Source organism: Coffea eugenioides, chromosome 2, assembly GCF_003713205.1.
Source record: "Coffea eugenioides isolate CCC68of chromosome 2, Ceug_1.0, whole genome shotgun sequence".
Taxonomy (NCBI): Eukaryota; Viridiplantae; Streptophyta; class Magnoliopsida; order Gentianales; family Rubiaceae; genus Coffea; species Coffea eugenioides.
The window spans coordinates 33,740,088-33,812,176 of record NC_040036.1 but is presented as its reverse complement, the minus strand read 5'-3'; the positions used below and the strand labels follow the sequence as shown (position 1 = coordinate 33,812,176).

The 72,089-nt window shown below is 36.1% G+C and overlaps 1 protein-coding gene across 1 annotated transcript; it reads left to right on the top strand.

The window, feature by feature from the left end:
• Positions 1-55,586: 55,586 nt before the first annotated feature.
• On the top strand, positions 55,587-57,331 carry LOC113759556. The gene is made up of 3 exons (XM_027302129.1): positions 55,587-55,705; positions 55,898-56,054; positions 56,219-57,331. The coding sequence occupies exons 1-3, from the start codon at positions 55,587-55,589 to the stop codon at positions 57,329-57,331; spliced, it is 1,389 nt and encodes a 462-aa protein (XP_027157930.1).
• Positions 57,332-72,089: the final 14,758 nt, after the last annotated feature.

Below are 72,089 nucleotides of genomic sequence, written 5' to 3'. Positions count from 1 at the left end.
TTTTTGGAAAGAACTTATAAATGAGGAGATGAAATCTTTATTGTCAAGTAAAACTTGGAGGTTAGTTGATTTACCTGCTGGTTGTAAAACTATTGGGTGTAAATAGGTACTTAGAAGAAAATTAAAACCAAATGGTATAATAGATAAATATAAAGCAAGACTTGTAACTAAAGAATTTAAACAAAAAAATGTAGACTTTTTTATACTTATTCACCTGTAACAAGAGTTACATCAATAAGATTGCTTATAGCTATTGTTGTCATTCATAATCTTAAATTTCGTCAAATGGATGTAAAAACAGCTTTTTGAATGGAGATTTAGAAGAAGAAATATATATGGATCAACCACAAGATTTTATACAACCTAGTCATGAAAATAAAGTTTGTAAGTTAACAAAATCTTTATAGAGTTTGAAACAAGTTCCTAAGCAGTGGCATGAAAAATTTGACGGGAGCATGATATCAAATAGTAATTTAAAAATAAATGAAAGTGGTAAACGTATTTACTATAAATCTATTGTAGATGCTCATGTTATTATATGCTTGTATGTTCATGATCTTTTAATTTTTGGAACTAATTTGAATATTATTGAAAATACCAAGGGGTTACTAAAAAGTAATTTTGATATGAAAGATCTAGGTGAATCTAATGTAATACTTGGTATGAAAATTACTAGACCCCTAGTAGAATTAAGTTAGATCAACCACATTATATTGAAAAAATACTTAAAAAACATAAGTATTATGACTATAAACCAGTTTCTTCTCCTTTTGATTCTAGTGTGCATTTACATCCAACTGAGAATGATGCATTTGTGTTAAATCAGCATGAATATGCAAGCATAATTGGCAGTTTGAGATATGCCATTGATTGTACTCGACCAGATATTGCTTATGCTGTAAATATTTTTAGTAGATTTACAAGTAAACCTAATTATGATCATTGGAATGCTTTTACTCGTATTATAAAATACTTTAAAGGTACTATAAATTAGGGAAAAGAGTCCCAATGGCCCTCCAACTCTTTCCCAGATAAAGTTTTGGCCCTCGATCTAACAAAGTAGCATATTAGTGGCCCTTCTGTCAAATCCACCAGTTAACTATGACGGGAAGCTTCATCTCGTGAGACGTGCCACCAAATATGAAGGGTACTATAGTCTCTTTGTCAAGACAGAGTAAAAATAGTTTCACCAACAATTTTCCCTCTAACAATTTCCACCCTCTTTGTTGTAAAACCCTAGTGTGACTTAAATCAGAGTACTCAATCCGGACACTGTAGCGAAAGTGGTAATTGCCGGCGTGGAAGGGGTTGCATAGGCAGAAATGGAGTGGCAAATACGGAGGAAAGATGACTACTTTGATCCGTACCTTGTTTACAGTAATTGAAATTGTTATTTACTAACCCATTGGGTTTAAGATTTGTTTATATGTTTGGGTAATGTGTACTGTAACTTATTTTTTTACTATATGCATGTGTAATGAGACTTATTTGTTTATATGTTGGGGTAATGGTGATGTTGGGAGGCTAAGTGATCCAATTTGTGGTCCTATTTTGTTTGTTGTAAATTGACAATGTCGGACAAAGGAGGTTATTTTGAAAGTGATGTATTTTAATGGCTGAAAAGGGACACTTTATTTGTTTAGGGTAATTTTTTTTTTGGTTGAATACTGACCAATTCAGTATTTCATTTGTTAGCCTCTGTGTGTTTTTTGTTGACTGTTTTATCCCAATTGCCATTGTAGAGACTGATTCTGAATGGTTTACTATTCGGATGCTTCATGGGGGTAGAATTATATGGGAGCAGAATGTATGGTATGCTAATGGAGAGGTGGACTATGTAGATGTTTGTAATGCCGAAAGAATGTCAACCATTGAACTAAATAAAATGGTGGAGAAAATGAGACATCGTAGTGCCACCATAATGTATTACTACCTTGAACCAAATAAGGATCTAACAAATGGTTTAAGAGAGTTGTGCACCGATGATGACGTTAACAAATTTTGTGCTTGGACTTATATGTACAAGGTAATGGAAGTCTATTGTAACCATCTAACAGCTGAAGAAATTAATAGTTGCAAGTCTCCCATAGTGATCCAACTAGCAGAGAAGAAGAAGACTGGTGTTTTGATAGAAGAGTTGGATGAGGAGGGTAGTGTAGTAGAGAAATCTTTTTCTCACCTAGTTCCTAGGAGGAGGCTGTTAATTAGAGATTCAACTGGAGGACAGAGTCGAAATAGAAGAACAGCCAAGAACCAGCACATTGGTGAACAAAGTGGAGATGCACAAGCATCTATTCATGAGGAGCATCATGTAGAGTCCTTAAGTGAGCAGCAACATGTGCAGCAGCCTGAGCAACATGTAGGGTCCTTAAGTGAGCAGCAACAGGAACAGCAACCTGAGCAGCAGCATGTAGGTTCTTCAACTGGAGGACAAAGTAGGGATGCACAAGCATCTATTCATGAGGAGCAACATGTAGGGTCCTTAAGTAAGCAGCAACAGGAGCAGCAACCTGAGCAGCAGCATGTAGGTTCTTCAACTGGAGGACAAAGTGGTGATGCACAAGCATGTCATAGCCAGCAGCATGTTGGAGAAACTGATACAGCACAAGAAGGATTGAGTGTCAACAACCTAATGAAGATGAAGGAAATGAAGGAGATGATGAAGATTCTGGATCAGAAAATGAATGTGACAAATTCAGTGGTGATGTAGAATATTGTAGAGATGAGGATCTTCTTGATGATTTGACATTGGAGCCAACTCAATGTAGAAGCACATTAGAAGAGGTGCAAACTGGAGGACCTTCACAGCAGGGAGGAGAAGCAACTGAACAGGCTACTACTGAACATTGTACTACTGAACAGGCTACTGCCCAACAAGCTGAAACACAAAAGTCCCAGAACAACAGTAAACACAGTAGAAAAAAAAACAAGGCGAAGAAGAAAAACACAACAGCAGCAGCAGACCCAAGATTCTGCACCAGAAGTAGATGTGTTGGCAGAAGATACAATCCCAGATCATCTAAGTAGTGATGCTGATTCATCATAGGAAGATCAAAAGCTGATCAGTATACTGGTAGGTATAAAGATTTTTCCTGGAAAAAATTTAGGATTGATACAAGGTTCGAATTGGGTTTGAAATTTCAGTCGGGTTTGAAATTTGAGTCAAGAGCCCAATTCAAAGCTGCTATCCAAGAATATGGAATTAAGATGGGAAATCCAGTGTACACAAAGAAGAATGAACCAAAGAGAGTGAGAACCAGGTATAAAGATCCATGTCCATGGTATGTGTTTGCCTCAGTTGAAAAGGCACTTGGCACAGCAGATTTGGTGGTGAAAACAATGTATGACAAGCATGAAAATTGTAATCATGCCTGGAAAAATAAAAATTTGAAGGCCAATTGGTTGTCAAATAGATATATGGAGAGAATTAGATCAAACACTCACATGCCAACTAGGGAGATTAGGCAAATAGTGCATGAAGAGTATCAAACCCAAATTTCTAAATGGGTGGCTTCTAATGCGAGGAAATTGGTTGTCAAAATGATACAGGGGTCAGCTGAAACCCAATACAAGAAAATTTGGGAGTATTGTGCTGAGATAAAGAAGACACATGAAGGGAGTACAATGGAGATAATGTTTACTCCATTTAGAGGACCAGGGGATAATCCTAAATTCATGAGGTTATACTGCTATTTAGGACCATTGAAGAAGGGATTCAAGGATGGCTATAGGCCAATAGTAGGCCTAGATGGTTGCCATCTAAAGGGGATTTATAGAGGACAGTTACTAACTCCCATTGCTGCAGACCTGAATAATGGATGGTGGCCTATTGCCTGGGCAGTTGTGGAGAAAGAAGCAACTTAGCAGTGGACTTGGTTTCTCAAATATCTAAGTGAGGACTTGGAAATCGAAAATCAGTGCCACTATACCTTTATATCAGAACAGCAAAAGGTATGATATGAAACTTTGAAATTCAAAATTTGATTCAAATATGGTTGAAGCTAACAGTGTATCATGATTTCATTTTAGGGGCTAGACAGGGCACTTAGTGAAGTTCTACCTGGATGTGAGCACAGGTATTTTTATCAAGTTTTTTTTTGCATTATAATTTTTCAATTGTTTAATAACGACTTAAATGACTTTGTAAAAATAGGTACTATGTGCAACATATGTACCGTAATTTCAAGAAAAAACAACCTGATTTGGCTTTTAAAGATAGGATATGGAATATATCATGTTGCACAACAGTGGAAATGTACGACAAAACTATGGAAGAACTTCAAACTTTTGATAAGGATGCATATGAATGGGTCAAGAAAGCTCCTCATCCTCGACATTGGTGCAAAGCATACTTTCCAACTCACGTGAAGAGTGATATGATAGTGAATAACCTATGCGAGTCATTCAATGCCCATATTAAAGATGCAAGGGACCAACCTATCATCACAATGTTGGAATTGATAAGGGAATATCTTATGGACAGGATCCAAAGAAGACGAGTTGCAATGGAGAAATACAAGGGCTCCACTGGACCTTTAATTAATGAGATTGTTCAGACAAGGGTCAAGCATTCAAGTTAGTGGATGCCCATTTGGAATGCATTGCATGGCTATCAAGTCAAGGGTCCAAGAAGGGCCCAATTTGCAGTAGATATGCAAAAAAAATATTGTACTTGCAAATTATGAGAGGTTAGTGGAATTTCCTGCTGTTATGCAATTGCTGCTATCTTCATGTGAGAAGAGAATCCTTACAATTATCTGCATCGTTCTTATAGCAGAGGCCTCTTCTTCAAGATTTATGAGAATGTTTTGCGGCCAATTAGTGGTGAGGATCATTGGCCCTTATCCACCATGCCTGTGTTGGATCCACCAATACCAGTTACTCAACCTGGTAGGCCTAAAAAGGCCAGGAGAAGGGATGTGTCTGAGGGGAGGGATCATGGTAGAAGGTTGAGGAGGAGGATTGTCATTCATTGTAGAAAATACGGTGAGGCTAGTCATAACGCAGCTACGTGCAAGAAACCTCCCAATGAAGAAGCACAACAAGGTTCTAACAAGTCATCCGAGGCTCAACCGAGTAATCAGCAGAGGCAGCAATCAGTAGAAAAAGAGAGGACAGTAAGTGCATGCAATTGCTATTAATTTTTCACTATTCTGCATCCACCATGTACTTACACGTGTCATTTACAACTTTGATAAGAATAAGGAACCAGGCCAGTCTTCTCAAAATTTGCAACAACAAACGCAACAGGCTAGCGATGAAACTGGACAGCAACATCCACAACAGAGCCAACAACATCATCATGCACAGCGAAGAAAAAACTCAGCTACAAAGCCGCTTACTGATGCAAAAAAAGGAGCCATCAATGCAAACTATGCTTATTTGGGTAAGGAACCCCCATTCACAGTTGGCAACTGGAGGGGGAGATGGAGTGGAAGAGGTAGAGGCAGAGGAAGAGAAAGAGAAAGACAAGGTGAAAGAGGAATGGGAGAAGGAACAGCCACTAGAAGAGGAACTCGGCCATGATAGACCCATTTTTTTTTATAAACTCTTTTTGTCTTATGCTGTGTAAACTGATGATGACAATTCATTACCATATTAAAACATGTTTTTGTGTCTAGCAGTTCTTCTCTATTTTTTTTTGTCTAGCAGTTGCTTGTTGGTAACATGCTGATTCTACTTTGTATTATATCAGTTCCTTTTGATGCTCATTGTCAAGTGATTATTATGATGTATACAACATGGCTTTATCTGCTTCTTCTTCTTACACCATTATTATGCCTTCTTTCTAAGCACAATACCAAACCAATTCATTGAGTCGAACAAATGAACTACAACACTTTTATTTAATAAAAAGAGATAAGCAGATATTTCATTGGAACCAGCACAAACACAGATTTGATTACAAGCTTTGCGGATACATCATACAACTATAAATAAAAAATTTACATTAAAATGAACAATTTGGATCATCGTCTTCCTCTACAAACTTCAACTTGGAAAAGGCCAGGTTTTTGCAAGCACCTTGTATTTGCCGAAACCTGACAAGGTTTCCATTTTTTTGGCCCCAACTCACCAAAATTAAACAAATCAATATCCATGTTAAAAAAAGCAATTTGACCAGCAACTTATTAACCCATTTCTTGCTGCGAATGTCTTTCTCCAATTCTTTAACTTTTTCGTTCAATTTTGTTACCTTTCTTTCATTTCTTCTTGCTATTTCTTCGTATTCATCTCTGTCCTTTTCAGTTGCATTAATCTTTCGAAGAAGGCCAGGTATAATTTCTGTAGCCCGTCGGCACATCTCCTCATCGATCCATGCCCAATATCCGTAGCAACCTTCTGCACACACAACAAACCTTCGCCCAGGATTTTTTGAAGTCCACAAAGTAATCACCCTAGTCTCTTTCTCACATCTGCACACCGGTAGAGGGGAACTGTTCATTCTTCGCATTTTCAGCTCCAACTTTGACTGGATGGAGATATTTGTTGCTCTAACTTAAGGTAAGAGAAGAAGCAACCTTTTTTACTCTCTCTTTGCTTGGTCAACCATCCTTTAGAGATTATAGTGCCCTTCATATTTGGTGGCGCGTCTCACGAGATGAAGCTTCCCGTCATAATTAACTGCTAGATTTGACAGAAGGGCCACTAATATGCTACTTTGTTAGATCGAGGGCCAAAAATTTATCTTTAATTGTTGGAGGGCCAAAACTTTACTTGGGTAAGAGTTGGAGGGCCATTGGGACTCTTTTTCCTATAAATTATGGTTTACTTTATAAAAATTACCTTGCTGTTCTAGAAGGATTTAGTGTTGCATACTGGAATTCTCAATCTGGTGACTCATTATTTACCTCTAGTTATATTTTATTTTGGGTGGTGCAGCTGCATGTTGGAGATTTAAAAAATAACACATTATTGCTAAATCTACTATGGAAGCAAAGCTCATAACTTTAGCTTCTGCAAGTGAAGAGGCCAATTGGTTAAGAGATTTAATACCTGAAATTCTCATTTGGGATAAACCAGTACCACCTATACTTTTACATTGTGATAGTACTGCTGCAATTGGTAGAGTACATTACAAATATTATAATGGAAAGTCCAGAGCTATTAGAAGAAAACACAGTATTGTGATATCATATTTATGTTATAGTGCTATAAATATAGACCATGTGAGGTCAAAAGAAAATCTCGTTGATCCATTAATGAAAGCTCAAGTTAGAGAACAAGTTTTTCAAACATCAAGGGGAATGGGACTTGAGCCTAAAAATTTTTAAATTGAAACCATTTATGAAGATACAACTACCTAGGGACTGGAGCTCCCAAGAGCTAGGTCAGGGACAAACGTATCATAGAATGGTTTGGGTGAAAGTATTCTTATATTATAAAATCCCTCCCTATGGTATAAAGTATGCTCATGATTCTATGAAGAAGAGAAGGTTAAGATTTGATATAAATCTTTTAATGAGTTCTATAGCGCTTTATGAGTGGGATGCCTTAGTCATAGAGGTATTCTTGATAGACTCACCTATACGAGTGTGGAAGTAAAGGCCGCTCCCTATGAGAATTTGGCTAATTCTTTAAAGCACTCATGAATTTGGGATAAAGTGCAAGGGCGTAATGTGCTGGTTTAAGAAGTTTGTTAATTAATATCTTGAATATCATGTGTGTGACATAATCTTACATATCTTAAAGTAGTCTTACTTTCAAGGTTTTAGTCCACTTTGACTCTAATATGAGGTTTATGGAAATACTAAATGAAGGTTTCAAGGCAATGCTACTTTCATTATGCATGATGTTCTCACTTTGTCCGAAATTTTATCTTTTTCAAATTTTATTAAAATAAGTGGGGGAATGTTAGTATATTTTAATAAAATCTTAAATTACCCTTGACCAAATCTTTACAAGGAGTTATAATATAATTTATTTAGGAGTTATCGAAATTATAATGTTGGGAGTTTCAATACATTTTTGAATGGAGTTATTATACAATTATTTGAATAGGAGTCACAAATGATTATTTGGTCAAATGAAGAATTATTGAGTCATTATAAGCCATTCAAGTATGAATCAATTTTTAAGTTACAAATTCTACAAATTAATTACAATATAATATGAAAAAAACCATTGTACATTGAACTTGGACATTCAATCTATTTTCTAAAGGTTTTTGGAGCCTATAAATAGTAAAGTTCTTTGAAAACTTTCTTACACACTTCTCTCAACAAAAGATTATTCTACATACTACTTTTCCCTAGACTCATTTCTTTCTCCCTCATTCTAATTTTCTTTGGACAAAGTAAGATATTGGGGAGTTTCTACTTCTCTTGGTTGTGCAAATCAAAGGGAAGCAACAACCATAGAGTTGGGTTGTGGTATCTTGGAGGTAGCGTGCTAAATCTTCTGCATCGGTTAAAAAAAATACCATAGCGGATTGTATCACCTTACAAAGAGCATTCTACACGCCTCAGCCCTACCGGACTTCTTAGTAGCTATCAAATTCAAGGTGGTTAGCTTGAAGATAAGAAATTGTTCATGTACTCTCCTCCAACATAAATTGTAGTGGGATCTTCTACTTTCTGCAACAGTGGTATCAACACCTTGTTTCTTTACAAGAATCAATGGCGGAAGATACTAGATCTCAGGACTCCAAGAAATTGGAGGAGAACATTCTAGCTTTGTTGAGAGAGCAGAAAGAACAGTTTGAAAGGGAAATGGCAGCCCTAAAATCACTAGTTCTGGAGCTTCACTCTCAGAGAAGTCCATCTAAAACCAATTCGTAGGAACTGATTGGCAAACCAACTAGAATGGGGGCTTTCAAGCTCTAACAAAGTTATCTAGGGTGGATTTTTCAAAGTTCTTTGGTGAAGATTTTAGTGGGTTATACAAAGCAGAGTAGTTCTTTGATATGGATGAAACACCAACCATTGCAAAAGTTAAGATGGTGGCAATGCATGTGCAGGGCAAGGCTCCTCAATGGCATTAGGTGTTTATGAGATCAAGAATCACTAGAGAGCTACCCAACTGGGAGGAGCACGCCCAAGAAATGTCATCCAGATTTGGTGACTATTTGTATGATGATCCCATGAGTGAGTTGATGAGTCTAAGACAGAGAAGCACGGTGAGGGAGTATCAAGAGGTGTTTGAGGAATTGTTGAATAGACTTGAACTTCCAGAGGATTATGCTGTTTAGGGGTGCAAACGAGCCGAGTCAAGTCGAGTTTTGAACTTATCAAGTCGAGTCGGGCTTGTTTATATGCGAGCTCGAGTTTGAGCTCAAGCTCAAAAAATGAAGCTTGAGCTCGACTCAACGTAGAAAAAGAAATACTCGAGATCGACTCGATTGTAGCTTGCGAGCTTAGCTCGATTTTGGCTCGCGAGCAGCTCGCCACATTAGCTCGAATTTCGCTTGATTTTTTGACTCGCAATGAGCTCAAATTGAGCTCAAATTTCAAGCTCGTTTGGAGCTCAAGCTCGAGCTCGAAATCAACTGGACTTTCTGGAAATTTAGGCAAGAAAATAGCATTTTTGTCTGTATATTTTTGGTAAAATTTGAGCATAATAACAACAATTTTCACATATTCTTGATCCTGAGACCTACAAATTATCTACTAATACAATCATAAACATATAATACATAAAAATCTAAATGTCCAACACTTGAAATGTTCAGTCCCTAACAAGTTTCAAATATAAATTGTGAAGACCCGAAATTTTCTTTATTTTATTTTATTTTACTGGCTTAATTAATTATTTAATTCGACTATTTAAAATTCATTTATATGGAAAAACGCCTCTCTTATGTTTTTAAAACGTTTTGTTAGAAAAGTTACTTTTCGAAAACTCGTTTAGTTCAGAACAATGAGTACACATTTTTCAAAACTATATTTGAATTGAGAGTGTATTAATTTTGAAAAAAAAATAAGAATGATCAATAGTAGATTAAGAAAAATCGTGAGGACTTGAAAAGAATTTATTTATTTTAAACTCCTATTATAAGCTTATTTAAATATTTAATTACCTGTTTGCCCCGAATATTATTTTCTAATATTTTTAGATCCAATTACATGGAACTATGACTTTCATGTATTTTTAAAATGACTTGTTATGGAAATTAATTTTTGGAAGCTCGTTTAGTGAGAATAGTGAATACGCGTTTTCGAAACAGTGATCGATTTGGGGATACAGTGAGTTTGGAAAATTGGAGACTTATACATCAGTTTTAAAAATAGGTATTTTTATATTTAAGTACTCAAGTATTAGTAGTAGTACTATCGTAATAAGAATTTCTTAGAGGTTTCGCCGTAGCGTATAAATCGAAAATTCACGTATATCGAGTCGGAGCGGTTAATTGGAGAATTAAGGAATTTATTCTAGACTATTAAGAATGAATAATAATAGTATGAATACAAGTGCATTGGAGGTTTAGTGCACAAGTGAAACAAACTCAAGAGAAATCGAGCACGAAACGTGGGAAAAAGAGTTGACCTTTGAATCAATGAGAGCCACACATTTTAGTTTCACATGGGAGGATCACACTAGATTAAAACCCTCCATATACTTACCTCAATTGCTGCCTCTTTTGCTTCCATTCCAGCCGTGCAACACCAAGAGAAAGAGACCAAAGTTCCTTCTTCATTTCACCTCTCAAATTTGCACCAAATCATTTGAAATTTCTACCACAAGCTCAAAACTACTTGGAGATTCACTTAGGCAAGGAGAAGAGCTACATTTCCATGGTTTCTTGGAGCTTTCTTGTGGCAAAAAAATCTGACCTTTATCATCTAAGAAGGTATATGACGATCAAGCTCTCAAATCTTAGTTCATGGAAGTTATATTGCACTTATAAGTTCATATATTCATGTGGGTAGCGTTATTTATGTTGGATTTTGGTGTGTGGGCTCTATGAACTCCCACAATGACTTGAGGACTGATTTCATGAGTTTTGATGTTATTAATGTTGGTTTAGTACTTAAATTAGTGGAAATAAGTTGTATTGATGAAAGGAAACTCAAAGGAGGTGAAGAGCAAAAATATTCCTATTCTGCCCTTATGAATTTCGTGCACTTTAGTGCAAGTTTTTGAAGTTCTAATGACTTGTTTATGATGTATACATGTTACATGAGTTGTGTAGAAAGTTTCATTGAAAAATAACATGATTTGGTTGGTCAAATGTGTTGAATTCCAAAGTTCACCAAATCTGGAAAATTTTCCCCGATTGCCCAGGCAGTCATTTTGTTTCGGCTATATCTTTTTACTCCGATGTCGGAATCAAGTGCCGTTTGTGGCACTGGAAACTAGACATCCCGAGTTTTCCAAAAATATGAAATAAGCATCCTGATTCCACCTGAGCAAACTGTACCACTCATTTGAACTTGACTGTTCTGTTTCTCGGGTTCACTGGAAGGCAGAACAGGAACTGCAACTTGATGCTCAAATTGGGGCTAGTTGTGGACAGATTTAGAAAATGGTTTCTTCTGAGAAATTGTAGCTTTATGAATGTGTTTTCTAACGCCACTAACCACGCTCAATTATGAGTTGAATTGAGTGAGTTGTGGCCAAAGTTTGAAACTGACTCAGTTATGAAATTCTTCATTTTGGACTGATCCTTAACTAATCTTAGTTTGGGGTTTGTTATCCGAAGTTTTTGGTGTTAATCACCTATCAAATGTACCTTGGACATATCTTAGATATTATGTACTGAATTGAACCATGTTTGAGGTGTTTTATTGGCCAAACATTTTGAAAACGGAGAAACGGAAGTCCAAGGCAGATTTGCCGAGGAACTTCTTGGGAATTTAGTGATTTCGTTAACCAACTTTCCGAATGAATTTTCAGACGAAATTTGGTAGAGGAATAGCTCTTATATGGTAGGATAATACTTCCAAATTTGGTGCCATTCCGAGTCCATTTCGATGTTCAATCAAAGTCCCAAAGTTGTGAATTAAACCTGGAATTTACTTAACAGTTTCACATTTTCACTAACTTTGAGCTACCATATCTTGGTGCTCAAAACTCCGATTCTTGCTCCGCTTGTTTGTTTTAAACTTTGATTGTAACTCTAATTGAGTTACAAATTTCGGAGGCTGGTTTTCAACGTGTGAATTTTACCGAATTTCTAAAGTTACCCAAAAACCAACCTTAAAACTGTCTTAGTATTCTAAAGCAGTAACTTTGAGCCAACTTTTGAATGTCATCCATTTGGAATCATGGAAAAGTGTCTTCTAGAAATTTTTAGTACTTTAGATGTAGTTTCCAACGGTACCAGGGTTTCAAATTTTGGACTCGTAGAGAGTGAGATCTGATTTTTCAAAGTTTGCTTATCGAATCTGAAATTTCCGAACTTAAAGGAAATTGAGGGTTTCAAACTCTCCATTTTCCTCCGATATTGCTAGACCGTTTTACACTTGATTTCAAAGGCGAAAATCAGATTTCTCTTGTGTTTTTGAACGCCACTTCCGAGTCTCGATTATGAATGACTAAGGCTCAATTTATGAATTCTCCTTAGAGTGAACACTAGTACAATCTTCTCGATAAGTAGGAAATTCTAAGTGATAGTGTATAATAGTTAATGGTTATTTGCTCAGGCGCTCAAGGGGACCTTCAAGAGGAACTCGAAGCAGACGCCTAAACACTTGTTCGAGCACGTACTCACTTGTTTGGAATAGGTGGGTGTTCCATATAGGAGTACGTAATTTGAAAAGTCCATGACGTGCTTATTCCATGATCATTAAGTGTTAAGTGCTACATGTTAAGTATTTACCACACTCATGCATATTTAAATAAGGTATACTTGAATTACTCAACATGAAATACTTGAAGTGCATATATTTCAATTACTCGACATGAAATACTTGAAGAGCATATTTACATGACTACTTGAATTACTCGATAAAAAAAATGTTTAAAGAGCATATTTACGTGATGTGTTTAAATGATTAATTATGCTATGGCAGCATAAGTCGATTGGAGTGAATCTCCTCGACTCTTACATGGTAATGGTGGGACATGGCCAAAGGCGGCCTATTAAAATGACAGATATCTACCAATTAACCGTAATTATTTAACCGATAACCGTTAACCGTAAATCATTACCGTTTACCAACTTACTTAATTACCTGCTTATTTGACTACTTGACTACTTGAATTACTTGATTACCGTAAATTACATGTTCTTATGAAATTGTCCACCATTTTAAGGCGAGTGTGTACTTTATCTCACTCTACCTATTCAAATAATAAAATTTTACCATTCGTTGATTTACTTGATTACTTGTGCATGTTGTAAGCTCTAAACTGAACTTGGGCCCTGTCCTTGGTTACTGACCTACTTGAGCCAGGACTGGGCTCGGTCGGGTAGGTTGGAACCCTGGGCCACCGTTTCGGTATACTCGAGTACTACCACTGGAGGGATAAGGTGATGGCCAGACAAACCGAGGGGATCCGGAAGTTATAAGGTGCAGATGACCGACATGGTTCCAATGGAACACCGTATCCTTCAATGTGTGTTTATTTTACATAATGATAACCGTTTCATGCAAATGTGCTATATCTGTGATGTGCTCAAATTACTCGTAGAATGATAATTGTCTCATGTTCTTATATCAACGTGTAACCCTGAACCATACATGTGGTATGCTCCCTTTACTTGATTTAATAGAACTGCTAGAGTGTCTTGGAAGCTCACTGGGCTGTGTAGCTCATTCCACGTTGTGGATTTCTTTTACAGGATTCGAGACCAAGAGTGCCCGAGAATAGTACTAGATTGCTTTCTTTTGAAGATCTTAAGTTGTACTATAGCGAATGGCTTAGTACATATTCCGTTGAGTTGTATTTAAGATTGAAAGTTAACTTAATGTAAGTGTGAGATATTTTGGAGTACGTTAATTATGTATTGAAGTTATTTAAAGTATTTCGAGTTTTTGAATTATGGATTGTACCGAATCCTGGCGAGAGTTGGGCAGGCGTCCCACCGATACCTTTGGGTTCGCCCTTAGGAGAAGTGGGGCGTTACATAAATATTGTCTTCAACACTTCATCAACAAGTCGGGATGTAATTATGCTCTTCAACCCTAACTACATTAAGAAACAAAAGAAACCAGCAAGTGAGCTGCCCAAAAAGAAAAAAAAAAAAGAAAAATAGCAGCCAAAAAAATGTCAAAAAATCAGCCCATTGATTGAGAAATTGAACACAAAAAATCAGCAAAAATATAGCTTTAAACACAGATAAAAATTAGCTATAAAAAGGGACCAAACAACAACAAAAAATTGTCCATATCAACCATAATGAAACAACAACAAAGACAAACAAGGCCTGTTCAACATTGCCGGTCTATGAAGCAACAAAAAAATCAACAACTTAGCTGTCAAAACAAGCCAAACAACAGGAAAAAAAAGGAATAAAAAAAACTTCTAAAATGTGCATAACTTCAATAGATGATATAGAACCACAGATGCAGGGCACTAGGTGAGAAGAAGACAGCAAAAACATTTACAAGTTCTAATTGCAATATAGAACTTACAAACTTTTTGCTTCAGATAATAGATTTTTTAGCTCTCAAGGACAAAAAATTGTTGAATCAATAAGCCACATGAATCAATAACCAAATACTGAACTATTAATTTCATACTAGTCCATGCTTTTGAAAACGCAATACTCACCACAACTATAAAGAATGAAAAGAACAAAGAATACTTGGAAAAGCTTGTACCAACATCATAATTGGTGGAGAAATGATAGTAAAAGTGTCCATCAAATTATGCTCAAATCCATGTGCTAAGTATTGCACAATAGCTTGTTGCCCTTGTTGAATGCCTCAATTTTAACCAATAATACTCCAGGAAAGACACCTATTGGGCTGGCCAATCCAAGTCTATCATTTTCTTTCCCACTTTACAAGAGTGATATTCACATGAAAGTGTGGCACGTGAATTAGGACAACTTGATTATATACAATAAACACCTGTTCTAATCTTAATAATTTAGTATTAAGTGCTTGAAGAAACTTAGCTACTACTAGTAACAGATAAACTAATGATAAAAAATACTACCTACCTCTAGTTAAAATTAATATTCAGTTATAACACTTAGCTTCTAAAGCCAAGGTCCCTAGCAGCCGTTTGTCTGAGACGTTTCAGACAAGTCAGAATGCAAATGCATCTGCACGGAGCTCATCAATCATCATAGTAAAGCAAAACTGCACGAGTTAAAAGCCTCTCTGACTACCAATTGCATGAGAGTTTCTTATTATGTTCATATGCAAGATGATGTTAAATGCCACAATTATTTTTGCAGATGCTTATTCAGTGACCTAGACATTATCAATTGCTTCATAAATCATCAATTACATCAGATGCTTAAGCAGATAAAGTACTTGTATTAGATGCATCTGCGTTGTACGCTATGGAAGATAACAAACAAAAATTCATCTAATATGTACTTTGATAGTGGAGTCGGTCCAGTTTGAGTAATCAGAGCTCTTGGGAGAGATCGAGAGAGGTAGAGGTAGAGGTGGTCTTCAGTCGCTCAAAGGTCCAGTGACTCCAGTCAAGGTCTCGGTCAACTCGTCAACTCGCTCAAAAGTTTAGTCAACTCATAGTTGGAGGTAGAGCTCTCGAGCCAGTGACTCAGGCTTCTCAAGCTCTGTCAACTCAGGCTCAGTAGCAGTCAAGCACTGGTAGTGGGCTGATTTCAGGATGTTGGACACGGTGGGGAGTGGTGGAGATGGGCTCAGTGGATTGCGCCAAAAGAAAAGCTTGGAGGTTGTGGAAGTGGAGTTGGCGGCAGTGGTGGAGGTGGAGCTAGCAGAGATGGCGGTAGCTGAAGTGGGAATTGGGAGTTGGGACAGTCGACAGAAGAAGAAATTCAAAACTTCAATTGGATGGAGGAAGTGAGGAATTGGGAATTAGGTAACCTAATAGAAAAAGTAAGAAACAGAAGAAGCTGTAAATTTTAATTGATGTAGGGGTATTTTTATAATTTTGCATTTACTTTAGCCTATCGAACGGCTCGTTGAGCTATCAAACTGCTCGTTGAGCTATCGAACCTAAGAAATGAAGATTCGAACTCAGCTCGTTTGTATTAACGAACGGCTCGAACTCGGCTCGTTTATATTAACGAACGGCTCGACGGCTCGTTTGTATTAACGAACAGCCCGAGCTCGTGCTAAGCTTTGACCCGAGCTGCTCGCAGCAGCCTTAATGTTGATAGTTGCTTCTTGAGTGGTTTGAAGGAGGAGATTCAACTTGCTATGAGGATCTTCATGCCTAAGCCATTGCATCATGCTCGAAGTCTAGCAAGAATGGAAGAAGCTAAACTCTTGTATCATCAAAAAGGTAAATAGATTCCTAAGTCTTCTCTGCTTGTCCAGACTTACTCTAGTAACATTGCATCAACTAGCCATACTTATAAAACTACTAAACCTTTATTGCCTTCTAGTATATTGTCATTACACTCAATCTCTCAAGAATCATCTAGCAAGAAACCTTTTAAGAGATCGAGTAGTATGGAAATGAATGAGAAGAGAGCTAAAGGATGATGTTTCTAGTGTGATGAGAAATATGAACAGGGTCATAAATGTATGAAATAGCAGTTCTACAGGCTAGAAGTCTGTGATGAAATTGAAGGGAATGAGTTCTAGTGTGAAGAAGTGGAGTGTGATGAGGATGTAAGCAGTTGTGATAGAGGAAATTTAGCACAGATCTTAGTCAATGCCATGTCTTTCATGGCAGTTCCCAAGTATAACAATATGAGGGTCACAGGACATGCAGGGAAGAAAGCTATTCACATTTTTATTGACTGTAATAGCTCATATAATTTTGTTCATCTCGGTATAATGTGTTAAAGATTGTACAAGTTAAACGTCTAATAGTAGAAATAGCCAATTGTAACAGATTTTCTACCTCAGAGATGTGTCCTAAGTTTTCTTGGAAAATTCATGGGCAGAAATTTGAAGCTGATATAATGTTATTACCTGTTGTAGGGTGTGAGTTGGCATTAGGCATACAATGGCTTTGTACTTTGGGAAAGGTCCATTGGGATTTTAATCAGTTGAGAATGGAGTTCATCCATCAAGGAAAGAGATTGGTATTAAAGGGAATAAAGCAACAATCTATTCAATTAGTCAAGAAAGGGAAAATGTAGAAAATCTTGGCTAAACCTAAGCAGATAGCTTTTGCACAACTTTGCTTGATTTCTAAAGTAGATGTACATGGTCTTGATTCTTTATGTAGTGTGAATGTTGAGAAACAGGAAGCCAATTCCTCTAACAGCATTGCATTGGAAGAGTTGTTGAGCAAATATGAGGAGCTATTTGAGGATCCTACTAATTTGCCTCCTAGTAGGGCACATAATCATAGAATAATCTTGAAAAAGGACACTTCACCTATCAATGTAAGGCCATATAGATATCCTACATTCCAGAAAGGAGAAATTGAGAGACTATACCTGAAATGCTCCAAGGAGGAATTATTAGGCCTAACAATAGTCCATTTTCTTCCCCAGTAGTGTTGCCAAAGAAGAAGGATGGGTCTTGGAAACTATGTATCGACTACAGAGAGCTTCATAAAGCTACTAAAAAGGATAAGTTCCAAATACCAGTAATTGAAGATCTGCTGGATGAATTGTTTGGAACCAAGATATTCAACAAACTGGATCTAAGGTCTGGATACCACCAGAATAGGATGCATCCTAAAGATGTTCACAAACTTACTCTCAGAACACATGATGGCCATTATGAGTTCTTGGTAATGCTATTTGGCCTTACCAATGACCTTTCAATATTTCAAAACTTGATGAATGATGTTTTCAAATCTTTTTAAGGAAATTCTTGTTGATATTCTAGTATATAGTCCAGATTGGTAGAAGCATTTGGAACATTTACAATTGGTATGTAATGAAGTAGCATCAATCAAAAATCAAGAAAAGCAAATGTATCTTTGAGGTACAGCAAATTGGCTATCTTAGCATGTCATAACTTCTAAAGAAGGTAAGGTTGATACTCAGAAAATCATAGCAGTACAGAATTGGCCAATCCCTTCTACAATGAAAAAACTGGGGGGTTTCTTGGGCCCCACTGGCTACTACCAAAGGTTTATCAGAGATCATGGGAAGATTGTCAAACCTCTTATAGACTTGTTCAGGGAAAATTGGTTTGAGAGGACTCCTGAAGCTACTCAAATCTTTCAGTATCTTAAGTTTGTTATGGCAGCAACTCCAATCCTTACACTTCCTGATTTTTCTCTGAAATTTTTAGTGGAAACAAATGCCTCAAGAGGAGGTATTGGTGCTGTTCTTTCTCAGAAAGGAAGACCTATAGCCTTTTTCAGTAAGGCTCTAGTAATATCACATCAAGCACAATCAGTATATGAACATGTGATGGCCATAGTTGCTGCTGTATAGAAGTGGAGACCTTGTCTACTTGGAAGGTATGTTATCATTAAAACTGACTATTAGAGTATTGAATATATGATGGAACAAAGATTGAACACTCTTATGCAGCATAAATGGATGGCTAAGCTGGTAAGATTTGATTATGAGCTTCAATACAGGAAAGAAGCAGATAATATGGTGGGAGATGCTCTCTCTAGAAGACATCATTGTTAACAGTGATCTTTGACAGTGATTAAAAAGGGATGGCAAATAGATATAAGGCTACCAGCCTTGATCACTCAATTACAATTTGATCTTTCTAAGGTCTCACCATATCACACATGGAGCAACTAGCAGTTAAGGAGGAAGGGGAGACTAGTGATAGAAAATGATAGCCAATTCAAGAATAATATAATTCACTTGTGGCATTCTAGTGCTATTGGAGGCATTCAGGAGTTTATGCTACCTATAAGAAGTTGAAGTCAGTGGTTTATTAGAGAAGAATGTATCCAGACATAGTCAACTATGTGGCTGCATGTGATGTCTGTCAGTGCAACAAATCTGATAATACTGCTTATCTGGGTTTATTACAACTTTTACATGTGCCTCAAACAGTTTGGAGTGAATTTCCATGGACTTTATGGAAGGTTTACCTAATGCACATGGTAAACAAGCCATCTTGCTGGTGGTTGACAGGTTAGGTAAGTATGCACACTTCTTGGCATAGTCACACCCTTATTCATCATTTATAGTTGCACGTATTCATAGATAAGATCTATAGACATCAGGGGTTGTCTTAGAGCATTGTTAGTGATAAGGATGTGGTCTTCATTAGCATTTCTTGGCAAGAACTTTTTAAGTTACTGAAAGTGCAGATTAAGACCTTTTCTACCTACCACCATCAATTAGATGGTCAAATTGAGGTGGTAAACAGGTGTTTGGAGTAAAATTTGAGGTGCATGTGTGGAGATTTTCCAAAGCAGTGGTCTATCTAGTTACCTTTGGCTAAATATTGGTACAATACCAACTTTCATACTGCCACTAAGGTTATCCAATTTGAGGTGGTGCATGGTCATGCACTATCTCTACATGCGCCTTATCTACTTAGGCATTTAGTAGTGGAAGTGGTGGATAGAATCTTGGCAGCAAGGGAGATAGTTTTGCATCACTTAGAGCACAACCTTCATAAGGCACAAAATAGGATGAAACAACAAGCTGACCAACACAGGTCTGACAGACAGTACTAGGCAGGAGTTTGGGTATATGTGAAGCTTCAACTGTAGAGGCAACACTCTTTGAAGGCACACTCTTGTCAGAAGTTAGCTTCTATGTTTTTGGACCTTTCCAAGTGATTAAAAGAGTACGCCCTATTGCATATCAGCTTCAGCTTCCTAATATGGCAAAAATACACTCTATTTTTTATGCATCTCTTCTGAAGAAGAAAGTGGGCACTCATCTAGTTTCCTCACATATTCCTTTTGCAATCAATACACAGGGATAATTATTAATGGAGCCTATAGCCACACTTGATCAGAAATTGGTGAAATGTGGTAACTCTCTGCTACAAAAGTTTTGGTGTAGTGAAGCAATTCTTTTCTTGAAGGTGCTATCTGGGAGTTCTGGTTTGACCTTAAACAGCAGTTTCTTGAATTTAATCCTTGAGGACAAGGATTCTCTGAGGGGGAAGTATTTGTTAGGTTAGTTTTATTGACAGGGTTTTTTTTGTAATAATGCAAGTACAATAGGGATTTAATGAATAAATTCTTATAATTTTTGTACGTTAGTTAGTTGGTTGTAATGAATTAGCTGACTTGGACAAGTGTAGTAGCAGAATAAAAGAGAGGAGAGTGGTTAGTTGAAGGTAGTTCTTGGATTTTCGGTTTCTCTTATTGTAATTGATTATCATCTTCATCTATATTCTTCCTACTCATTTATCAATCAATAATAGTCCCTAATTCTGTGAGTTGTCTTCTTCGTTTCTTAATTACAGCTCCTTGAATTAGTAAATTGTAGTGGGATCTTCTTTTTTCTGCAACATTCACTTTCAAGTGCTTCTTGTTTTCTGAATAATGATATAGTCTTTGATACTATTTTCTTTGTTTTCTGTCTTTGACAGAATCAATCTTGGAAACTAGTTTTAGGGTTTCCTTTGTTTTCTTTAATTCCCATTTTCAGGGATTTTCTTTGTTCTTCCCTTAATCAATTGAATTGCAAACTCTCTTGTTTTTATTATTTCTATTATCTTAGGTATAGCACGCAATTACGTCAATCTTGGTTTAGTAGCCAACTCATGAATTGAACTTTAACAATAATGACATCGGAGAAGAATGAAAATAGATTAAGTAAATCCAGCAATATAAGCCTAACACCTTGAGAAATCTTAGGCAAGCCTTTCGTTATCTTCTGAACCTCCTGCAATTGCGACATCAACATATCAATAAGTCTAAATTATTTTTGAAGGGGTTTTAGTAGCTAAAGAGCTCATTTGAAGAAGTTTGATGATATTGGATTAATGCAAATCCAAAAATAAGAGGGCTAGTGATCTCTTAGTTCTAGTCAAAACCAATGTGGTTAACCTTTAATTAGATCACTATAAGTTAGATGCCAATTTCAGTGAAAATAGTAATGGCATGCATATTTTCTGTTTAATAATTGCCAATGATGATGCATTTGCTTCCAGTAGCCAGTGCCCATTCTATACTGAGTAATTCAAGAATAATGTCAAAAGTAGACAGCCTAATGATGTATGGTGTGCAAATACATATGTGCAAAAAGGTAGATTTCTTCACTATAGCCAGAATATAGGAATCCAGAATTATGATTAAAAATCACTAATCTTTTCTCATGCAAAAGCAAATACAAGGGTAAATTCCAAGTTCCTATATGGATGGACCATTGAAGCCTATTAAATTGTAAACAAAGCACCAAAATAGATGAACTGCTAAGATACCAAATCACTTGCCAGTCATAAAATAGAAAATTCTTCTAATGACAAATGTAAATTTCTTTGGCAGCAACATCCACATACTGGTGAAGTAGCAAAAACCGAGATAAGATCTTGAACAATTGTTTAACCAACATGCAAAACCAAAAAAAAAAATCAAATCTCATTAGAATCACATGATTATTTTGCATAAATTCATTCTTCGCTTGTGCTAAAGAAGTAAAAAGAAGATATGGGCTCTCAGTTAGCCAAAATTCACCAATTAAGTTAGTTTGCTTTTGCAAGAGATTTGGCAAGTGCATCAAAGAAAGAACAATTGGTAAATTTCAAGTTAGTGCAAAGAACTAGGTCAAAAGTATCCTCAATCTTTTTTTGGCATATAATAACATTGATCATGTATTCAAACTAAATTGAATAGCAAATTAATATATGATGAACTATGAGTTATTTCCACTAATATGATTAAACCTATCTTTTGAACATGTAGACATAATCAAACATCGACAATTGACCTATTTGATGTGTATTTTGCCTCAAGACCCTATTTTAATGGAGAACCTACTTGGGGTGACTACATCAGACCATGAAATTGCTGGATTCAAATTCTCAGACTGTAATGTGATTAAATTTTTTCCCTCAACGCTGGATATAAGGCATTAAGATGCTAGGAAAGAAATTTTCTTCATCTTATCAGGCTTTGATGAGGTGTAGGATAGTTATTATACAATAGGATGCTTATTGAGTACTCGAATGATTATAAGAAAATCCTAATGGTTATAGCGTAAGTTAAGTTCTAATACAACTGTAAGTTATAAAATAGGTTAATAACACTTTGCGTCCCCTAAACATAGTGGATAGTCACACTCTACTCCCATTAACCTTAAATATATATACTTTTTCCCTCATAAAAACCAGCCTAAGTTAAAAAAAAAAGTGAGTACAATGATGTTATTGCCCTTTTATTCAAGAAATTATCTATAACTTAATATTGTTTATACTTTACCCCTCATAAAAACTAGTCTAAGTTAAAAATAAAAAAAACGATTACAAAGATATTATTGCCCTTTTATTCAAGAAATTATCTATAACTTAATATTATTTCCTTTCAAAAAAGATACATCTTCTCTATCATATCTAACTATACAATGAAACTGATTCATGAACTACTTAGGAAATGTTGTTGCTTTGGTCATATATCTTTGAAGTCTTAGCCAATATGGTCAGTCATGTCAACAAGTTTACGCTTATCTCCATCAAAAGAGACTAATGTAGAAAATTGTGGGAAGCTAATAGAGAAATCACTTGAGTCACACAAACAATAAAAATTAATTAATTTCGTATCTTATCTCCAATGTATTAACAATATAGTCCTTTTGTATTATGGCGAACCAATTATCTTAAATTTTAAGAATTTGGTCAAGGCCAATTGATAAGTGTATATTTTACGTATTTTAAGTGTGTTTTATTAGTTAGTTTTGATGTGTTTTATTTAGTTTCATAACTAATGAACTAGGTTTATAGTGAAAATATGCATTTTACGTTTTAAAGTATAAAAATTGCATTTATATGGATTTTTATGGTGAAAACTTCATGCTTTTGTAGGTTTAATGATTCAATAATCAATCGGAGTGAATTGAGAAGATAATTAGATGATTATTGATGATTTGAAGTAGTTTAAAGAAGACATGAAGTGCAAAGATGAAATGCAAGTAAGAATAAAAGAAAGCAAGTTTTCACAGCTTTGACACATCATGGTATTTTGGCTATATCTTGAGTTACATGCATCGGATTGAGGTGATTCTTATCCATTTTGAAACTAAGAGATAGATTCACATTTGGTATGAAGACATCAAAGTCTAATTCAGTCATTTTCATAGTCAAAAGTCGAAATACAGAAGTGCAACTCTGTTGCCGAAAGCTGAAATAGAGTTCTGACCAGTCGAGGGTATTTTGATCATTTCTCAGTCTACAGAGGTCCAAATTGGATTATTCTTATGCATTGGAAAGCTAACTCAAAGGGCAACAACTTTTATGTTTTACACAGAGCTAGTTCAGCCTCTAACATCAAGAAAATATCAGTTGAAATTGGACAAAAAATGGAGCAAGGATGAATTCGGCCCAGAAAGTGCAAACCTGCAAAAGCAATACGTGGGTAGGCAATACGTGACCTAAGGTCGCGTTTTCAAGTCGCGTTTTCTTCATTTTCTATTGCAACTTGCTCTGCAACTTAGTCTTTGTTCACACAACCTTTCCAACTCATCTACAACTTAGAATTTCGGCTGTATCTGACCAAGAAAAGTGTGGAAAGTTGGAGAAACAACTCATGGGAGTTTCAAGAGTCAAAAATGCCAACTAGAAACAACTCATTTGGCTCTTGAAACCTCTATAAATAGCAACCTTTGGAGAACATTTGAAAAACTTTGGAAGGCTAGAGAAACTCATCAAAAATATAGTCTTCACTAGAATTTTCTTAGTTCATTAGTTAGGGTAGTATAGAGTAGTTAGTGTAGTTTTTCCTTGTATTTGTAGTTAGATTTAGATGAAGATTTGAAGAGCAAAGATGGAGAGTTTGAAACTCATGTGACAAGGGTGACTTTTCTCCTATCACTTTCTCTTTTGTATTTAAGTTCATGTTTAACTATAATACAAGTTTGGATCTTGCTTTTCATGTTTAGTTAAAAATTATGCTTAGAGTTATGGATAAACTTTCTATATCTTGTTAGTGGTGTTTATTTGGTTATTTGATGATATTATTTTGAGCAAGTTATTTATCACCTTTGCTTTTTCAATCATGATTAATGGGCCATTAGTTGTGATTATCTAAAAGTGTTAGGTTTGCAATGAGAATTTGAGTTTAACACTAGTTTAATGAAGTGATAAACCTAGGAAGTTCACTCACGAGAATAGAGGTGCACCTTTGTGGCTTTAATGACTTGTTTCATGTGATTTCATAGAAGAAATGAACTTATAGTTAATTTCATAATCACGAGAGTAGGTATGGCTTAATTACAAGTATAATTGATTCACTACGAGAGTAGATTTCATATACATGAGGAAATTATGCCATAACTAGCCAAGATAATAGCATTCACTTAACTAGTAACTTCACTTGCAAGAGCAGTAAGGAATTCCATACATCTAGGAGCTTTCTAGTATTATTTTTATTACTTTTACTTCATGTTTATAGTGTAGAGTTAATTTCTTGTACTTGTCATAGTCTAAATAATAAAGGAATTCGAAAATCACCAGTAATTAAAAATCTTCCGTGTAGGTTCGACCCTTAATATCTTATACTCGCTCTCTAATTGTATACTTATGAAAAATTGCGCGTGGGGTATTTAAGATGTTATAAATGTAAAATTTGATTGTGAATGAGCTAATTGATATATGTATACCTCGCGCTCGTCAAGTTTTTGACGCCGTTGTCGGGGAAGGTTTGCTCAATATCGGTGTTAAGAACAACTTTATTAGTTTAGACATTTTTACTTGTTTTTCTTGTTTTTGTTATGTCTAGTATCTTGTTAGTTGTATTTAGTGTCTTGTTGAGTCTTTAATTGTATGTTTTCATGTGTGTCGAGTCATCTATTCTTCTTGACTAAACTTGTTTTTAAATTACTTTGAAGACATGTTTAAGGATTTAAAGAGAGTAGAAAACATGAGGAGACAATGCATGAGAAGTGGAAGATCGGCAACGGATGGTTACTACGTGCAAAGCTCCTTGAATAGAGATAACCAAGAAATTACTGAAGGTATGTCTTTTGAAAATGGTTTAAGGTGTTTAAATGTTAAATTTGATATTATAATATTAAAAATTCAAATGGACACCATTATAAATATGCTTGAGCAAAAGAGTAATGTTAATGCTTTTGATTCTAATCATATGATTTGTGACTTGTGTGGAGGTTATCATACTACTAATACATGTAGGCAAGTACAAAATGTGGATAATTATGATTAATTAGGGCATTGTTTTGATCAATATGGTCCTAATTGGGGTAATTCTTCTGCTTATGGTTGGGATAATCAATGTACTTATAATGCTTCTCCATATTTTTATGATTAGCAACCCGAATGTGCCCAATTTGAATCTAAACCATCTTGGAAATTGGCAAAAGAAAGGTTAGTTAATACACCTTCACTTTCGAAATTAGAAAGTGAACCATTAGCTAACAATTCTAAACCATCTTGGAAATTAGCTATAGAAAAAATAGCAAATGCAACCTTCGACCTTTTTGATAGGGTTGAGAAAAGATTAGATGAATTAACTTCTCACTTTGGTAGAATACAAGACCAATTACATGCATTGTGTGAAGTTATTTCTTCTAATCATATACAAAATGATCCTAGCATGAATGGTGAGCATATTGCAAGTGAAAATAGATTACATTTTGATGAAAATGATGAACCTCAATTGTATTTTAATGAGAAAATATCCATTTTACATAATAGTACCTTTGGAACTAACCTTAAACCTCAAGAGGTGAGACTTAACGACTCATTTTTCACCCCTCTTGAGGAATGTGTTGAGAGTATAGGTTTTAAAGGTATTATTCCCTAAAAAAACCATGCGAACGTTCCTTTAGTGAATTCTCAAGTGGTGCATATTCAAGATAATATCTCTGGAATGCTTGAGATAGATAAGTCACTTCCACATCTCATATCATTAGAAAGTGTGGTTTTTGCTATTGAGCCACCGTTTAATGATCCATCACTGTGAGGATCTGAAATTTTTTTTATTTTTGTCATATATTATTGGTTTATTTAAATAGTTATTCACTCATTTTCTCCGAATTATCCAATTCGACTACTTAAAATCCATTTATATGGAAAAACGCCTCTCTTATGTTTTTAAAGCGTTTTGTTAGAAAAATTACTTTTTGAAAACTCGATTAGTTCGGAACAACGAGTACATGTTTTTCGAGACTATATTTGAATCGAGAGTATATTAATTTTGGAGAGGCAAGAATGATCAATAGTAGATTAAGAAAAGTTAATTTGAGATTTGAGGAGTTAAAACTCGACTCATGTGAGAACTCGCAAGATTTATTATTTTAAATTCCATTTCGATCTTATTTAAATATTTAATTGCCCATTTACTCCGAATATTATTTTCTAACCTATTTAGACCTAATTACATGAGTCTATAGCTTAATTATATTTTTAAAGTGATTTCTTTCAAAATTTAATTTTGAAAGCTTGTTAAGTGAGAATAGTGGATACGCGTTTGGAGATTATAGCCGAATTGGAAGTATAATAAGCTTGGAAAAATGGAGACTTGCACGATGGTCTTAAAAATTGGTATTTTTATGTTTAAGTACTCAAGTAATAGTTAGTAGTATTATCGTTATAAGAATTTCTTGGAAATTCCACTTTATCGCGCACGAATTGGTACTACGCGTTTTTGCGCGCGTGATTAATTGAGGGACTTTAGACCCTTATTTTTAGACCCTTAAGAGTGAATAATAATAGTATGAATGAAAGTGCATTAGAGGTTTAGTGCACAAGTGAAAAAAATTCGAGAGGAATCGAGCACAAAACGCGCGCGTACGCGCGCTAGTGAGAGTTGATTTTTGTGCACAAGGCCACTAACTACCAAGCTTCTCTAGGAAGCCTCTTTTGATCAGCCTTTTCTCCTTTTTCTTCACTCCATGGTCAGCTGCAACTCTTAGCAAGGAGAAGAACAAAGCTTCATTTCATTTCACTTCCAATCTTTCATCCATTTCACCTCAAATTTTGCACACAAGCTCACAACAACTTGCAGCATCACCTAAGCTTGGAAAAGAGCTTGCTTTCCACGGTTTTTTTTAGCTTCAGGAGGCCGAAATTTTCTGTTTTGTTCATCAAGAGAGGTATACAACGATCAACTACCAAAATCTTGACTTATGAAAGTTATATTGCACTTATAGGTTCATATATTCATGTGGGTAGCTTTATTTATGTTGGAAATTTGGTGTGTGGGCTCTATGAACTCCCACTATGACTTGAAGACTGATTTCATGAGCTTTGATGTTATTAATGTTGGTTTAGTGCTTAAATTAGTGGAAATAAGTTGTATTGATGAAAGGAAACTCAAAGGAGGTGAAGAGCAAAAATATTCCGAATCTGCCCCTGTAATTTTCGTGTGCTTTTGAGCACTTTTCAGTGGTCCAATTGACTTGTTTATGATGTATATATGTTTTATGGGTTGTGTATAAAGTGGCATCAAAAAATTACGTGATTTGGTTGGCCAAAGGTTATGATTTCGGAAGTTCTTCAAAACTGGAAATTGTTTCTGGATTACTCAGGCAGTGTTTTTGTTTTGGCCATAACGTTTTTCTCCGATGTCGAAATCGAGTACCGTTTGTGGAATTGGAAACTAGACATTCCCATCTCTCTAACGGTATAAAATACATGTTCTAATTCCACGTGAGTAAACCACACCAACCGTTTGAACTTGACTGTCCTGTTTCACGGGTTCACTGGAGGACAGGACATGAACTGCAACTTGATGCTCAAAAATGAATTAGTTGTGAACAGATTTTAAAAATGATCCCTTCTGTGAACTTGTAATATTATAAATTAAGTTTCTAACGCCACCAACCACGCTCAATTCCGAGTTGAATTGAGTGAGTTGTGGCCAAAGTTCGAAACTGATCCTGTGGAAAGAAACCTTACTTTTGGACTGATTTATAACCAATCTAGACTTGGGTCTTGTTGTTCGAAATTCTTGGTGTTAACCGCCTACCAAATGTGTCTTAGATGTTTTTTGGACATTACCTACACAAATGGACCGTGTTTGAGACACTTTGTTAGCCAAACGCTTTGAAAACGGAAAATGGAATATACAAGGCAGATTTGCCTTGGAATTCTTGAAACTTTAGTGATTTGGTTACCCAACTTCCCATACGTATTTTTCTATAAAATTGGACAGAGGTATAGCCCCTATATAGTGGTATGTCCATACCAAATTTGGTGTCATTCCGAGTCCGTTTCACTGTTCAACTAAACTTCCAAAGTTCATGATTTGAGTTTGGAAAACTCTTGTTTAACAAGAAAATGTTAGTAACTTTGATCCACCATATCTTGGTGCTCAAAAACTTCAATTCGCTTGTTTCATTTTAACCTCCGATTACAACTCTAATAGAGTTCCAAATTTCAGAGGCTAGTTCAAATCAAGTGAATTTTGCCAAATTTTCAAAGTTGGCCAAAAACCAACCTAAATCTGTCTTGATAACTCAAGTCAGTAACTTTGAGCCAATTTTTGAATGTCTTCCACTTGGATTCATGGAAAATTTTGTTCTAGAAACTTTTAGTACTTGGAAATAATTTCTAACGGTACAAAGTTTTCCAATTTTGGACATTCAGGGAGTGAGTTATGATTTTTCAAAAAATGCTCCAAAAATCGAAAATTCTCAGCCTTTTGAAAAGAATCCGTGCGGGAAACTATTCCACAGAATCCGGCCGTGTATCCCGCCAGTTCTTGGCCGGATAGTTGGCCGGATTGTTGATGAGTTTTGAAAAAAAATTGGGTTTCTTCACTGCCTTGAATCTGGCCAGTTCTTGGCCGGATTGTGACGTGGTCTCTTCACTTCGATTTCGATCGTTCGTCTAAAAATTTATTTACATGATTTCATACCTACTTGTTTCCATCCAATGATTTTTAAGGATAAAAGTTAGATTTTTCTTGGGTTTTTGAACCCCACCTTTGAACTTGATTTACAAAGAAATTAATGCTCGTTTTCGCGATATCTTCTAGATTGTACCAGTGTGTGATCTTTCATGATAGTTGGGTCGTATGAGTGATGGTTCATTATCAATTACTAATTATTCATGTGCTCAAGAAGACCTTCAAGAGGATCTCGAGGGGACCACCTAAAGGCTTAATTGCACACTCACTCTCATATTTTGATTGGTGAGTGTCAAGTGCATGAACTTGTTGTTAAGTGGTTATATGTTTCTTATCCATTATATGAATTTGAAATTTTGAGACGAGGGTGTACTTTACCACACTCGTTCTCTTCCAAATGAAATTATATTCGTATTTTGATATGTGAATTCATATTCAACTTGTACATAGTAATATGGATGTGATTCGTATATGTGATCCGTATATGTGATTCCTATTTGGAATCGTCGATTTGAGCATTGCTCATCGACTTATATTCGTATTCGTATTCGGGGGACGCCCAAACTCGTTGGCTAACTTTGCGAATCGAGTCAGCATGGGCTTGGTCGATAAGCTTAGCAAACCATGAGATATTCGTAAAGCATGATCTATTGGAGAGATCTTGCTCGGCATTACTCATGCAGTATTGCCATGATATACTCGAATATTATCAAAACTTTGATGAGCAGGCTCGGTAAAGGGGGTGTAACGGTGACGGGATTCGAAAAAAGTGGTGTATCTACGGATTTGGTACTTATGTGGTCGACGGAGTGTCAATATGAGATGTGATCAAGACTTTGACTCGACTACGTGAAATTTAGCTCATGAGAGCTACAGTATCCTTGAATTGTTTCTGTTCAATTTTCCTATTCGAAATGTGAATTATTCGAACTTGATAGCTTTATTTACTATATAAATTGTGGCTACTTGGATTACGTGTTTGCATGTGTGTTTCTTAGCCTCACTGAGTATTGGCTCATCCCATTAGTTTGTTTTCCTTAATAGGAATGGAAGAAGTGAATTTCGGAGGAACCCCTTTTGATGTATTTTTGGTATTAGGGTTTCAAATGTTTTGGCTGGACTCGTGATTGTTGTATAGTTTGGGGAACTGATGTATCTTTTGGGAACTTGATGTAAGGATTGAATAACTGATGTATTTTGAACTCGTGCTGTGAGTCTTAAATGATTGATTATGGAAGCGACTTTTCTTTATTTGACTCGTATTGAATCGATTTGTCTTGAATCCTGGCGAGGGATGGGCAGGCATTCCGCGGATACCCTTGGGTTCGCCCTTGGGAGAAGTAGGGGCGTTACAGTTGGTATCAGAGTTTTGGTTTCAGATCTTTGTAGTGTATCTTAGGCTTGAAGTTTAGGATGCCGATCTGTGGGACTGGTTTGAAAGTTAAGTGACCACTTGTAGGAATAAAAAAAATAATCAGAACCGTTTTGCGTGATATCTGCGCGGGGTGAGTTTGGGCCAAATGGCGTTATGATCCTTATCATATGAATGAGAAAACGCTTAAGTACTCTTTTAGAGCGTAAGCTGTGAATCATGAATGTGATAGGTATAAATCTTTTATCGTGATACTTGGGGAAGATTAGATATGTATGTTGGGTAGGAATCTCAAGTGTGGTAATTTACCCTTGGGACTGGCCAGCTCGAGATGTAAATTATTTTATTTCGGATTCTTATACCCAAGTACTTAAGAGTTGAGGGAAATGTTAAGGACTTGAGATTTTCATTTGCGGGAAAAAGAACGAATCGATATTTCTCGTGAATAGTTACAGAAAAACCAATAGTCGTTTGGCTAGGGTGGTACAATAATTGAAAGAGTGAGGTAGAGAAAGATTGATGGATGGTCCTATGTAACTTAATAGGATCCTAGTGCCTGATATGAGTCAAAAATAAACGAGAAAAATCAGACCTACCAGTGTTATAAAGGATTGACTTAGTTGGGGTGATGCTAGTACTAAGGCCATTGCATTTTTATTTAATTGTGTAGCCTATTTTTGATGCGTTCGACTTTGCTTTAGTCGTACATGACTAAAAGTCCTATTGTGGCACTTACGTGCCATATTTTTGTAATACTCTCCCTCCCGACTTGCTAAATTACATGAACTTTAAAGTGTAAATACATGTTAATTATTATTATCTCTGATGTTTTCAAGATCAACTCTTGTTTTAAGAAATTCCTCACGTGATCACTGTTATTTCTTGCATTAGGCACCATTAGAATTATGGAAGGACTAAAGAGTGGATGAGGTTGTGGGCGAGGGTCTAGGCAAGCCCATGCTCAAGGGGATGAACAAGGATCGGCAGCTAGACCGACCCAAGAACAAGAGAATACAAAGGTTAACCAAATGGCTACTGCCATTAATAGGATGACTGATATCCTTGAGCGGTTAGCCGAGAGACAGGGTCCAGGACCACTTAACCAACCCGAGGGCCAGGATAGAGGGGAAGATAGGACTTTGGAGAGGTTTCAGAAGTTTAACCCGCCTAAGTTCACTGGAGAGCCCGACCCCGAGGCAGCTGAGAACTGGTTAGAGAGAATGATCAATATATTCGCTGCCTTAGACTATACCGAAGATAGACGAGTGAATTTTGCTGCTTTCCAATTTGAGGAAGCGGCACGTGCTTGGTGGGACTTTATAAGGGGGAAGTGGGAAAGAGCGCAGACCCCTTGGACTTGGGAAAATTTCACCAGAGAATTTAATGAGAAATTTCTCCCACCCTTGATTCAAGAAAGAAAGGAAGATGAATTCTTAAAGTTGAGGTAAAGAACTTCTAGCGTAACTGAATATGAAGGAAAATTTACTAAACTTTCTAAATATGCTCCAGAATTTGTGACTAATGAACGAAGAAGGATAAAGCGCTTTGTACAAGGACTTAATGTGGAGATTCAGGAGGGGTTAGCAGCAGCCCAAATATCTACGTTCACTGAAATTTTAGAAAAAGCACAGAGAGTCGAGAGTGCAAAGCTGCAAGTTGGAGACTTTCATGCTAAGAAAAGGGGCACTCCTAGTAACCCTTTTGGACAGGCAGATAAGGGTACCCTACCTTTTAAAAAGGGAAAAGAAACGGGTAGAGTAGAGATATTTAGCATACCAAAAGGGACTCAATCAAGAGGAGGCCACAATGGACGAGGTCAATTGAGAGGGACACCTCTAAGTGGTCAAGCTATGGCTCCACAAGTTGTTTGTGGTTATTGTGGCAAGCTCAACCATACGGAGAGTGATTGTTTTAGGAAACAAGGGAAGTGCTTGTATTGTGGTAGTACCGAGTACCAGATATCGAAATGCCCAACCGTACCAAAAGAAGGAGATAGTACTCAAAGGCCTGAAAAGTCAGCCGCTAAGCAGTCTAGTGTTGGAGGAAGTCGATCTAAAGCACCAGTTAGGATTTATGTATTAGGCTATCAACAGGTTTCCAATCCTGCTACTGTTGTTGAAGGTATGATTCTTTCTTTTCATTGTCTCTCTAAGGTTCTAAGTGACCCTAGTACAATTCACACTTTTACAAAATCCTAGATTCGTAAGATAGAATCAAAGTTTGATTACAATTTAGGTGGATAGAAATTTTGAGAGATGGGTTAGCAATTGTAAGTTACTGATTGATCCGATAGGCGCGACTATTAAGGGGTATGAGGTTATCCTAAGCGTAAATTTTGAGGACGAAATTCTTTTAAGGAGGGGAGGTCGTGAGGATCTGAATTTTTTCTTATTTTCGTCATATATTACTGGTTTATTTAAATAGTTATTCACTCATTTTCTCCGAATTATCTAATTCGACTACTTAAAATTTATTTATATGGAAAAACGGCTCTTTTATGCTTTTAAAGCGTTTTGTTAGAAAATTTACTTTTCGAAAACTCGTTTAGTTCGGAACAACGAGTATATGTTTTTCGAGACTATATTTAAATCGAGAGTGTATTAATTTTGGAGAGGTAAGAATGATCAATAGTAGATTAAAAAAAGTTAATTTGAGATTTGAGAAGTTAAAATCGACTAATGTGAGGAATCGCAAAATTTATTATTTTAAATTTCATTTCAAACTTATTTAAACATTTAATTGCCCATTTATTTCGAATATTATTTTCTAACCTATTTAGACCTAATTACATGAGTCTATAACTTAATTATATTTTCAAATTGACTTGTTTCAAAATTTAATTTTGAAGGTTTGTTAAGTGAGAATAGTGGATACGCGTTTGGAGATTATAGCCGAATTGGAAGTATAATAAGTTTGGAAAAATGGAGACTTGCACGATGGTCTTAAAAATTGGTATTTTTATGTTTAAATACTCAAGTAATAGTTAGTAGTATTATCGTTATAAGAATTTCTTGAAAATTTCACTTTATCGCGCACGAATTGGTACTACGCGTTTTTGCGCGCGCGATTAATTGATAGACTTTAGACCCTTATTTTCAGACCCTTAAGAGTGAATAATAATAGTATTAATGAATGTGCATTAGAGGTTTAGTGCACAAATGAAACAAACTCGAGAGAAATCGAGCACAAAATGCTCGCGTGAGAGTTGACTTTTGTGCACAAGGCCACTAACTACCAAGCTTCTCTACGAAGGCTCTTTTGATCAGCCTTTTCTCCTTTTTCTTCACTCCATGGTCGGCTGCAACTCTTAGCAAGGAGAAGAACAAAACTTCATTTCATTTCACTTCCAATCTTTCATCCATTTCACCTCAAATTTTGCACACAAGCTCATAACAACTTGCAGCATCACCTAAGCTTGGAAAAGAGCTTGCTTTCCACGGTTTTTTTTAGCTTCAAGAGGCCGAAATTTTCTGCTTTGTTCATCAAGAGAGGTATACAACGGTCAACTACCAAAATCTTGACTTATGAAAGTTATATTGCACTTATAGGTTCATATATTCATGTGGGTAGCTTTATTTATGTTGGAAATTTGGTGTGTGGGCTCTATGAACTCCCACTATGACTTGAGGACTGATTTCATGAGCTTTGATGTTATTAATGTTGGTTTAGTGCTTAAATTAGTGAAAATAAGTTGTATTGATGAAAGGAAACTCAAAGGAGGCCAAGAGCAAAAATATTCCGAATCTGCCCCTGTCATTTTCGTGTGCTTTTGAGCACTTTTCAGTGGTCCAATTGACTTGTTTATGATGTATATATGTTGTATGGGTTGTGTATAAAGTGTCATCAAAACATTACGTGATTTGGTTGGCCAAAGGTTATGATTTCGGAAGTTCTTCAAAACTGGAAATTGTTTCCGGATTGCTCAGGCAGTGTTTTTTTTTGGCCATAACGTTTTTCTCCGATGTCGAAATCGAGTACCGTTTGTGGCATTGGAAACTAGACATTCCCATCTCTCTAACGGTATAAAATACATGTTCTAATTCCACCTGAGTGAACCACACCAACCGTTTGAACTTGACTGTCCTGTTTCACGGGTTCACTGGAGAACAGGACATGAACTGCAACTTGATGCTCAAAAATGAATTAGTTGTGAACAGATTTTGAAAATGATCCCTTCTGTGAACTTGTAATCTTAGAAATTAAGTTTCTAACGCCACCAACCACGCTCAATTCTGAGTTGAATTGAGTGAGTTGTGGCCAAAGTTCGAAACTGATCCTGTGGAAAGAAACCTTACTTTTGGACTGATTTATAACCAATCTAGACTTGGGTCTTGTTGTTTCGAAATTCTTGGTGTTAACCGCCTACCAAATGTGTCTTGGATGTTTTCTGGACATTACCTACACAAATGGACCGTGTTTGAGACACTTTGTTAGCCAAACGCTTTGAAAACGGAATATACAAGGCAGATTTGCCTTGGAATTCTTGAAACTTTAGTGATTTGGTTAGCCAACTTTTCGTATGTATTTTTCCATAAAATTAGACAGAGGGATAGCCCCTATATGGTGGTATATTCATACCAAATTTAGTGCCATTTCGAGTCCGTTTCGCAGTTCAACTAAACTTCCAAAGTTCATGGTTTGAGTTTGGAAAACCCTTGTTTAACAAGAAAATTTTAGTAACTTTGAGCTACCATATCTTGGTGCTCAAAAACTTCAATTCTCATTCTGCTTGTTTCATTTTAACCTCCGATTGCAACTCTAATAGAGTTCCATATTTCAGAGGCTAGTTCAAATCAAGTGAATTTTGCCAAATTTTCAAAGTTGGCCAAAAACCAACCTAAATCTGTCTTGATAACTCAAGTCAGTAATTTTGAGCCAATTTTTGAATGTCTTTCACTTGGATTCATTTAAAATTTTTTTCTAGAAACTTTTAGTACTTGGAAATTAGTTTCCAACGGTACAAAGTTTTCCAATTTTGGACATTCAGGGAGTGAGTTATGATTTTTCAAAGAATGCTCCAAAAATAAAAAATTCTCGGCCTTTTGAAAAGAATCCGAGCGGGAAACTATTCCACAGAATCTGGCCGTCTATCCGGCCAGTTCTTGGCCGGATAGTTGGCCGGATTGTTGATGAGTTTTGAAAAAAAAATTGGGTTTCTTCACTGCCTTGAATCTGGCAAGTTTTTGGCCGGATTGTGACGTGGCCTCTTCACTTTGATTTCGATCGTTCGTCTGAAAATTTATTTACATGATTTCATCCCTACTTGTTTCCATCCAATGATTTTTAAGGATAAAAGTTAGATTTTTCTTGGGTTCGTGAACCCCACCTTTGAACTTGATTTACAAAGAAATTAATGCTCGTTTTCGCGATATCTTCTAGATTGTACCAGTGTATGATCTTTCATGATAGTTGGGTCTTATGAGTAATGGTTCATTATCAATTACTAATTACTCAGGTGCTCAAGGAGACCTTCAAGAGGATGTCGAGGGGACCACCTAAAGGCTTAATTGCACACTCACTCTCATATTTTGATTGGTGAGTGTCAAGTGAATGAACTTGTTGTTAAGTAGTTATCTGTTTCTTATCCGTTATATGAATTTGAAATTTTGAGACGAGGGTGTGCTTTACCGCACTCGTTCTCTTCCAAATGAAATTATATTCGTATTTTGCTATGTGAATTCATATTCAACTTGTACACAGTAATGTGGATGTGATTCGTATATGTTATTCGTATTTGTGATTCGTATTTGTGATTTCTATTTGGAATCGTCGATTTGAGCGTTGCTCGTCGACTTATATTCGTATTCATATTCGGGGGACGCCCAAACTCGTTGGCTAACTTTGCGAATCGAGCCAGCATGGGTTTGGTCGATAAGTTTAGCAAATCCTGAGATATTCGTAGAGCATGATCTATTGGAGAGATCTTGCTCGGCATTACTCGTGCAGTATTGTCATGATATACTCGAATATTATCAAAACTTTGATGAACGGGCCCGGTAAAGGGGGTGTAACGGTGACAGGATTCGAAGAAAAGTGGTTTATCCACAGATTTGGTACTTATGTGATTGACGGAGTGTCAACATGAGATGTGATCAAGATTTTGACTCGACTACGTGGAATTTAGCTCTTGAGAGCTACAGTATCCTTGAATTGTTTCTGTTCAATTTTCCTATTCGAAATGTGAATTATTCGAACTTGATAGCTTTATTTACTATATAAATTGTGGCTATTTGGATTACGTGTTTGCATATGTGTTTCTTGGCCTCACTGAGTATTGGTTCATCCCATTAGTTTGTTTTCCTTAACAGGAATGGAGGAAGTGAACTTCGGAGGAACCCCTTTTGATGTGTTTTTGGTATTAGGGTTTCAAATGTTTTGGTTGGACTCGTGATTGTTGTATAGTTTAGAGAACTGATGTATCTTTTGGGAACTTGATGTAAGGATTGAATAACTGATGTATTTTGAACTCGTGGTGTGAGTCTTGGATGGTTGATTATGGAAGCGACTTTTCTTTATTTGACTCGTATTAATTGTTATGTATCGATAAGCTTGAATCGATTTGTCTTGAGTCCAGGCGAGAATTGGGCAGGCGTCCCGCGGATACCCTTGGGTTCGGCCTTGGGAGAAGTGGGGACGTCACAGTTGGTATCAGAGTTTAGGTTTCAGATCTTTGTAGTGTATCCTAAGTTTGAAGTTTAGGATGCCGATCTGTTGGACTGGTTTGAAAGTTAAGTGACCACTTGTAGGGATAAAAAAAAAATCAGAGCCACTTCGCGTGGTATCTGTTCGGGGTGAGTTTGGGCCAAATGGCGTTATGATCATTATCATATGAATGTGTAAAGGTTTAAGTACTCTTTTAGAGCGTAAGCTGTGAATCATGAATGTGATAGGTATAAATCTTTTATCGTAATACTTGAGGAAGATTAGATATTTATATTGGGTAGGAATCTCAAATGTGGTAATTTGCTTTTGGGATTGGCCAGCTCGAGATGTAAATTATTTTATTTCGGATTCTTATACCCGAGTACTTAAGAGTTGAGGGCAATGTTAAGGTCTTGAAATTTCCATTTGCAGAAAAAAGAACGAATCGATATTTCACGTGAATAGTTACAGAAAAACCAATAGTCGTTTGCCTAAGGTGGTACAATAATTGAAAGAGGGAGGTAGAGAAAGATTGATGGATGGTCCTATGTAACTTAATAGGATCCTAGTGCCTGATATGAGTCGAAAATGAATGAGAAAATCAGACCTACCAGTGTTATAAAGGATTGACTTAGTTGGGGTGATGCTAGTGCCAAAGCTATTGCATTTTTGTTTAATTGTGTAGCCTACTTTTGATGCGTTTGATTTTACTTGAGTCGTACATGACTAAAAGTCCTATTGTGGCACTTGCTTGCTATATTTTTGTAATACTCTCCCCTCCTGAATTGCTAAATTGCATGAATTTTAAAGTGTAAATACATGTTAATTATTGTTATCTCTGATGTTTTCAAGATCAACTCTTGTTTTAAGAAATTCCTCGCGTGATCACTGTTATTTCTTGCATTATGCACCATTAGAATTATGGAAGGACGAAAGAGTGGACAAGGTCGTGGGCGAGGGTCTAGGTAAGCCCATGCTCAAGGGGATGAACAAGGATCGGCAGCTGGACCGACCCAAGGACAAGAGAATATAGAGGTTAACCAAATGACTACTGCCATTAATAGGATGACTGATATCCTTGAGCGGTTAGCCGAGAGACAGGGTCCAGGACCACTTAACCAGCCCGAGGGCCAGGATAGAGGGGAAGATAGGGCTTTGGAGAGGTTCCTGAAGTTTAACCCGCCTGAGTTCACTGGAGAACTCGACCCCGAGGCAGCTGAGAACTAGTTAGAGAGAATGATCAATATATTCGCCGCTTTAAACTATACCGACGATAGGCGAGTGAATTTTGCTGCTTTCCAATTTGAGGGAGCGGCACGTGCTTGGTGGGACTTGATAAGGGGGAAGTGGGAAAGAGCACAGACCCCTTGGATTTAGGAAAATTTCACCAGGGAATTTAATGAGAAATTTCTCCCACCCTTGATTCAAGAAAGAAAGGAAGATGAATTGATAAAGTTGAGGCAAGGAACTTCTAGCGTAGCTGAATATGAAGGAAAATTTACTAAACTTTCTAAGTATGCTCCAGAATTGGTGACTAATGAACGAAGAAGGATAAAGCGCTTTGTACAAGGACTTAATGTGGAGATTCAGGAGGGGTTAGCAGCAGCCCAAATCTCTACATTCACTAAAGTCTTAGAAAAAGCACAGAGAGTCGAGAGTATAAGGCTGCAAGTTAGAGACTTTCATGCTAAGAAAAGGGGCACTCCTAGTAACCCTTTTGGACAGGCAGATAAGGGTACCCCACCTTTTAAAAAGGGAAAAGAAACGGGTGGAGTAGAGATATCTAACACACCAAAAGGGTCTCAATCAAGAGGAGGCCACAATGGACGAGGTCAATTGAGAGGGACACCTCTAAGTGGTCAAGTTATGGCTCCCCAAGTTGTTTGTGGTTATTGTGGCAAGTTCAACCATACGGAGAGTGATTGTTTTAGAAAACAAGGGAAGTGCTTGTATTGTGTAGTACCGAGCACCAGATATCGAAATGCCCAACCGTACCAAAAGAAGGAGGTTGTACCCAAAGGGCTGAAAAGTCAGCCGCTAAGCAGTCTAGTGCTGGAGGAAGTCGATCTAAAGCAACAGTTAGGGTTTATGCATTAGGCTATCAACAGGTTTCCAATCCTGCTACTATCGTTGAAGGTATGATTCTTGTTTTTCATTGTCTCTCTACGGTTCTAAGTGACCCTAGTACAATTCACACTTTTACAAAATCCTAGATTCGTAAGATAGAATCAAAATTTAGTTACAATTTAGGTGGATAAAAATTTTGAGTGATGGGTTAGCAATTGTAAGTTACTGATTGATCCGATAGGCACATGAGGTTATCCTAAACGTGAATTTCGAGAACGAAATTCTTTTAAGGAGGGGAGGGTGTGAGGATCTGAAATTTTTCTTATTTTCGTCATATATTAGTGGTTTATTTAAATAGTTATTCACTCATTTTTTTCGAATTATCTAATTCGACTACTTAAAATCCATTTATATAGAAAACGACTCTCTTATGTTTTTAAAGCGTTTTGTTAGAAAATTACTTTCGAAAACTCGTTTAGTTCGGAACAACTAGTACATGTTTTTCGAGACTATATTTGAATCGAGAGTGTATTAATTTTGGAGAGGTAAGAATAATCAATAATAGATTAAGAAAAGTTAATTTGAGATTTGAGGAGTTAAAACTCGACTAATGTGAGGACTCGCAAAATTTATTATTTTAAATTCCATTTCGAACTTATTTAAATATTTAATTGCCCATTTACTCCGAATATTTTTTTCTAACCTATTTAGACCTAATTACATGAGTCTATAGCTTAATTATATTTTTAAAGTGACTTGTTTCAAAATTTAATTTTGAAAGCTTGTTAAGTGAGAATAGTGGATACGCGTTTGGAGATTATAGCCGAATTGGAAGTATAATAAGCTTGGAAAAATGGAGACTTGCACGATGGTCTTAAAAATTGGTATTTTTATGTTTAAGTACTCAAGTACTAGTTAGTAGTATTATCGTTATAAGAATTTCTTGAAAATTTCACTTTATCGCGCACGAATTGGTACTACGCGTTTTTGCGCGCGCGATTAATTGAGGGACTTTAGACCCTTATTTTTAGACCCTTAAGAGTAAATAATAATAGTATGAATGAAAGTGCATTAGAGGTTTAGTGCACAAGTGATACAAACTCGAGAGGAATCGAGCACAAAATGCGCGCTTACGCGCGCTAGTGAGAGTTGACTTTTGTGCACAAGGCCACTAACTACCAAGCTTCTCTAGGAGGCCTCTTTTGATAAGCCTTTTCTCCTTTTTCTTCACTCCATGGTCGGCTGCAACTCTTAGCAAGGAGAAGAACAAAACTTCATTTCATTTCACTTCCAATCTTTCATCCATTTCACCTCAAATTTTGCACACAAGCTCACAACAACTTGGAGCATCACCTAAGCTAGGAAAAGAGCTTGCTTTCCACGGTTTTCTTTAGCTTCAAGAGGCCGAAATTTTCTGCTTTGTTCATCAAGAGAGGTATACAACGATCAACTACCAAAATCTTGACTTATGAAAGTTATATTGCACTTATAGGTTCAAATATTCACGTGGGTAGCTTTATTTATGTTGGAAATTTGGTGTGCGGGCTCTATGAACTCCCACTATGACTTGAGAACTGATTTCATGAGCTTTGATATTATTAATGTTGGTTTAGTGCTTAAATTAGTGGAAATAAGTTGTATTGATGAAAGGAAACTCAAAGGAGGTGAAGAGCAAAAATATTCCGAATCTGCCCCTGTCATTTTCGTGTGATTTTGAGCACTTTTCAGTGGTCCAATTGACTTGTTTATGATGTATATATGTTTTATGGGTTGTGTATAAAGTTTCATCAAAACATTACGTGATTTGGTTGGCCAAAGGTTATGATTTCAGAAGTTCTTCAAAACTGGAAATTGTTTCCGGATTGCTCAGGCAGTGTTTTTGTTTTGGCCATAACTTTTTACTCTGATACCGAAATCGAGTGCCATTTGCTGCATTTGAAACTAGAGATTCCTAGCTTTTTAATGGTATAAAATACATGTTCTAATTCCACCTGATTGAACCACACCAACTGTTTCAACGTGACTGTCCTGTTTCACGGGTTCACTGGAGGACAGGACATAAACTGCAAATTGATGCTCGAAAATGAATTAGTTGTGAATAGATTTTGAAAATGATCCCTTCTGTGAACTTGTAACCTTATAAATGAAGTTTCTAACACCACCAGCCACGCTCAATTCTGAGTTGAATTGAGTGAGTTGTGGCCAAAGTTCGAAACTGATCCTGTTGAAAGAAACCTTACTTTTGGACTGATTTATAACCAATCTAGACTTGGGTTTTGTTGTTTGAAATTCTTGGTGTTAACCGCCTACCAAATGTGTCTTGGATGTTTTCTGGACATTACCTACACAAATGGACCGTGTTTGAGACACTTTGTATGCCAAACGCTTTGAAAACGGAAAACGGAATATACAAGGCAGATTTGCCTTGGAATTCTTGAAAATTTAGTGATTTGGTTAGCCAACTTCCCGTACGTATTTTTCTATAAAATTGGACAGAGGGATAGCCCCTATATGTTGGTATATCCATGCCAAATTTGGTGCCATTCTAAATCCGTTTCGCTGTTCAACTAAACTTCCAAAGTTCATGATTTGAGTTTGGAAAACCCTTGTTTAACAAGAAAATTTTAGTAACTTTGAGTTACCATATCTTGGTGCTGAAAAACTTCAATTCTCATTCTGCTTGTTTCATTTTAACCTCTGATTGCAACTCTAATAGAGTTCCAAATTTCAGAGGTTAGTTCAAATCAAGTGAATTTTGCCAAATTTTCAAAGTTGGCCAAAAACCAACCTAAATCTGTCTTGATAACTCAAGTCAGTAACTTTGAGCCAATTTTTGAATATCTTTCACTTGGATTCATGTAAAATTGTCTTCTAGAAACTTTTAGTACTTGGAAAGTAGTTTCCAACAGTACAAAGTTTTCCAATTTTGGACATTCAGGGAGTGAGTTATGATTTTTCAAAAAATGCTCCAAAAATAAAAAATTCTCGGCCTTTTGAAAAGAATCCGTGCGGGAAACTATTCCACAGAATCTGGCCGTGTATCCGGCCAGTTCTTGGCTGGATAGTTGATTAGTTTTGAAAAAAAAATTGGGTTTCTTCACTGCCTTGAATCTGGCCAGTTCTTGGCCGGATTGTGAGGTGGCCTCTTCACTTCGATTTCAATCGATCGTCTGAAAATTTATTTGCATGATTTCATACCTACTTGTTTCCATCCAATGATTTTTAAGGATAAAAGTTATATTTTTCTTGGGTTTTCGAACCCCACCTTTGAACTTGATTTACAAAGAAATTAATGCTCGTTTTCGCGATATCTTCTAGATTGTACCGGTGTATGATCTTTCATGATAGTTGGGTCTTATGAGTGATGGTTCATTATCAATTACTAATTGTTCAGGTGCTCAAGGAGACCTTCAAGAGGATCTCGAGGGGACCACCTAAAGGCTTAATTGCACACTCACTCTTATATTTTGATTGGTAAGTGCCAAGTGCATGAATTTGTTGTTAAGTGGTTATCTGTTTCTTATCCGTTATATGAATTTAAAATTTTGAGACGAAGGTGTGCTTTACTGCACTCGTTCTCTTCCAAATGAAATTATATTCGTATTTTGCTATGTGAATTCATATTCAACTTGTACATAGTAATGTGGATGTGATTCGTATATGTGATTCGTATTTGTGATCCGTATATGTGATTCCTATTTGGAATCGTCGATTTGAGCGTTGCTCATCGACTTATATTCGTATTCGTATTTGGGGGGACGCCCAAACTCGTTGGCTAACTTTGCGAATCGAGCCAGCATGGGTTTGGTTCACAAGTTTAGCAAACCATGAGATATTCGTGGAGCGTGATCTATTGGAGAGATCTTGCTCGGCATTACTCGTGCAGTATTGCCATGATATACTCGAGTATTATCAAAACTTTGATTAGCGGGCCCGGTAAAGGGGTTGTAACGGTGACGGGATTCGAAGAAAAGTGGTGTATCTACGGATTTTGTACTTATGTGGTTGACGGAGTGTCAAGATGAGATGTGATCAAAACTTTGACTCGACTACGTGGAATTTAGCTCCTGAGAGCTACAGTATGCTTGAATTGTTTCTGTTCAATTTTCCTATTCGAAATGTGAATTATTCGAACTTGATAGCATTATTTACTATATAAATTGTGGCTACTTGGATTACGTGTTTGCATGTGTGTTTCTTGGCCTCACTGAGTATTGGCTCATCCCATTAGTTTGTTTTCCTTAACAGGAATGGAGGAAGTGAACTTCGGAGGAGCCCCTTTTGATGTATTTTTGGTATTAGGGTTTCAAATGTTTTGGCTGGACTCGTGATTGTTGTATTGTTTGGGGAACTGATGTATCTTTTGGGAACTTGATGTAAGGATTGAATAACTGATGTATTTTGAACTCGTGGTGTGAGCCTTGGATGGTTGATTATGGAAGCGACTTTTCTTTATTTGGCTCGTATTAATCGTTATGTATCGATAAGCTTGAATCAATTTGTCTTGAGTCCTGGCGAGAGTTGGGCAGGCGTCTCGCGGATACCCTTGGATTCGCCCTTGAGAAAAATGGGGGCGTCATAATCACGGCCTAAAATGGTGGATTATTCATTAACAAATCCTCCTTGAAAAATGAGATTCAATAGTCCAGCCAACGACTATAAACAAAAACGTTTGTTGGGAGGCAACACAATGTTTGTTTAAGTTTATGTTATTTTGGTGTGATTTTATACTTAAATTATATGTTTAAGTTATTTTGTTATTTTTCATTTGTAGGTTTGGGAATTAGAAGTGAAGGTGACCATTTGCGGGAAAAAAAGGTGAAATTTGATCAAAAAACTCAACCCCTCGATTTGAGTAAATGCTATTTTTGATTTGTTAGAAGGGACTAAAATGCATGTTTTGATTGTTTTACATGTGCGTGCATTGAAAATTTTCACAAAAGAATGATTTAGAATGCATTTTGAGTAATTGGGGTACCATGTGCAATTTTAGAAAGTTAATATTTCTGCAAAAATTTATAGAACAATACGCGATACTCAGAAATAGGCGACTTAAGGTCGCGTATTCAAGAACTCGCATATTGTGTTTTGTACTTTTTCAACAGAAAACGGGATTACAAAAATGTGACTTCAAGTTGTGTTTTCAAGAGCCACGGATTTGATCCTGTAATTTTTCAACTGAAAACGCGAGTCCCAAAAACGCAACCTCTTGCTCACGTTTTCTGCAGTTGCGTTTTTAGGGATCCTTTTAAAGAAAAATGCAGATTCCTTGTTCATTCTCTTCTTCTTTTTCTCATGTATTTCCTTATATCTTGAGTAACTTGTTGTGTATTTTTTTATAGGTATATCACCACCACAAAGGCCTGAAGTTATGAATCGCCGTTTTGTTTTATAATGCCTTTGTTATTACCTTTGTTTCTCATTTTCAATTCTTAGGTTTATATCACTAATGGTTATCCAATGGAACTCATGAAATTGTGGAGAAAAGTGCACAATGGCTCATGAACTTCATGCTTTGACACTTCAATTACAATAATAGGGGAGTATTACTTTCTTTATCTTAATAAACACCCTCGTAGCGTGTTTATTGATTAGAGTAGGGTTTCTCTAGTTTCTAATGCAATTGGGGAATTAAATCCTATGGTCGTACTTAGGGTTATTTTTAAATTAGGGGAATAGTCAATGGTCGTACCTTGACTATCGAAACAGTAAGAAGAAATTGATTGTCAGATCGTATCGGCAGTTAAAAACCTACTTATTAATGAATGTTGAAAATATATTTGAATCAATGATCAGTTGCATGAACTATCTCTGAAGTGTATTCTTGGCTAGAGTTTTCTCATTATTTCTCTCTCTTAATTATTTTTCGCAGTCGATTAAGTTAGTTAATAATTCATTAGTTTTTAATTCTCAAAACCCCCGTTTACCCTTGACTTGAAAAGGAGCAAATTCTCACCAGTCCTTGAGAATACAACCCTACTTGCCCTATATACATATTAACAAGTTCTCGTGAATAAATTCTGGAATATCGGATCTAGCAAACTCTTCGGAGTCAGGGTGAATCTAGTAACTCATTGCACATCCAGAATCCCTGCTCCAGTACTAGAATTGACTCGAAACCGCTCTTGTTGGCAACTAGGATTAACATTATTATTATTGCACAGGTTCGACACCTGTCAATTTTTGGCGCCGTTGTCGGGGACTGGTGGCTGATTAATTTGTTTCTTTTTGAATTCATCTTGTTTTCTTTCTTTTTTTCTCTTATTTTTTTAATATAGTTTATGGCTGCTAACATTCCGTATTTTGGTGATAGACTGGATTTTATTTTTAGAATGGGTTATGAAACTCATGTTTTTTCTAATGATCAATTGGCTATTGTAAATTGTGGAAATTATTTTGCCTCAAATCATTTAACCGACATATACCCCACATTTCAGGATGGCCTAAGTGTTTCAATAGATACTTTTGGAGATTTTTCACTTCAATATCAAACGTGATGAGTGATACGAAATATGGGCCGTTTATGGGCCATGTTTTAGACTGCAAGAGATTGAATCTTTTAGTAATAGTTAGTAGTTTATTTTCTACTTTTCTATTTTATTTGCTAAGAATAAATTTGGTCATAGGATAGGCCATGTGGGCCACCTTTGTAGTCCCTACGCTGAGCTTTTGGGCTAGTGGCGGTCCAAAGGGAAGCACAAGGGCGGGCCGCGTTTTCCTTCAACTTTTTTACAAGCTTTGTTAGGGTTTTTAGTTACGGCTAGTCGTTGTTTACATTGAGTTTTTTGACGATTAATAAAAATTACATTGAGAGTTCTCTCAAGCTTCATTGAAGCACCTTGAATATCTTAGATTTGTATCTTAGGTATTCAATTGACTTATCAATTTAGGACCGCGCTAGATTGTGGCGTCTTCTACAATACCGAGGTTCGTTGACCACGTGATCAACGGGTTTAGGTGATCCGCTGCGTTCGTCGTCTTCAACGTGAGTTCCTACCTTCTAGATCCAAGTCTTTTGTACGGGTTGCATCACATGGTTGGTGCTGTTCGTATCAATAAACTACTAACTATTACTAAAAGATTCAATCTCTTGCAGTCTAAAACATGGCCCATAAGCGGCCCATATTTCGTATCAATATGACTCTTATTCAAACGGGTATGATCAAGAATCGTGGGATAATTTCAATCTTAATTATGAAAAAGGGCCAATGGATTTTCAACAGCAAGAGTCTCAATAACCATTATCTATGTCAGGTATGTCTCTTGGAGAAATGATTGAATCACTAACTACTAATACATATCGATTTCATCAGGAGACACAAGCGAGTATTCGTAACCTGGCGGATCAAATAAATCTATTGATATCTTGGATAATGCAATTGATTTCTCCAATTTTTGAAAAATTGCCCTCATAGACCAACATCGATTTTAAAGAAAATGAGAGTATAATTATCCTGACAAGTGACATGGAACTGCAAGAGTCTGAAGAAAAAGAATCTAAAGATGCAAGTGACATCTCTTCCATTCCTTAATCAACATTCTCCTAACTCTTATTTTTTTAATTCCTATTAGTGAGATTGATTTTATTGTACCAGACGATCTTGAGTTTTATGACAGGAATAAGTTAAGAGTTGAATTGGCAAAATATCTCGAACCAATAAGTGTTCGTCATGGAGAAGTGAGTGAAGAATTAAGATGATTACTTGTTTGTTTGGCACCATCTACTAATCCATGGAAGACCGTACCTTGTGTGCTCAATGATTACTCCATTTACGAGAGCTATCAGAATTACATAGAAAATGAAGCATTGAAATGAACTACATGGTTTTATTCTCTGTGAATAAACATGGCAATATCTAACCAAAGACATTAAAGAAAGGCGCTGCTTAGGAGGCAACCCAAGGCCCTTTGTTTTAGTTTTCTCATGTTTCTGAAATTTTTGTTATGTGTTAGTTACATTTAGTAATTTGTTACTTTTGTGGCAGGAAGCTGGCAGTTGGGCGTGCTCGCGTCTAGTGGTCACGCCTAAGGAAGGAATTTTTAATTTGACGGACAGAAGACTATCCAATAGTTAGACGTGCCCACACCAGGTGGTCACATCTTAGTCACGTCTAAGCAAGGCAATTTTCGTCTGCGGGCAAAAGACTCTCCATTAGTTAGGCGTGCCCATGTCATGTGGTCACGCTTAAGGAACTTAATTTCCGAGGGTTGGTTAGAAGACTCGAGGGCAATTAGGCGTGCCCACGTCTAACGTAGCGGTAAAAAAAAAAATCCAACGGTGCCTTATTCTTTTTTCTCTTTTTCTTTTTCTTTCTCTTCTCTCTCCCCTTTTCTTCCTTTCCTGCTGCTGCTACTATCTCTCCCTCTCTCCCCGGATGTATGTGGCTGTCAATCTCTACTCGCACGCCATCGCCGTTACTTGTGCCGTTTCTATTCGTCGCCATCGCTACCACACCATGCTGCTGCAGCTAGCCACCACCCATGACCATCTTCACTTTCGCTATCTGTTGGCATCTCCGATTTTGGTTTGGGGGTAATGGAGGTCCACCATATTGGTTTCACACCACCATTCCCACCGACGCTTTAGCTGCTCGAGACCCTCCATTATGTGCTCAAGGAAGTTTCGTTGTCTTATTTGTTTCGTATTCTATTCTTTATCTCTTACATTGGGGACAATGTAAGATTTAGGTGTAGGGGGAGTAGTATATTGATAATATATTGAAAAAGTACAAGTATAGGCATTTTGTTGGAATTTTTTGTCTAACTTTATCGAATTTTATCCAACTTTTGCCGATCTTTGTGCATATTTGTGATTGTTTCTGACAAACGATAGTTATTTTTTATTTTTCATTTGTAGGTTTGGGAATCAGAAGTGAAGGTGACCATTTGCGGAAAAAAAAAGCGAAATTTGATCAAAAAACACAACCCCTCGATTTGAGTAAATGCTATTTTTGATTCGTTAGAAGGGTCTAAAATGCATGTTTTCATTGTTTTACATATGCGTGAATTGAAAATTTTCACAAAAGAATGATTTAGAATGCATTTTGAGTAATTGGGGTACCATGTGCAATTTTAGAAAGTTAATATTTCTGCAAAAATTTGTAGAACAATACGCGATACTCAGAAATAGGCGACTTAAGGTCGAGTATTCAAGAACTCGCATATTGTGTTTTGTACTTTTTCAGCAGAAAACGCGATTACAAAAATATGACTCCAAATTGTGTTTTCAAGAGCCGCGGATTTGATCCTGCAATTTTTCAGCTGAAAACGCGAGTCCCAAAAACGCAACCTCTTGCTCACGTTTTCTGCAATCGCGTTTTTAGGGATCCTTTTAAAGAAAAATACAGGTTCCTTGTTCATTCTCTTCTTCTTTTTCTCATGTATTTCCTTATATCTTGAGTAACTTGTTGTGTATTTTTTTATAGGTATATCACCACCACAAAGGCTTGAAGTTACGAATCGCTGTTTTGTTTTATAATGCCTTTGTTATTACCTTTGTTTCTCATTTTCAATTCTTAGGTTTATATCACTAATAGTTATCCAATGGAACTCATGAAGTTGCGGAGATAAGTGGACAGTGGCTCGTAAACTTCATGCTTTGACACTTCAATTGCAACAATAGGGGAGTATTACTTTTTTATCTTAATTTTCCTTTTTTACACATTGAAGATAATGTACATATTAAGTGTGGAGAAGGGAAACCTTGTACTGATTGGCATTGTATGTAATTGACTTGTTAGTTGCAAATATTAGACTTATGCTTTAATTTGTTCAAAACTGGGTTTGTTGGCAGGGAGTTTAATCCATTTTTAAGGGGAAACTCTACCAAAAATTTTTCAAAATCTTGTCCAAAATTATAAAATTGCCCCAAAATGTTTCAAATTTTTTCAATTTTACCAAAGGGCAACAAGTTTCACACCATTAGTAGTTCAAATTCTTTCTACTTTTGAGATAAATATATGTGATTTGAAAACTTCTTTTCTCATTTAACTTGAAAATAACTATTATGTGATTATAATTTGTATACCTCATGTAAAGTGGAGAAAACTATACCTAAATTTTACAATTTTGATGAAATTTTTTCTCTTTACTTGATTTTACATAGTTAAGTGATTAATATGGTCAATAAGTATAACACTCTTCTCATGATTATTCTTTTGAGTGAATATTATTATCTTTATTTTAAAAAAAAGAAAGAAATAAAAAGAGAAATGATAGGTTGCATTTTTGTTATTAATTTTATGGTTATTTTCCTCTTTTATTTTACCAAATATTGCGTTAATTGATGGATTCTACTTATATTTGGTTAATGGTGCTAATTGTAGGAAAAAAATAGCAAAACGTGACAAAAAGGGGCAATTTTCCAATTAATTTGATGGTTGCACATGGGTGCGCCTAAACTCACTACTCAAAACCGGAAAGTCGGGATTAATATTGGGCAGTTTCCCAATCCAAATCAAATTCCTAATTTGTTAGCTGCCGGGACTTTCCTTATTTCGCGGGATCATTCTCAACAAAAATGAGAGCTTTTAGGAAATTGAATTGTAATAGGAAACTCTTTAGGAATTTGATTGGTATTAGGAAGCCAATCAATAAGGCAATTTGGCCACGGGAGATCAATTGGAGATTGTCGGCTCTGCAAGCTTTCTTCTTGAGAGGCTTTTACTCTTTTAGGTCTTTTGGCCTTTTCTTTCTTTTAAAAAAAGAAGTGTGGAAGTCAAGTCGGGGGAGTCTCTCTTCTTAAAACATTCGCATGGATTGTTCTTCATTAATAGAGAACTAACTTTTTATTTCTAGTCAAGGGGACAACTGAAGATTTGGTTCAACGATAACTGTGAGATCTATATTATTTTAATTGCTTTTTTCATTCATTGGTATTTATATGTTTTCTGCTCTTCGTGGCTATGATTATTGTGTGTGATTGAATAGTTGCTCAATATTTAATTACTCACATAATCTATTTGCTAATTAGAGTAGTTGAATCCGTAATTGTTTGACTACTCCAATCCCGGTAGCAACTGATATAATTGAGTTTGTATCAGGGAAACGTACAATCTAATTTAAATAAACCCTCATAGCACGTTTATTGATTAGAGTAGCGTTTTTCTAGTTTCTAATGCAATTGGGAAATTAAATCCTATGGTCGTATCTAGGGTTATTTCTAAATTAGAAAAATAGTCAATGGTCGTACCTTGACTATTAAAACAATAAGGAGATATTGATTGTCAAATCGTATCGGTAGTTAAAAACTTATTTATTAATGAATGTTGGAATTATATTTGAATCAATGATCAGTTGCATGAACCATCTCTGAAATGTATCCTTTGCTAGAGTTTTCTCATTATTTCTCTCTCTTAATTCTTTTTCGCAGTCAATTAAGTTTGTTAATAATTCATTAGTTTTTAATTCTCAAAGCCCCCTTTTACCCTTGACTTGAAAAATGAGCAAATTCTCCCTAATTCCTGAGGATACGACCCTACTTGCCTTATATACAAATTAACAAGTTCTCGTGAATAAATTCTGGTATATCGAATCTAGCAAACTCTTCGGAACCAGGGTGAATTTAGTAACCCATTGCACATCCAGAGTCCCTGCTCCAGTACTAGAATTGACTCGGAACTGCTCTTGTTGGCAACTAGAATTAACATTATTATTATTGCCCAAGCTCGACACCTGTCAAGAAAAAAAAGAAAAAAAAAAGAGAGAATAAAAGTTGTTCTACTCCAATGATTCTTGTGCTTAGTAACCGGGAGTTTTTATCTACAAATGTTGATTTTCGCGTAAAATGGTACTTGAATTAAGAATATATAACGTAATTTGAGAATGTGAAGTGTTGAGTAACCGGCAATCTTCATCTAAAAATGTCGATTTTCGCATAAAAATGCACTTTCACAACTTGACTAATATATATATATGAATAAATCCCTCTTTAAATATGAATAAGAAGATGATCAAAGATTTATGAAGCATTTTATTGACCATATGACTTATTTGCTTGTAAAATTGGGTAAGGATGAGGAATTGAATTGAACTAGTTATAATTGCGGTGTAATTGACTCTCCTTTGTTTGATATTATGAGTACTTGAGCTTAGTTGAGTAATTGTATAGTTGTTATTTATCTTGTTTCAAGGAAATGAAGTTGAATAGTGCACATATGTTTCATTTCAAAATGTTGGATCATAGTGAGATTGAAATTCTTAATTGCTTGAGGACAAGCAATGGTTCAAGTGTGGGGGAATTTGATAAGTGTATATTTTACGTATTTAAAATGTGTTTTATTAGTTAATTTTGGTGTGTTTTATTTAGTTTTATAGCTAATGAACTAGGTTTATAGTGAAAATATGTATTTTGTGGTTTAAAGTATAAAAATTACATTTATATGAATTTTTATGGTGAAAATTTCATGTTTTTGTAGGTTTAATGATTCAATCATCAATTAGAGTGAATTGAGAAGATAATTAGATGATTATTGATGATTTGAATTAGTTTAAAGAAGACATGAAGTGCCAAGATGAAATGCAAGCAAGAATAAAAGAAAGCAAGTTTTCACAGCTTTGACACATCATGATATTTTGGCTATATATTGAGCTATATGCATTAGATTGAGGTGCTTCTTATACCATTTTGAAACTAAGAGATAGATCTACATTTGGTATGAAGACATCGAAATCCAGTTCAGTTGTCTTCATAGTCAAAAAGTTGAAATACAGAAGTGCAACTCTATTATTGAAAGCTGAAATAGAGTTCTGACCAATCGAGGGTATTTTGGTCATTTCTTAGTCTAAAGAGCTCCAAATTGGATGATTTTTGATGCATTGGAAAGCTAATTCAAAGGGTTACAGCTTTTGTATTTTAACAAGAGCTCGTTCAGCCTCTAACATCAAGAAAATATCAGTTGAAATTGGACCAAAAACGGAGTAAGAATGACTTCTGCCTAGAAAGTGCAAACCTGCAAAAGCAATACGTGGGTAAGGAATAAGCGACCTAAGGTCACGTTTTCAAATCACATTTTGCTCATTTTCTGCTGCAACTTGCTCTGTAACTTGTTCTTTATTCACACAACCTTTCCAACTCATCTACAACTCAGAATTCGGCTGTATCTGACCAAGAAAAGCGTGGAAAGTTGGAGAAACAACTCATGGAAGTTTCAAGAGTCAAAAATACCAACTAAAAACAACTCATTTGACTCTTGAATCTTCTATAAATAGCAGCCTTTGGGAAACATTTGAAAAACTTTGGAAGGCTAGAGAAACTCACCAAAAATGTAGTCTTCACTAGAATTTCCTTAGTTCATTAGTTAGGGTAGTATAGACTAGTTAGTGTAGTTTTTCCTTGTATTTGTAGTTAGATTTGAACAAAGATTTGAAAAGTAAAGATGGAGAGTTTGAAACTCATGTGACAAGGGTGACTTCTCTCCTATCACTTTCTCTTTTGTATTTAAGTTCATGTTTAACTATAATAAAAGTTTGGATCTTGCTTTTCATGTTTAGTTAAAGTTTACGCCTAGAGTTATGGATGAACTCTCTATATCTTGTTAGTGATGTTTACTTGGTTATTTGATGATATTATTTTGAACAAGTTATTTATAACTTTTGCTTTTCTAATCATGATTAACCGGCCATTAGTTGTGATTATCTAAAGGTGTTAAGTTTGCAATAAGAATTGGAGTTTAACACTTGTTCAAGGAAGTGATAAACCTAGGGAGTTCACTCAAGAGAGTAAAGGTGTACCTTTGTGGCTTTAATGACTTGTTTCATGTGATTTCATAGAAGAAATGAACTTGTAATTAATTTCATAATCACGAAAGTAGGTATGGCTTAATTACACATATAGTTGATTCACTACAAGAGTAGGTTTCATATATTTGAGGAAATTACGCTATAACTAACCAAGATAATAGCATTCACTTAACTAGTAACTTCACTTGCAAGAGTAATAAGGAATTCCATATATCTAGGAGCTTTCTAGTATTATCTTCATGTTCATAGAGTAGAGTTAATTTCTTGCACTTTTCATAGTCTAAATAATAAAGGAGTTTGAAAATCACCGATAATTGAAAATCTTCCATGTGGGTTCGACCCTTAATACCCTATACTCGCTCTTGACTCGTATACTTGCGAAAAATCACATGTGAGGTATTTAGGATGTTATAAATGTAAAATTTGATTTTGGATGAGTTAATTGATATATATATATATACCCTGCGCTCATCACAAATTTAGAGTTGTTAATGGAGTTAAGAGACCTTAGAGATATTTCGTGCCATTTTGCAGAAAACACCAAACATTCAAATAAAATCCCAAAACTCTAAACTCACCCAAAACTCTTCAATATAATGAAAAAAGAAGCGTTGTATACTATGTCAAACATAAATTTATGCATTTTTCTTTCACCTTTTGGTACTCTTTTTCATAATATTTCAACTCGGAAATGGCACAAATTCCATAATTATGTTTAAAGTTTTGTGTTTGATTTTTTTTAAAGTTACAAAAATTTATTTTCTTCACGATAAAGAGTTTTGGGGTTAGTTTTATGAGTTTTATGACTTATTTGAGATGTTATGAAACTTTAATATATTGTTGAGACGGATGCGACGTGAAAGGCATTAGCAACTCAAATTTCTATCAAAAGGATCTCCTTAACCATATTTTTAAATTTAAGAGGCAAAATTGGCTTGTCATGATACTAAGGAATCAAAACCTTAAAAACAAGGGATCAAATTGGTTATAATTTGTATTCTTTTAACCATGCACATGCACTCACATGACATTTCTTTGTCAGTTTCCTTTCATTTTCAGCCAACAATTATACAATCGTCACATTTAAATGAAGATAAGGAATTAAATTGATATGTGGTGATAGATGAGCAATCACATTAGTCAAGAATCATAAATATAGGAATTAAATTGATAAGGAATTAAATTTTCCCTTACCACTCATACCAAACGTAACCCAAATTTTCTTATTTTGCAACTTGACGAGTTCAATTTAAGTTTGGCTTTCATACGCATGGCGTGTGCAGTGAGCTAAGGTTTAGAAGAAGCAATCATCACTAATGACAAAATGGCATGACTAAAGGAAAACCTACAGTCAAGTAGACCAGTTTTTTGAGTGGGAGAATTGTAATTTTGGTCCCCAATCTATAGTATATGCGTGGAATTAGTCCCCAGTCTATTTTGAAAATCAATTTTGGCGACAATTGAAGGAATTTCTTCAATTTCAACTGGAACCAAGTCACGTGAGATCACTGCGTGAAAAGTGGACAATTGTCGGCACCTAAAACCCCTTTTTCAAGTTTTTAATTTGTGAAACACTTTTTAAATATTTTCACCTTTCTCTTGCCTTTTGTCTTATTAAACAAAGACATAAAAGGCTAAAATTCACTAATCAAGCAGTGGAGCCCACTAAAAAGGTTGAAAATAAAAAAAGAAAACATTTGCTCTCACACTTCTCAACCCTGGTCTCTTTAGCAAAAAGAACAATGAACCCTAAGAGCCAAAATCAAGAATCAAAATGTAAAAAAATAAGGAAAAATCTTGTAGAATTCAGTCAATCTGAAGCTCCTGGTGGTTTTACAAAGTAGAAATGGCAGTGAGGTCTAAGGAAATGAACAGGCTAGCAGCACCTAATTATAGTATGTGATTTTGCCTTTTTTTGTGATATATAAGCGCAATCGCCTATTATATTGTGAATATAGTGGAAAAGCTGTTTTTTGTACTTGGGGGGGACAAAAAATTATGATTAAGGTTTTATTAATGACTAATCTTGAAAAAAACCCTACAAAAATTTGTCATTTATGATGTGATCCTGTGTGTGTCTCTATTGTCGGTTATCATGCTGGTCCATGTTTAGTGTAGTGGGACTTGTTTTACTACAATTGATGGTCCTTGCCTCTGAATCTTTGCAAAAGTATGCATTTTTTTATTGTCGGTTTGCTAGTTTTACTATTTCTGTCATCTAAATTGTTGCCTATGTTGTTTGTTTGTTTCTTTTTTTTTAAATATAGACAGTGATAGCACGGAAGTGACTATGAAGTGTCACTTATCGGGGAAATGTGAAATTGAACCTGATTTTCATTATGAGGGAGGTGAATTAAAGGTGTTTGATCATGTAAAGGTCATAGGTATAAGCCTTTTTGAAATTGATAAAATGTTGGAAAGTCAGGTTGAGGCTATAGGTGACAAAAAGTACCACATTTTGATAGAGGAATATGGCTTCCATTTGTTAAAACACGATAGAGAACTGCATGCCTATTGTGTTGATCAATTTGACTATAGGAGGGTAGTTGATTTGTACATAGAGGTTTCTTTTAGTGAGTTATTAGCATCACAATGGGGGTTTGACATTGATTAGAAGACTTTGTATTAGAAGATGAAGAGGATGAATCTGATAGTGAATATACAGGGGGTTCTGATTCTGGAGAATTCTTAGGAAAAGATTCAGATTATGAGCAAAATTCTGATGACAATAACTATGAAAAAAATGTTGATCATAATTTAGAATTGTTAGGGGTAGAAAATTACAAGAAAGAGCAAACTTAAGAGGAATGAAAAAAAAAAGGAATATGTAGAGGAAACTAGGGGACAAATGGCGAATAATTCTGATACTGATAATGACGACTCCAACATAGATGTTGCACCAAATTCAGGTTCAGATATTGATAGTCTCCAAGGTTCAGATAAAGAGGGTCATTCAAGACCCCCTATGTATGATCGCAAGGACACAGATAACCCCAAACTTGAACTTAGATAGGTATTTACCACATTCAAAGAGTTTAAAGAGGTGGTTAGAACCTGGAATATCAAGCGGGGTAGACCATTTAAATTTATCAAGAGTGACACCATTCAAGTGAGGGCAATTTGTCCTAAAAAAGGATGTGACTGGTGCATATATGCTAGGAAGAGGAAAGGTGATGGAAGATTGGAAGTTAGAACATTCCAGCAGAAGCAATTTTCATATCATAACAAGAGTGTCAAATCTGGGTGGGTTGGCAGAAAATATGTTAACAGATTTAGGGAGAATCCCAAGCTGGATTATGCTAGCTTCAAAAATCTGGTAATGAAAGAGAGCAAGTGCTATTTGAGTAGACATTAAAGCTATAGAGCTAAAAAAATTGGCAGGAAGTTGGCCAAGATAGTGATGTGGACTAGTACAATAAGTTGCACAAATATATCAATGAAATCTTGAGAAGTAATTCAGGTAGTACTGTAGTAATAAAGGTAGCAGAAGACTACTGTGATTTAGTCACCAAACAAGGAAAATTTCAAAGATTGTACATGTGCTTTACTGGGGTGAAAAAAGGATTTTTGGATGCTTGTAGGCTTGTGTTTGGTTTAGATGGGACTTTTCTCAAAGGTGCAGCTAGTGGAGTATTGCTGACAGCAGCTGGAGTTAATCCAAATAATGGTTTGTACCTAATTGCTTATGCAGCAACTGAGGGAGAAACTAAGCATTCTTGGATTTGGTTTCTTGCTTTAGTTAAGGAGGATCTAAAAATTGAAAAAGACCATGAATGGATCATAATGAGTGACAAGCAGAAGGGCAAAATTCAGACATGTGAAATAGTTTTTCTAGGGGCTGATCATAGATTTTGTATGAAGCATATGCATAGCAATATGGCAACTGCTGGATTCAAAAGGACAGCCATGAGGCGAGCTCTATGGAAAGCAGCTAAGGCAACTACTCATGCACAATTCATAACAAGAATGGAAGCCATAGGAAAATTAGATGTTGATGCAATTAAGTGGTTAGAGGACAAGAATTCAGCAGAGTGGAGTAAATCACACTTCAGAACATTCTCTAAATGTGCTATTTTGTTGAATAACATATGTAAATCATTTAACAGTAAAATATTAGATGCCAGGGAGGGGTCCATTGTTGTCATGATGGAGGCATTAAGGCATTTTGTCATGCAAAGAATGCAGGAAAATAGAGATAGAGCTAGTGAAAAGTGGAGTAAATTTGATTTCTATCCAAAAATCAGAAAAAGGATGACGGTCAATATTGACAAGGCAACTTACTATGTGCCTTACAAATCAAATGATGTGAGTTTTGAAATTGCTTGTCCTTATGGTGAAAAGTGGACGGTCAATATTGAGGATTGGACTTGCTCATGCAGGAAATGGGATTTGATAGGGATACCATGCTCTCATGCAAATTTAGCTTTGTGGATTGCTATGAAGGACCCTATGCAGTACATTAATGGCTGCTACACTATTAAAATGTATCTTAAATGTTATGATTCTTGCATTTTACCTGTGAGTGGAAAGAATGAGCGGGAAGATGTAGATATTCAGGCACCCCTCCCACCAACATATGGAAAAGCACCATGAAGACCAAAGAAACAGAGGAGAAAATCTGCTAATGAGATATAGCAAACAAAGGAGCAAAGCAAGAAGGTGAGGAGATTTGGTCAAATCTATAAATGCTCATTCTATGGTGAGCAAGGCCATAACACATGGACATGTAAGTTTAGACAAGAAGCAAGTGTTTCAGCCAGTCAAATGATTGAACAGGGGCAGGAAACACAAGCAAATCAGGATATGAGTCTCTCACAACTAGATGACATGATGGTAGATAACTCTGTAAGTAATAATTCCTAATTTGTATAAACAGATATAGTAATGATTGTAACATTGTAGCAGCTAATGCATTTTATGCTTTGTTGCAGGTTAAGGGCAACACTTCACATGCAAAGAAGACAAGAACAAGAACATCAAGAAAATCTATTGTAATTTTATTACTTAATGTACATTTAGTTTATTGTTTCTTGTGAGTTTAATATTTAGTGGTTAAATGCTGATGTATTGTAGGGAAATGCTGAAGTATTTAATGTTGGTGTATTTAGTGTTTAAATACTTAATGCTAATGTATTTAGTGGTTAAATGCTGATGTATTGTAGGGAAATGGCACCAAACGAAGTGCAAAGCAAATAGATTCATCACAGAACAACCCAGCAATTGGTGATGACAACATAATATCTTCTGCCCCTACTGTTGAACCAAACCTACATGAAGTTTTTGGGATCCCAGAAAATTTTGTGGTACATAATAGTCAACTAGTTGGCCAAGAAGGATCTTACCTTTTCGGATCAAAGATGTTCAAATCCACCTTGCAATGACAAAGGGAAAGCCAACATCAACTAACTGATGATCTTGTACCTAACTTAATGTTGCCAATCAGCACCTTTTGGATGATTGTGTTGCTGAATTTGAAATATGTTATTGTCAGATTAGTAGCTTTTGTACATTGGTATTTTGGAACTCATGTATCTTGAGAACAAGCTAGCGTGAACATGACATTTTGAAGCTTGTAATCATTTATGGCAAATGACTAAACATTGCCTATTTGATGGTTGTAATGAATTTTGAATGTATCTTTTGTACATTGGATCCAAGTTAGCAATGAATTCTACTTTTATCTTTTGTATGTTACCATTTGTTTTGTTTTGCTATCTAGCATTACGTATGTGGTATTCCAAGTTAGGATTCATGATTTAGCTATCAAATGATTCTTTCATTCAACCTCTCAAATTGAATTCATTTTCTGGGATAACTCAACATCCAGATAACTTGTAAATTAACTATAAAATCACAACTAAGCGATGGCGGATTGGAACATCCAATATATTCATTCATTCAAAATAAACAGCATGTACTAGCCTGATAGTAGATTAAAACTTACACATTCAGCCATTACAACAAAAAAGACCAAAGAATCTGGATGAATGTCTTTCATCTCTAAGTTTAGACCACAACAAATTAGCCAAACACTTAACACATTTTCCTTTCACCAATTGATACCAAGACTGTCCAACCTTCTGCCCTTTACACCAGTAACACAATAAACAACAGAAGTACCAACAAGAAAATTGCCAACAATAATTTTCTTTCCCTTGCTCTTAGCCTCTCAATTGTAGCATTTTTAGAGTTCATGCTTCGTAGCAGTCCAAGAATCGGAGCTGTTGACCTTCTACACATTATCGAATCATACCATTCAAAATTGCATCCTTTTCCTTTGTCATTCTTCACAGCCAACATCATAAAGCTTTAGTACAAAACTTAGAAACAGAGATAGAAAAATGAAATTAGAAACAAAGACAACCATACCTTCTTGATTGCACAAGTAAAATATCTTCCCTTAGGATTGTTGTCTGTCCAAGAAGTAACCATTATTGCTCACTGCTTGCAGTTGCAATTTTTCATTGGTTCCATTAGGAGCCAATTTGAGAATAGAAGAAACTCAATACAAAGTTTTGGCCCAGATCTTGCAACTTTTTGCCAGAACGAGGAATTTTTCTTGGCTGATTAGAATGGGATTGAGGCTCCTAGGGTTTGTTCTTGAGTTGGAAGAAAGAAGATAAGAAAAGAAAGATGTAGAGGATGTTGCCATCCCTCTTTATTCTATGATTTATTTCTACAAATGATTACTAACTACTTAATTAATTAATTTTAGCCTTTTATGTCTTTGTTTAATTAGACAAAAGGCAAGAGAAAGCTGAAAATATTAAAAAACGTGTTTCAGAAATTAAAAAAATTGAAAAAGGGGTTTTAGGTGCCGGCACGTGATCTCACGTGACTTGATTCCAGTTGAAATTGAAAAAAATTCCATCAATTATCCACTTTTCATGCAAAATTGACTAGATTGGGGACTAAAATTGATTTTCAAAATAGATTGGGGACTAATTCTGAGCATACACTATAAATTGGGGACCAAAATTGGAGAGAATATGACGACTGGAAAATTCGGTCATATTTTCTTAAAACTTCCCTTTAATTTGGAATTTATTATTTTACAATAGCTTTACTACTCATTCACTTCCTCAATAGTTACAATTAATCATAGAACCAAGGGTTTTCCCTTTACTTTCATCGTTAAGGTAAACTACAGTTTTTATGTTTTTTGGTAGTGTGATTATTCGGTACAGAGTGTGTACAAAATTTGGTGGTTAAGAATGAGTTTTAGATAAGAAAAAGGTGTGTGATTAAAAGTAATAATGATAAATTAGTGAATTATAAGTGAAAACCCCTAGTACGTGCGGGTTAAGGAAAAACGGTGAGAACCTGACTTTTTTTTTTCTAGCCCTTATTTTCATTCCGTGCATACATTTTCTATACTTTCCTCTATTATATTAATTTTCTAACTATTTTATAAGGGAATTAAGTTTGAAGACATTTTTCCGCTATAAGTTAGTTCATGTGACATTAGTAGTGTATATTGGACGTGGGACCCGCTAGTGCAGTACGTGTGATAATTTTTGACAACTAGTTGGTGAACTATGGAGTTAATTGCAAAGATTAAAAGTTATTGGGGCCATAGTGTGAGGATTAGCAAAGTAAGATACTAAGAACCTTAGAGCTTCTAGGATTTTCCTAAGCTCAATTTTGATTGGTGGAGAAAAAGTATCTTTGACTTTAGTTTAAATATCGAAGTTATTAGTAAATGAAAGGAAAACAAACAAAGCCAAATTGATAGGAAAAAGAGAGAGGGAGGCCGTGAGCTTCATGGAGAGAGCAAGAGAAAAGCTTCAACTTTGGGTTCTTGATTTTTGCTCAATCTTGCAAACTAACCAATAGATTCACCAAATAATCCATAGAAGTTGCTTAGGAAGGTGGATTGCTATCTTGGAGTGGAGAGTTTTGGTGGTTCAAGCTTCCTGGGGGTTGTTGTGCTTCTCCAATTCTAGGTAAGGTTGGTATTAGTTCACGGTTGTGCTACTTATTGGTTTACAAGTAAAAGTTATGGCTTGTTTAGGTAGATTTCATGATTTTAGTAGTGGTTATAGTAAATTCCAGCTTTATGGTGTAAGCTTCAGCTTTGGTTGTGGAATGGATGGTTGTTTTGGTGTTCATGTGTAGTAATGCTTATGCTTAGTTTATGGAAGTAAATTCATGGTTAAACCTTGTTAGTTTTGTAGCATATAACATTCGGCCAGCATGAAGCGTTTGGATTAGGGTTTTGGTTGATGAACTTATATGTAATCTTGTGTTAGTGATGAAGCTACCCTGCTTCTGACCTGTTTAATTTGTTCATGTTAGAGGCCGAATCAGGCTTAGGTCAAAACATAAAATTCGTAGGAAATGGTGTTAACTAGCTTCCTGCAAAATTTCAGCTCAATCGGAGCACTGTAGCCTATGAAATGACAAAACTACCTTGACTGCCAAGTGCCCTATTTCGCAGACAGTTTTGAGATTTCACATTTTTGGCTTCATTTTTCATTTTGATCCGTATCAAATCAGCCTTTGGCCAAAACATAAAAATTCTATCCCTATGTTTCAACTTTCCAACGCATCTGAAAATGCCTCAATCGGAATTTTGTAGTTTGAGTTATTGCCATTTAAATCCAGTTCTGACAACCAGACTAACAATGAAATTCTGGTTCTGTAATCTGCAAATTCGACCTGGATCAACTATGAACTGGGTTGACTTGTCTTCATGAAAGTTGTAACCCTTTGTCTTAGTTTCAAAACGGCATAAAGTCTACTCCAATCCTATAAGTGTAGCTTTGGTTGTGACCAAAACGCCAAGAGACATCAAACCTGTTATTGTGTTATTTGTCTTGAATATTAGTTCCGGTCGCATTGCAAGCATTGTTTTGTAATTGAATGACATTGAGCCTAGTGAAAGGCTATTGTGGTAAGATTATTTGTGTGTGAATTTGGGGTTGAATTGAAAAAAATAATGAAGCCATAAATGGTTGGAAAATAGCTAAATACAAAGGGCATGCCGCCCAAATTTTTACTCGAGGACTAGACGTGTGTACTTGTGGTTCGAGCGAAGAGTTGAGATTGAGTGAACTTGAATTGTCTAGGTTATTCGAGTCCTCTTTTGTAGAACTATATAAGCTGGAATTTGGCCGAAACTTGTACCCTTGGAAACATGAAAGTAGTGACCAATAGAAATACGTTTTCCTCGTCTTTTGACTCAAATGAGAATTCCAAAGTTTTAATCGCTTCCTTACCAAAACTAAAAGAGCGAGCATGAGTTTTCTAGGGTGTGATAAGTAATATGAATATTACCCAAATGAGTTCCAGTTACTTGATTTTCTTTAAGCGAAACTCTTAAGTTTCGAACCCTAGTTGATTTCAAGCTCTTAAATGATATTGTATCACAGATTTGGACTCCAACCAAGAAATTACACCTGAACGTGATTTTTGACAAGCACTCAATCTTTGGTGAGTGCTTCCAAATACATTATTGAACTTGATATTTGATTTATCAATATGATCGGATAAGATTTGCTTAGTTTGGTCGGGCAAGTGTGTACTTTATCGCACTTGACCTAACTCAACTAAATACTTGATATCTCATTCATGCTTGTACAAGTGACTTGATTTGCATTGACCTGTACTTGTATTTGTACTTGTGCTTGACTTGTAAGTACTGAGCGGCAGTATGAACCACACTCGATACGAGTGGGAGGTACCTCTCATTCTCGTCTCCATACTTTTCTCTTGACTAAGTCGATTGGTTATCGACTATAGTGACTATTTGGGAACCCAAACCCCACGGCTAGTTAATCGAGTCGAGCCGGCAAGGGTTTGGTCGATTAGATAACGAACCATGGGTCTCTTGTTTTGTCGAGTGGAGTGATATCTCCTAGACTAATCGGTATACTCGAGTATTACCACCAGTGTTTAGTTGGTATTTGGGCCCGATAAGGGGGTTGAATAGCGGACGGATTGGTGTGTAGCGAAGCACTATTGGATTGGTTACTTTACTTGAAGGTTGACGGAGTGTCAACTAATACTTGATCAAGCTCTGGTGAAGCAACAGAAAATTGGCTCCTGAGAGCCATCTGTATCCTTATACTTTGATTGTTATTCGTAGTGTTATTGTTTCTTTTAGACAAGAATTTTACACTCGCTCATTTTGAGATTTGTTACTTGAAGTGTTATTGCTCACTTTTATGGACTGGTTATGCTCGCTACTTTGCTACTTTGATACGTGAACTTTTCAATAATGGTCAACTTGCTATTTGGAACCTCACCGGGCTTTTAGCTCATTCCATGCCATTTGTTTTTCTTACAGGGGGTACGAACGAGGCGTGAGACTGGTACACGCTAGCATAGTCTAGTTTTTGGAAATTTGCGATTGAACCCGCACTAGTCGCTTAATTAGGGTTGAATGTATTGAGAACTTAAACCTTGTGATATATTTGGGATTGTACGAATGCTTTGAATAGAAATAAATGTACATGTACGTTCCAAGTTTGAGAACTGTTATTTCCTTTACTCTTGAGGTTTTAACTTATTTTATTTGAAGTGAATGAGTGAGTGAGTTCTGGCGAGAGTTGGGCAGGTGGTCCGCTAAACCCTGGGGTACGACCTAGGGGGACGTGGGATCGTCACCCACTTCTACTGACTGGGAGTTGGTTGTTTCAACTGATGGAGTATTACGGAATACAGTTGGCTCCCTAGTGGACTATCTAATTACCCGAGCATACACATTATGCCACCCTTGAAACCCATTACACCGATTTTGTAACCAGCATGGAAACGTTATAAAATTATTTTTATTAAAAAACCACATACTCAACCACATATTACAAATTAACGAATTTAAATACCACACGTTTTGCTTCTGACATGTATAATAAAATCGGCCAAGATTTGCATTAGATTTCTCTACAATTTTGACTTCATAATAATGCCCACAACTACATTGCCGTAAGGGCAACTCGTGATTTGCAATTGAAGACATGCTTCCAGTTGACGACCAGGCATCAAATCCTTGTCTTTCATGCATTTCTGATGAAGCGAAAGGGGTTGATGGTAACTCACTCTTTTTTGGGTACACTTCCGTTGCTTTTACCTTCGTCCACTCACAACTGCCAACACATTGATATTCGACATACCATCTAAGACTCTCCCAAAGCAACCGTATCGACGAGATTGGGCAAGCTATGTTTCTATGCCTGTATATAAATCAAGACATGACGGGTCGACATTTATGAAAATTTAGGCAGGAATTCTAATTTTTAGTAAAAATTCAACACACGAAAATTTAGTTAGGGATTCAAATTTTCAGTGAAAATTTCCCGCCTTAATGAAGTCCTGAAATAAGATTCATAAAGGTTTGTCAACTAGACCCAAATTCAAACATAATGAAAAATTAAAGCAAAAAAAGCCAAAAAAAAAAAAACATAACGATTCATAGAATGAAAGCAACATTAAAGCCACACAATTAAAGCAACAAGTCTCCAATTTACATGACTTCATATCAAATGAGCAAAACCCACTATTAAAGCCATGAAAAATCTTAGATGGATCAACATAACGTGTAGTCAACACGTAGGCAATTCCAAACTGAAAATGATATCAATATCATTCTCTTCATCCACTTTCTCCTACTCTCTACCTGTTTGAGTACCTTGGCCTTCTTTATCGTGGGACCCTTGGCCCACTCCAACCCATGGTGTCTATCAAAAAATAAATAAAAGATAAAGCATACAAATATATGAAAAATATAAGTCAACACCTAACAATTTAATGCTTTAACTTCGTTGTACCTGCCCAAAATCACAGGTTGACTGTGACTACAATTCAAGCCCCCCTCACACCCACGCAAGACTTAAATTGCCATGCAACCCGTCTTGTGACATGCCAATGGGATGGGATAACTCATCGAACACATGGGTCTAAGGGGCAAGTTCGCTTGTTGTGCCCCTTCCATGACCTACAAAATCAGACATAAAATAAATTACGCTAGTTAATCTACCGAGATACGTAAGAAAAAGAATGAAGTGCTTAAAGATTATCATCTTACACATAGTTCCCGCACTTGTTATGGGCATCCTTCTCTTTTGTTCTCTTCTTTTGGTTTCCCTTTCCTCTGGTTACTTGGGGATCACCAATCCCAACTACATGACAATGAGAGAATGATCTAGCGTCTGACCTTTGCTCAAGCAATAAAGTTCTCATGTTAGTTGTCTCTCTTTGGATGACGTCTAGCAAGTGCCCATAGCCATTGGATGTCTTTGATGCGTAGAAACACATTGTGTTGCATGCACTTGCCAAACGGGCATATCGTGCCATCTCATTGACATTTGTCACTTCCGACTGCATGCTAGATGCATCATTGGCTCTGTATCTTGCTTCCCTGGTCCATCCCCACATTATACAACTTGGAGGAATTTTTTGCATTCTCTCTATGACCATGACCTTAAACATATGGCAACATGGTAATCCTAGCATCTCCATTTGTTCACACAAACACTGCACAACTTGTGACTCCCGATTGTATAGGACTCTCCATTGTTTATTTGAATAGGCATGAGCAATGAAGTGGATGCACTGAACTCCATCATCCATCACGTTGTACCTAAAATACACACCTTGGCTTTTCATCTCTTTCCTACCCTTCATAAATATGCACCTTGTGAAGATTTCTGTAGCATGCCACTCTAAGTTATGCATATCAATAGCGAATAAGAGGGAGTTATGCTTTGTCTCCGCATCCAACCTCGCCTCCTTATGTCGAAGCCATGCCATAGCTAGGTCAAATGCCCTAATTGACTCAAATAGTCTCTGCTCTTTGTGGAGGTATATCTTTAAGACATCGTTCATCTTCTCTAAATGTTGTGTGCTCCTCATGCCACCAAAAAAGTTCCCTTATAGATATGCTAATGCCCATCTTTTCCTCTTTTGGTAGATGTACTTAATCCAATCATGATTCTGGAGGTTGCATGTGGTGACTAAATTGGCCTGTTTTGTCTCATACTGGTCAATGGAGCAGTTTTTGTACATGTAATTTTTGAACCCTTCCCTAAACTCCTCATTAGCAATATTAGAAATGAGATTTCACTGTATGTGCCATGAACAAAGGCAATGCTTTGCATTCGGGAAACATTTCTTGATTGCTTTTCTCATCTGAGGTGCCCCATCCGTCACAACTATAATGGTTGTTTGCCATCCATTGCCTCAAGGAAGTTGTTAAGGATCCATTCATAAGTTTCAACTTCCTTGTCAGGAACAGTAGAGCATGCAAAAACAGACGTGCAAAAATGATTATTAATGCCACACATCACAACCAGTGGATGCACATATCTATTTGTTTTGTAAGTACTATAAAAAATTATGACATCACCATAATATTTGTAGTCTTCCCTAGAGTGAGAATCCAACCAAAACAACCTTCCCAACCGGCCATCGTAGGTAACTGTAAAGTTAAAGTACACTTCAGGGTCAGCATCCTTCTTTATAAATAGATATGCAACTGCACCCTCTGTATCCCCATCTGCAATTTCCTCCATCTGACCGGCATTCATTCTATTATATAGATCCTTCATAGTGAATGGGATGTTTTGATATCCACCACACTATAGAACAAATAGTTTCATAATTTGGCTGGTCTTCATGCCCACACGATGTAGTGTGTGTGCTTGGGCATAGTCACACTTCAATAATTTCGTGGTACTTGGGCATGCTAATTTGTGGCGTCACAAAGTCGCTAACAACATATTTATCTTCCTCGGCTGCGTATCTTATCTTGAGAGTTGCTTGACAGTCAACTCTAGTATCTGGCTGAGGTTCTCTTCGTCTGTCCTCTCTATTGATGTATTTTGGATCTCTTCAACCTTCTCGGCTGCATACCCATTGCCTATAATGCACCCTTCCATTGTCATCTACCAATTTGTAGCCCTTTCGAACACTGAAACCCATTGCCCTAGCAAATAACAGATAGAAAGTCTCTACTTCTTCCATGGTGTCAAACATCATGGACATCACATCATTATCGTCCAGGGTTGCATGGTTGATGGATTCATCGTCACCTTGTTGATTGCCATTCTCACCCAGCTGCTCTCCTCAGATAGACAAGTCATCACCTTCAATGTGGTAGTATTCTAATGGTGACACAGGGTTGGTAACCCATATCAAAAAATTTTGCTGATAATACTCAATGGGTCTCTTTCCTTTGGGATCATCCACCTCCATTGCCTTTGGAATGTTGATCTCAAACCCTAAACCAAAATAAAAATAGTGATATTTTAGGTTGTGATGTCTTCTTAGTTGGAGCACATGCATGCTCAATGTTATCAGAAAACAAATTTTATGGTCATCCAAATAATTAATGGGCACTTTTTTCCCTACTTTTTTTGCCCATTATCACACTGCTTCAATCCTCCAAAACCCAAGTAAGCCCAACATTATTTTATATATCACAGAAAATAACAAAATAATATACCTACTACTAGAATTTATTCCATGTACTTAGTCAGCTTCAAATTCTAAATTCTCTGGCTCATGTTACATACAAGAATTAGAAAATGCATACAAAAAAATTAAAAACAACTAAGCACGCTATTATTTTATATATCGTGCAAAATTGGACATAACTTAACCCATTGCTCTAGTTTTCAAAATATACTACTAACTTCTTGTTATTAGCTTCAAATACTAAATTAAAAAAAAAAACTCAGCACTCCGTTACATAAAATAAAGCATGGATGCACAAAAAAAAGACATTTGCTTGTTACCTTTCTTTAGACTGTTCCACGATACGTCCGCCAATTCCGTTGCCCTCCACACTTGCCTTCTTCCTAGTAACAACTACAATTTATAACGAGGATTCAATTTCACTGCACCTAGTTGTTGGGCTTTTTTTACTCTCTCATTAACTCATGGTCTTTAATAATTTATTTACTACCAACTTTAATATAGACAAGTAACCAATTCTGGCACGAAATCCCTACTTTTCCCATTTTGGGACAATCATTTATTTCAGACTTTCCTTCACACATAAATTTTCATCTTTTTGCCCTTTGACCGAATTTATTTATCATTCATTCACATTTACTTTATCGTGCATACTTTCGAAAGGAGTGTATATCTCAGTTCATAACTTTTGATGATTACAAAACAATTGGATGTCACTAATATTCTTTGAAGAGATTATGTCAGGATTTGGAACAAAAATAAGGTCAAAAACTTGAAACCAAAACAGGATCAAGTTTGGCAGATTACTGAAATAGCTGTCGGACGCACAAAAGAACCATATCGGATGGCCGACAACCATTGAGTAACTTCGGATGCATGAAGAACTCACACTCGGACGTCCGAAGATAATAAAGCCAAATCTTCTATGATCACTGACCTCGATCGGACACACAATACCTCAGTACCGGACGTCCGAAAAACGTTGCAATGCTTCGGACGCAAAACATTGGAGCATCGGACTTCCGAAAGAAATGAAAAAAGATTTACGAGTTCACTTTCGGACGTTTACTGTGGAAAGACCGGACGTCCTACGAATCTCAAGAAATTGTCTTGAACTCACTGTCTTCGTTCGAACGTAGAAAATCAGAGTACCGGACGTCCGACACTACCAACGGCTAGTTGACTCTCCAACTGCCTTCTATCCGTTGACAGCATTTATTGAAGAATTTTTTGGTCTCCTATAAATAGAGATTAGTCAACTCTTCGAAAATGACTTTACACATTAAGGCTACATCAGATCTTGAGTGATTCAAGTGTAAGAATACTTTAAAAAGAAGATTTCTACTCTTAGTTGTGTAGTCTTCTTTTAGCTTTTCAAGTGTGACTTAATTTCTTCAATAGTATAGGTTTGTGAGGGTTATTTGAATGATTGTAAAACTTCCTCGTTTGATCGAGTGGGACTTGAGGCAAGGAGGAAGTGATCCTTCCTTTGTACACAATAGATTGGTTGAAAGTTGATCAATTTGAAGAAACTTGATATATATACAAAGTGATATTCAAATTTAGTCAAGTTTGAAATTCAGTCTGCCATTCCATCCTTTTATTTACTGTCTTATTATATATATATTGCTTGCTTCTTTTACTGACAAATTACTTGTGCTAGTCCATCAATTGTTTCTTTGTGAGGTCCTTTAGAAAAAGAAAGCAAGTTCAATAAGGTGACTCATATTTCGGATAGTTTTTAAATAACCTAATTCACTCCCCCTCTTAGGTTGTTTTCGATCCTTACAATTGGTCTCCTAGAAATTAAACTTAATCGGCTTGGGAGTAAAAATGACAACCAATAATGCCATATTCTTTGAGGGACAATCTGTCACCAGACCTCCTATGTTCAATGGGCCAAACTATGTGAGTTGGAAGGAAAGGATGATCATTTTCTTACAATCTATCGATATTGAGTTATGGTTTATTGTTAATGAGGGTCCATATGATGCCTCTATTATTGATGATGATACTCATAGGCCGAGACCGAAAATAAAAAGTGAGTTGACTGCTGAAAATAGAACTCATCTTACTCTAAATGCCAAGGTTATGAATGTATTATATAGTACTCTAGATTCAAATGAATCCATTAGAGTCAAAGGCTGCAGATCTGCGAAAAAAATTTGGGATAAACTTAGAAAAATCCACGAAGGAAGTGAGAATGTGAGAGAGCAAAAGAAGTCCATCCTGGTCACTAAGTATGAATCCTTTATGATGGAAGCTCATGAAAATATTGACAAGATGTACTGCAGATTCAATGATCTTATCAAGGATCTAGAAGTGCTTGAGAAAATCTACTCTCTAGGTGAGAAAAACAGAAAAATTCTGAATGCCCTATCAAAGGATTGGGAGAACAAGGTGACCGCCATAGAGGAAGCTAAAGATCTGAATACCCTATCCATTGAATCTCTTATCAACTCTCTAATATCTTATGAGTTGAAACTAAAATCCAAGGTGCAGGGAGAAGAAGACACAAAGATGAGGAGGAGTATTGCTTTGAAAGTTTCACAAGATGAAGAGGATACTGCCTCGCTGGATGGAGAAGACATGGAAGGCGATGACAGTGACATTGCACTCATCACAAGAGGCTTCAAAAGAATACTCAACAAGAGGAGATTCAGAAAATATGGCCCAAGCAATTCCTTCCAGAATCAGTCCAACAACTTGAGAAATAAAGGAAAGCTAGAATTTAACAAAAAGTAAACTGATAAGTGTTTTGAATGCGAACAACCTGGACATTATGCAAATGAGTGTCCAACAAAAAGGAAGAAGGAGAGCAAAGTAGAACGAAAATCAAGGTTTAACAATTTTCAGATCACCTGGAATGACTGCAATTCATAAGGAGAAGTCGAAGAAGAAGAGGAATCTGCCCAAGTGGCATTCATGGCCATTGGTGATGAAGAGGTAACTACATGTAATTCTCTAACTGATAGTGACAGTGAATCTGATGATGATGTTAATTCAATTTTAGAAAAAATGCACAACAGTTTGAAAGAATCCTATGTCAGAAACAAAGAACTAAAACAGAAGATCAACTTTCTAATTCAAGACAATGCAAATCTTTATCGACAAAACAAAGACTTGAAAAATGAAAATGATAATCTGAAAAGGATTGAATTAGATTTGCATGCTAAACTCGAGAGAAAAATAAATTTCTGTGTCATACTAAAAAATGAACAAAATTGTTTGAAAAATAGAATGAATGATTTTGGCCAGTGGTTTCAACATCAGAAACAGAATTACCTTTAAAGGAATGATAAAAAAAAAATCTCACTTTAGTACTCATCAGAACAAGTTAAATTATCATGCAAATGATTTTACCATCCATAGGAGATGTCAAATCAATTTTGTTAAATCTGTTCATTTGAATGATCCATCAACTATGTGCAGTTTTTGTTGTCAATTCGGTCACATGAATAACAACTGTTATGTTAAGAAAAACATGAGAAATGGTATGAGATGTATGTGGATAGTTAGACATAATGCTAACTCTCACGGACCCAAAGAGTAATGTGTACCAAATATTATCTTGTGGATTTCTGTGTAGGTGAACTTGGTAAACATTATTAAAGAATCAAAGTGGTTCATAGATAGTGGATGCTCAAGACATATGACCGGTAATGCATCACAGTTCATCAAACTCAAGTCAAAAGCAAGTGGAAAGGTTACTTTTGGAGATGATAATAAAGCCAAAACTGTTGGAATTGGTGATGTTGGTAAGAATTGTCAAACCTTTGTTCACAATGTCTTTTTAGTTGACAACCTGAGTTATAACTTGCTAAGTGTCAGTCAATTATGTGATAGGAATCTGTTTGTGTTATTTAAAAAATATGAATGCCTTGTTCTTGACTCAAAATTCAATATTGTTTTCAAAGGAAAAAGAGTTAATGACATTTATGTAGTTACTCTTGAGAAAGTTGATTCTTCCAGCCTCAGTTGTCTCAAAGTAGCAAATGAGGATCCCTGGCTATGGCACAGAAAGCTTTGTCATTTCAATATGAATTTGCTAAAAGAGATTTTCAAAAAGGATCTGGTTAGAGGACTTCCAAAATTCAACTTTTGTAAAGACCGTATTTGTAATGCTTGCCAATTTGGAAAACAAGTCAAGGTATCTTTTAAACCCAAGAAGTGTGTTTCTACTTCAAAACCCTTGAACTCTTACATCTTGATCTTTTTGGTCCTACTCAAACCACAAGCCTTGGTGGCAAAAGATTCTGTTTTGTTGTTGTTGATGATTTTTCTAAATACACTTAGGTGATGCTTTTTGCACATAAAGATGATGCTTTCAAAAATTTTGTTTCTCTGTTTGCTAAGGTTCAGAATCTGATTGGTTTGAAAATCATAAAAATTTGAAGTGACAACGGAACAGAATTTCGTTTTTGTGGCTTTCCAGAATTTTGTGACAACAATGGGATCACACATGAATTTTCCATTGCTAGAGTTCCCCAGCAAAATGGAGTGGTTGAAAGAAAAAATAGAACTCTTCAAGAGGCTACTAGAACCATGCTTGGTGAATGCAATTTACCAAAGTACTTTTGGGCTAAAACTATAAACACTGCCTGCTATACCATGAACAGAGTCCTTTTAAGACCAATCTTGAACAAAACTTCGTATGAACTGTTGTTTGATAAAAAAACCTGTTGTCGGTTATTTTAAAGTCTTTGGTTGCAAATGCTTCATTCTAAACATCAAGGAGCATCTTGGTAAGTTTGATAAAAAATCTGATGAGGGGATCTTCTTGGGATATTGTGAAAATAAGAGAGGGTTTAGAGTTTATAATCGTAGGACTCTGGTTATAGAGGAAGCTATACATATCACTTTCGATGAATCTAATGGTGATAGTTCCATAAGTTGTGATGAAGATGATGATGCAGGTGTTCAAGAAGAACTA

Bases quoted from the DNA above. Each gene is read 5' to 3' on its own strand.
- LOC113759556 (XM_027302129.1), top strand. From the start codon at position 55,587: ATGGCGAATAATTCTGATACTGATAATGACGACTCCAACATAGATGTT. The intron at 55,706-55,897 runs GTATGATCGCAA...CATATATGCTAG, and splicing joins GGTCATTCAAGACCCCCTAT to GAAGAGGAAAGGTGATGGAA. The intron at 56,055-56,218 runs GTAATGAAAGAG...GTAGTAATAAAG, and splicing joins ATGCTAGCTTCAAAAATCTG to GTAGCAGAAGACTACTGTGA.